This window comes from Nipponia nippon, unplaced genomic scaffold (assembly GCF_047370975.1).
Source record: "Nipponia nippon isolate SJK-2023a ecotype South Korea unplaced genomic scaffold, ASM4737097v1 scaffold_5, whole genome shotgun sequence".
Taxonomy (NCBI): Eukaryota; Metazoa; Chordata; class Aves; order Pelecaniformes; family Threskiornithidae; genus Nipponia; species Nipponia nippon.
Window position 1 is genome coordinate 75556408 of NW_028262369.1, and position 72089 is coordinate 75628496.

Consider the following 72089-nt stretch of genomic DNA (forward strand, 5'->3'; position numbering starts at 1 on the left):
AGCTACCTCTCCAGCACAGAGCGAAAGGGAGAGAGCCATTTGCCTCAGCTTCCCCGTGCACCCGCTGCTGTGCAGGCGCTGTTCCTGAAAGCCCTAGCTCCCTGACGCCTGCACCGCACTGGGCCACACATGACACCCCAGGTTAATCCCTCTGCCGTAGCTGCTCCTGGCACCCACTTGCCCATGAGACCTGTGTGTTACGTATCCTCCCCACAGAGGCTCGTTCCCCGCCACGCCGTGTTTTACACAGGAAGGCGTGGGCAGTTTGCTGTAAGAGATTTCCTGCCACCTTGCCTCCTGTGCTGAAGGGCTAGGCTGGTCACCTGTGGGGTATGAATTCTTCTTCCTCCTTTGCCATTCAGATCTGCGAAACCTGGAAGATACCATTTAAACTCACAAGGATGTTTTAAGCAGGTAAGGATGAAAACAGAAGTCACGCAGATTTTGTGAGAACAGAGTGCCTGGTGGGATTTCCCTAAATACCTTCAAGCTGAGTGCCTCAGTTTCTCCTCTGGAAAATGGTTATAAAGGTAATTCTGTACCCAGCAAGTTGCAAGGTGCTGTCCTGCGGTAGTAGCCAGAGCAGCACTTGGGCAGCCAGAGACTTCCCAGTGGCTTTGGGAGCACCAAAAGTGCTTGTCACACAAACACCCAAGTGTTTGTCACTGATGCCAATGCCTCCCACGCAGAAGGCACAGGGCAGGTACAGGGGTGTTAAATAGCAAAACAGCCCCTAATCCCTAAATGTTCAGCAGGATGAGGACAGCAGTTTGGTAGGACTTTCCAATATAAGGTGGGAAGTTCTCCAGTTGGGTTTACTGTTTATAATTCCTCCAGCTAAAAATTGCACCTCGGGTTCCTTGTAGTTGTTCTGAGTCGGGTGTTTCAAGGCAGTCATGTTAGTCTCTGTTTCTGTATTACTATGGTTACCGTTAATAAAGTTGTCTCCATAAGTTGTCAGGAAATAGACAGTAAAGAAATGTTAACGTTTTCTTGAGAACCAGTAATAAGAGATATATATAGATATAGATATAGATATATAGATATAGAGATATATATATGTAGTGCAAATAAAGGAAAAGAAAAATGGGACTAAGCCAAAATAATAAAGAACATGAAATGATTCCATAACCACCACTCAGCTTAAGAACTTAAACGACACTGCATTATAAATGATAACTATGTTCCTAAGCAAGAAAGCAAATCTGAAGCTGTCTTGAGAACTGTAAATGCTATCCCTTTCTGGACTCAGCCATAAAACCCATAGTCTGGAGCTACTGCTTACTCCCCAGGAAGGGTTTCTGGGCTTTCAAAATTACCACACTCATCAGAGGAGTTTGGGAGCCAGTTTGTACTTCAGGTTAGAGTTCAGAAAGTAAATCCAAGGATGTGGGTAGTATTGAGTTAGATAGGAGTTTCATTGATTGAATAATCTATAGCTGCAGAAAGTACAGCTATTTTTCTACTGAGTTTCACTTATCTGACTTCCTTCTGAGGAAAGCTTTTATGGGATACATCTATCAGTTTGGACAAAGAGGCGCAATGCTCATTGGCGTATGTCCATTAAACTATAATAAAACTACAATGCAGGTAGCATTTGAACTGTCTTATTTTTATATACTTTAAGTTTATATCATTATCTTCATGTACTTTCATTCTTTTATACACCTGCAGTATACTAATCTCTGTAGCAGATGACTACATGGGAAAGAAAAGGCTAGACTTTTGATAGGAATGCGTGTTTTTCTCAATTTTATGACCTAGTCAGGAGCTCCAGCCTCTCTGTCAAGCCACAAAACCCCCAAACTTCAGGAATTTTAATAAAAATTCATGAGACAGGTTAATTAAACTCTGCTGTTATTTTCTCTCTTCCCTTGAGCTCCCTGGAGTGCCCTCACTGGAAGACCTATCTTGGACGACCCCATCACCTAGGCGTTAGGCACTCATTTGGGAGGTGCTCCAGCCCATGCTTGAATTTAGAGAGAAGGGATTGTCTTATGGTCGCCTGAATATCAGGGGAGTATATTAATATCTAATCTATAGGAACCAGGCCTTCCTTACCTCAAGTAATAGTAACCAAGCCCCTGGAAATGTTTTCATCACTTTGAGGGACCCATATTTTTTGTTACATTTTCTCCTGATTTGTGAAATGGTAGCTTTCAACAAGCAAGTGATTTTCCAACCAAAAAATAAAATTAACAAACAGCCCTGAAAATGTACCTATTGCTTGGTTTGCCAGCAGTTTTGCAAAAATAAAATTAAAGACCTGGTTTAAGTCCATTTAACATATTTCAGAAGGGAGGATACTTGACAGGAGTTCTGTGGCTAAAATCCAAATGGCTCTTACAGAACATATTGTCTTCTTTAATAAAAGACTTCTGGACTGATTTTAATAATTTATTGTTTTCATGGTTTATGAACTTTATGAAAAAGGCTGTTAGCATGTTGCATGTAGATATGCGTATGATAAATTGTTAAACTACTGGTATTCATTCCATCAGTCTGTAGCATACCATAGCCCAGCTTTGTGCTTTTGATAGTACAAAGTCATTGCAAAGCTTATAGGTAAATGCCTATTAATAACTAGTTAATCATGACTGCACCTTTAGTCTCATTGTGGACAGTGGCACAGGTTCCACTGACTTGAGTAGGTGTAGGATTTGGCCCATTAAAATGATTCATGTGTATCTTCTCAGTTTCACCAGAGCATCAGTAGATTCGGCGATGTACAGTGTGCCGAGAGTACTATGCATTTCACTGGTGCACCTGCTTGATGGCCTCCTACAGAGAATAAGCAGGCCATAAACAGGGGTTCTGTGTAAATACAGCAACAGAGTGCCCACGGGTTTCCCCCTGGATCCACCTTCCCCCTGTCTCTAATAGCATCTTCTGGCCATCCTCGGTGGAAGGGAATGTCCCTCCCCACATAACTTACCTGACGGTGCCCACTGGGGTCTGAGGGACCTCTCCTGAGGCTGGCATTTGTGCATGCTGGGGGCAGGGCCGTCCCTAGTCATGCTGCTTCCTTAAACTAGTTCACCGAGGTTGTCCTCCTTCGGCCAGGACATCCTTGCCAGCCTTGCACACCTCATGTAGGCACCAGCCCAGGTCCAGTTACTGAATCCTGCCTCTCTGTTTCTGTTTCCATGATGGTGGGAATGGCATACTTGCTTCCTCAGGCCTTTTCTGATGTTCCAGGAAAAAACTGAAGCCCCAGGAAAGGGTTAAATTAGTTAGATGCTTCATTGATTAAATAGTCTATGACATGTTTACATATTTATACTCAAGGCGTTTCTAAGTTTGCTCTTTCTCTCAAAAGAACAATAGCAAACGCTCCTCTTCCAAGGTTAACAGTTTCCAGTCCATCACTTCTTTCACCACATCATTTCATCCTGCAGGTTTCCAGTTTGATGGCTGTTAAAGGTTTAAGAAGTTTAAATTGACCTTGACCTGCAAACACATGATTTACAGTAGAGGATATTGTTCTGGAAAAACAAAACTTCTGTCCTGCAGCTAAACTGCATTTAATGATTTATATTACTTCTCCTGGGCCAGGTTCTGGTGTATTTACTAACACTGTACGTTATTTTAACTCCTCCAGAAGCCCCATTGATTTTGGAGGCACTCTTCCAAGGTGAGGCAGATTCACAACATGAATAAATATACCGACATGTGGTCCGCTAATGTATTGTCCTGATTTCGAAGATAAATTCTTTGATCGCTTCTAACCTTGTCTTCAGGTCTGTTTGTAAAGTCCTTGCAAGTTATTCAAATACATTTTAAAAATACACAGATAGTACCTGTTTTCTTTAAAAGAAATCCCTATTGGCAGTATCACAAGATACCTTGGAATACGCTGCGTATGTTTGTGCTGGAAGAAAAAAGTCCTCCTTCTACTTTGGAAATGGTGAAATACATTCTCGTTGCAGACTGTAATGGGGCAGGGTTTAAATCACAGTGAATTAAACAATTAATTGTAAAATGGTGAAAGAATATCTTTCTGGTGTCCCTGTGAAGCTTAGAAGTTTGGAACAATGTGTGTTAAAGAGGCAAGACCGGCACTGAAGTGTTCCTGCTATCATTGCCGCCTTTTCTCTTGTTTGGCATGCTCTTTAGGAAACAGCGGAGAAAGAAAAATATGAAATTGAACACAGCAAATTTAATTATAAAACAGAGCCACCCACCTTGCTTTCAGGGTCAGGAAGTATAATCGCCTCCTTTTGACGCAAGAATGAGTTTAACAACATATGTTAAATGAACAATTATTTAAAATAAAAGGAAATGACCTTAAAAACAGCTGCAGTATCTCAGGCTATAGCACCGACAGCAGCGCAGAAAAACAGCCCATTGTGGGACGAAGGCACACGCACAAACGAGAGCGCTCCTGCAACCCTCCCCTTGCAAAGACAAAGGCAAAAAGCAATCATTTCACAGAATACTGTAAAATATCTCGCTTATATTTGATCTCACCAGCTTGTTCTGCCTCTGAGATTTTATTTACGTTTGTTTATTTTGGTCTCTCTTTCTTCTATTTATTTCTTTTTTTTGGCTGCAAGACCAAATCCTAACGCCCAAAGCCACTGTTTGCTGCACAATGGCACGATGACATTGGGTGTTTTCCAGTAGATTGTATTGTAACGAATGTCGCAAGCAGTGGGAACACCAGAGCAAGCACATCAGCGCTAGATGCACACCTAAGAAGAATAAAAAGAAAAGAGCTTTTTGCAACAGAATAAATCCATTTTTCTTGCAAGTCACATGACCAAGCCCGGAGCCTTTAGGACAGCGCAGAACCAGTCTGCAATGGGAAAGAAATTAAGCAGGTCTGCCTCCTCCTCGCACACGCTTTTTAGCCTGTCGACGCGTTGCCTGTCCGTATCCCTCACAGCGCATCTGTAGAGCCATTAAATTGGATAATCCCTTTGGCCTTTGATACATTTCTGGACATGATTATTTCATTACTCGCAGTATATCAGTAGGATCATAATAAAAAGGACTTCTGACAACCTGCCAAGAGTTTTGTGGCCTTGTAAACACAAAAGTGCTCTAATAAAATTTTATTAAGTGTTAAAAAGTCATAAAAAGTGAAATAACATAAACTACAAAATTTACTGTCCTCAGCAAATGCTGAAAATATCGTCCATAGTAAAATTAAATTAGCATGTAATAGACAGCGCGGCAGTGTGGAGTGGGTTTAAAAGAGGATCCGGGGGAAAAAAAAAGGGAAAAAAAAAAAAAAAAAGGATTGCACTTGAACTAAATGTGGGTCACGGGGGGTCGTTTACGGCGATCCTCGCGTTCCACCGGCGGCCCGGCGGGACGGACGCACGGGCGGGCTGCGGGCTGCGGGCTGCGGGCTGCGGGCTGCGGGCTGCGGGCTGCGGGCGGGCCGGGGCGCGGGGCGCGGGGCGCGGGGCGCGGGGCGCGGCGGGAGCGCGGCGGGGCGCGGGGCGGCCGCCAGGCGGCGCTGTGGGAGCGGGAATGCGGCCGGCCCCGCGCCGCGCCGCGACCCCCGGCGCAGCCCCGCGGGCCGCCGGGAGCGCTCCCCCACCCCAGAAATGAGCCGTTTGCAGGGATTTTGGCGTTTTCTTGCAAATCAAAAAAAAAAAAAAATGGAGCGAGGAAAACAATGCGGGTAGAGCTGGGCTGGAAGGCGCCTGGCGGGGCAGGCAGCGGCGGAGCGGGCTCCCGGCGGCTTCGGCCGCGCCGCTCCTCGCCGCCGCCCCGGCTCCGCGCCCCCGCGGCCGGGGCAGGGGCAGCGGCAGGGGCAGGGGGTCCCGCGCCGGGGGCGAGGCGGCAGAGAGTGCTCGCCCTCCGTGCCTCCGGGGGCCCGCCGCCGGAGCCAAGTAAGTTCAACCTTTCCATTGCCGTCGGTGCTGCGCAGGGAGGAGGCACGGCCGGGACAGGGACAGCGGCAGGGACAGCGGCAGGGACAGGGAGGAGCACCGCCGCACACGGCCGCGGCGGGGCGGGGGCACACGGCGGGACGGGACGGGACGGGACGGGACGGGACGGGATGGGACGGGATGGGACGGGACGGGCTGCCGCCGCTCGCCGCGCTCCCCCGTGCCCGTGCCGTGCCGTGCCGTGCCGCGCCGCGCCGCGCCGCGCCGGGGAGGGGGGACCGCTCGTATCCGGGCTGGTTTCGGCGCCGGCAGCGCCCTGCGGCTGGGGTGTGGGCACCGAGGAAGCGATGCCAGGTTCCAGTGGCATCCATCCGGGCCCCCTCGGGATGCCCGGCCCTTGGGGCTGCACCGGGATTTACCTGCGGTGGGCCGGGGAGGAAGCGCCCGTGCCCCCCTCGCACGGGGCCGCCTGGCAAAGCAGCCCGAAACGTGACGCGGGGGGCGGGGGGGAGCGGGGAGGATAAAACAGTAATAAAGCAAGGAAATTGACTTCAGATTTGTGGGTAGAAAACATTTTGAGTTTCATTTTATTCAGGTGAAGAGGATAACTGGTTCTCATGTGGCAAGGCTGATGTTCAAGGCCAACTACTGTACGAAAAATAGTGACTTGCTGCCTAAGCCTGGCTTGTCTTTGAGCCTGGGCTGGTGCACGCTGTAAAAGTAGACCAGAAGTGCAGCCGGACCAGCCCCGACAGGGAGCAGGCAGTGAGAGATCTTTAGGCAAAAACTGGCTTAAAGATAGACAGTATATGAGCGGGAACAGAGAGCTTTGTTCCCAGTAAGGGGAAAAAAAATAACCATGAAGTTATTTTTAGTAGAAATTCTAACAACTCTGTAAGTAAACTGCACTTTGGTAATTTTGGATCTATACGCTGTGTATTAAGGTAGGGTTAAAAAGAAAAACCATAAGCAGTATTTTGCTTTATTTTGAGTCATATAAATTAATGGGAAAGTTGTAGGTATAGTGTAAAGTAGTGCTTGCTTTAGCTCGACTGTCTTAAATGAAGTCTGGTTTCTAAAAATAGGTATTTCTGTTTGTACATAAAGTTGGCTAGACCTGGGTGCATATGCAGACCATACAGCCATAAAATGTGTATTTGTCTCACTGATTCAAAACTTGTTATGTTTTATATACCCTTATGTTCATCACCTCTGATTAAAAGAGTGAGGATATTACTGTGTAATTCATATATATATTTACTGATAAATTACAGAAATAAAATACATTTGACTAAATAGCAAATTGCTTTTCTTCCATCTGAGAGTGATAGGTTAACAGTTGGACTCGATGATCTTAAGGGTCTTTTCCAACCTTAACGATTCTATGATAATTTTACAGTAATGGCTGCAATTAGTAATGCTCGCAGAAAGAAGCTGTGCTTTTTAAGCCGAAGAAAATGACCACACCACATTGCCTACTGCGTTTTAAAAAATCTGAGCTCTAAACCATCCGTGGAAATACACAAGTTTTCAATGAATGCTAAATAATTATTTTCTTTGCCCTCTAATGAAATTTTCAGTCTTCTGTCACCAGATATAATGTAAAGACTGCAAAAATGCAAACAGAAAGTGTAGCAGCAGTGTGATCAAAGCTTTGAACTTATATGAATTTAAAAGTCAGCGAAGCATTACGGAATTCCACATACATGTGGCTAAGGTGTGTGCGCGCCTACATAACTTTGAAGAGTTTTTAAATGAAATGAAGGGGCTGGGGAGTTAGTCTGCATTACTGAAAGGCTCTTCAGGATCAATTCTAACGTTTGTTGGATTTGGGGAATGTTCCTAGGAAATCCCTCTTTATGCTATCGTGCGCAGAGCCATGCCACCTTTATTTTTTAGTATGTTCTTTAAAAACCTAACTCTGTCATTTGGTTGATCAGCTGCTTGCTATTTGTGATGCACTCTGCCCGAGCAAGTACGTGTACAATATCGCTGTGTGAACAATCCCATTTGTTCCATGGGGTTTACGGACATGATCAGGGTACGTGCTTATGTGTGCAGGATCTGGGTTTCAGTAGTGAGAGAAACTTTTTTTCCCCTAAATTTAGCGTTCTAATTTATGTCGGGTGGTTTTGAGTATGCAGCATTACTTCGACAACGGAATTTTTATATCAGCCTAACGTGATGTAAAATTCCAAAAAAAAGACAGGATAGGCAACTAGAGGTTATGTTTAAACGGACACAATAAAGGCCCGATGGGCAAATGTCTGACCCTGCATTGGGCAAGGCTGGAACTTGCGTTGTTTACACCCAGCTTCAGCCCCGCTCCTTTCAATATCCGACATTGTGCCTTGCACCTCCAGCTGCGACAAGCAAACGCAGGAGTCCTGCCTAGGGAAGTTTGCAGTCTGCCTGTCAGAAGGGCCTCAAAGGGTAAGGAGGAAAAGCACAGTTACAGCAGACCACGATGCTTGCAGCCGGCAGGATGGATGTTGTCTGGGCTCAGGGACTGGGGCTGCACATGCGTCACTTCTTTTGCAGGGTTTCTTTAAGTGCTTGCAGAATTTAAAGGCACGCACCATCCAACAGAGGCCTATCTTGCAATACATTAACCAGATCTTTCTGAGTTGATTAATGGCTTCAGGCTTTTGTTGTTGGATTTTTTTTTTATTTTTTTTTTACTGTAATACAGCTGGGCCCTGTGCTACAGAAGTAGATAATGGATGAAATCTTGGCTCCCCTGAAGTCAGTCACAAAACTCGTTGACTTCATTGGAGCCACGTTTTCATCGACTGCATCGTAATATTTTGTATCATCAGCCATATGGAGGAGATTTAAAATTGGCTTTAGAAGAAATAGAAATTAGCTCCTCTACAAATGATTTGCATGGGTTGTTATCTGTTTTTCTCTCCAGGTAATATAAATGGCAACGCTAAGTGTAAACTGCCAAAAAGACAAATAGCTGTATAACCCTTTGATTTCCTGTAACTACAGCATAACTCAACTAAAATATTAACTTAAAATCAACAAGGTTGGATTATTGTACGAAAGACCACCAGGTCTGACCTGGACAATGCAAGGGCAAGGGAAAACATTCAGAGGCACAACTGGCTATTTACAGTTCGTGACACCCTTTAGGACCACGGAGATGTGAAATTGCATGGCCATGATGCTTTAACACAAGAGGCAGTTAGTTAAGCAGGAGAGAGTATTAATTCACAGCCCTCACTTTTGCACATTTAGTGTTATTGAATTGTGCTTCCCCTTGATATTTTAAACAGATGCATCATAATGGACTTCTTAAAATCTGATTTAAACCATAACACCAGGAAGTACAATTTTGTTAAAAATGGAGGGGGGAGGAAAGAAACTGCTGGACTCCCAGCCACTCCCACAGTCGTCTTTTCACAGACATTTCTTTCTGATCCATTAGCCTGCCAGACAAGGATGGCACTTATCCAGTGTAAATATTACATTTTCAACATTTGGGTGGTGTTTTGAGCAATATTTCTCATCCTCTGAGAATGTATACTTTATGAATACAATATTATCTGCAATTCAGAGCTAGATTATGGTAGGATGTGACTTTATAATGCAAAAGATATTTAAAGAACTCTGTGTATGGACTCACTTACTGTAAAATAAAACTTCTTCCTTTCAGTTATTTTAATTTACAGTGAAAATGACTTACGCACAGCATCAAACACACTTTTTTTCTGGAATAGGGAGGATCCAGACATGATTTTGGAGGAATAACTCCATGTGTAGACAAGATTTGTTGCTACTGTTTAGCAGCATAATCTGCACTGTGCATATCTTAAAGTGGAAAGCCACACTAGCATCTCTGGGACCTAATATCCTCATTGGACTAAACTCTTCACTGTGTATATTCCAGTAATGTCCCACTGACAGTGCCAGTTGCTGACAGAACTCCGTGTTGGAAATAATTATGAAAATGAGTTCATCCACATCCATAGCAAGTAGTGGATATTCTTAGAGAAAGAACTTGTTCTGAAATTCCCATCTCCATTTTAAATCCTTCTCTTTCTTGTCAGGGGGGAAATGGGCAATATTTGAATTGCGCCCAAATAAATTTCTTTTTACTCATTGTTCTTTAAGTAAAAACAATGTAGCTGGTTTGTGTAGTCTTGTGTAGGGGAGGGGGAACTGCACCCGGGCATAGCAGTTGTATCACAAGCTTAGGCTGACGTGGATTTACACGGCTGAACTATATGCCCTGAAATTTGTGTTTACAATGAAAAAACCTGACCTATCTTTAACTAAAGCAGCTTTGCTTAGGACTGTTTTAATATATACCAGATACAGGCCATTAAACTGGAACAAATATAATCCTGAAAATACTAGCTTCACATTTTCCTGGTTGTAGGTAATTTTCCATACTCATAATCTGCTGTTTTGAAAGAATGTTCTTATTTCCTGACTTTGAAGTACAGAGCAGTGTTTTTGTCTCCTGTTTAGCTCCCCCGCCTTCCCTTCGGTTTGTGGCTCATGATACTTTGTGTCTTGGGTCCTGTATTTACCCACTTTGAATAAAATGTTATCAGCTTCTGCGTGATTCTCATTTGCAAGTCACTGTCTGTGGATATCAAACTTGTAGCTCTGGTAGTACAGTAAAGCCTAGGTAGCGGAGCCTAAGGGAAGAGGGAGCCCAACGCCCCCCTGGCTACAGCGATAGAGAAAAAAAGAAATCGGAGATTTTCGTCATGAAAAGCTGGGTAAGAAAATTCATGGCGTTGAAGCTGGTAGAAGTGTTTTGCCATGGACCTGCAGGAGAGACACGTCAGTGTGACTGGCTGGCTCCTGGCCTGTAACCAGAGCTGGAGACAGTCCCTGCCGGGGCAGCCGCGGTTCCCCCGCGCCCGTCCGCTGCCCCCGCGGTGCCCCAGCGCGCAGGCAGGCAGCCGGGGCGCAGGCAGCAGGACTGCGCCCGTTCTTTCTGTCAGAGAATCGGGCCTTACGTATCCAGCCTTTGTCACTGCAAAAATAACTTTGCAAATACGAAGCCTGAGTAACCAAAGGAGCTGGCAGGAAGCTTGGAATAATGGTTCTGAGAAGTGTGAATTGTGCCCGTCAAATGTGATACCTTAGAGGCCTGATAACAATGCTTTCAGTGCAAGACAATATTAACTATTAAATGGCAAGCCCTGTCAACACAAATAACTGGCTAAGCTGCTTATCCTGCTGGTGGAGTCTGTCCACGTGCAGAGGAAATGCAAATTTATCAGGCCTCGTGCAAGGGAACGTCACAGTTTGGTGCCAAGACATCTCCATCCCATCGCTCCGCGCCCTTGTGTCGCGTTGTGGACTTTGCTGAATCAGCACATACTTGGTGTGCCCTGTGAGGGAGGTGAGATGGGGAATAAGCAGAAGGAATACAGGTGGATTTAGTACTTCCGTCTTTCACTGAAGAATCTGGCTTATGCCCACGTCAGAATAAAGCAATACAGGATGATGTGGAGTGCTATGGGAAGAAGATGACTGAAAGGTTTAAGAGGGTTAACATTTTGATGATGAGCAAGAGATACAAAATGATACTGAATGACAGATACCTGCTTTGGCCTTATCCTAGTATGAGTAATGGTGAAACCATTAGACCCATTTTTTTTCTAACAGGAACTGAAATATTTTGTCAGTGGAGAGTTTTGTCTGGGAAGGGAATTTTCTTACACAAACCATACAGCCAGTTACATCAGGATACCTGTCAATCTAAGACAGAAATGAAGCTGAATGTATGACGTCCTGGTCATTCTGGACAGTAAAGTCTCCTCTTCTTGTGTCATGTTCCTGTAGCAGATGAGCTAAAGAGCTGCTCCTGAAATGCTGTAACTTTTGGACCCTGGGAGCGAGGTCTCAGGATGGATCCAGCCACACGGGCTGGAGCCCCTCCACCACCCTGCGGTTCTGCCTCACTCAGGGCTCTTCAGCAGCACCCACCAAAGAACAGACCCACCCCTGCTTCGTGGTTAACACATTCAGTCCATTATCCAGTGAAGCGTCTTGGTCACCTCAAAGCTCACATGATTGCAGTGTGAGCAAAGCCAGCAGAATTTTGAAACCAAATTGGAAGGCACATCCCTTCTCGTATATACCTTCACCAAAACTTTATGTGAGTAAACTGTCGTCCATTCTCTGCTTACTATTGCTTAGAGCATGCTGCATGTGAAAACCAGAGCCATCAGAGTAGGAGGAACAGCTGAAATATCTCTAATGACATCCAGTGCTAGAAAGTGCTTTGAAGTTGTATAGCTGCTATTTGTTTTCTATGATTTCCAAATGCAAAAGGAAAAAAAAAAACAAAACCAACCAGAAATATCAATGTTAAAAGCATCAGTTGGTCTACTTAATTGGACAATATTTGTCTGTGTCATTTCTTTTCTTCTTATGATGATCTGAAGTGAAGAGGGAAAAGCAGAGAATTTTCTTGATCATTATAAAACATGCATTATTTACTTCTGAGACAAAAAAAAAAACCCTACATAGTATTTGCCAAAGACCAAAGGCCAACATATTTAGGTATTTCAAAAAGTGCATTTTTACCTAGTTATGTGTGACTCTTGATGGTGAGTCTGACTGTGATGTGGATCACTGAGGGCCTCTAAAGTGCCACCACAATTTTTCATCATCATCCATCCATCAGTGACACTGTCACTTTGAAATCTAACAAAAGTTTGCTGATTTTAATTTATTCCCATTCCTATCAGATCGCTGTTATCCCCATACAAGACAGGGCCAGAAATACTATGGACTTAGCCTTAATGAAGTCACTGCTCAGACCGTGCTAGTACACTGGGGACTGCAAGTTGCCATGCCCCTTCTAGGAAGGCCAGTGTAGTCCTTGGTGATCTGCTTGGCCAGTTTTGCCAGCCAGTGTAAGAAAACACCAGTTTGGATGACTTTTAGCTTTCTGAGCTCTGAGGTATGATGTAAGGACTGGGAGCAGGATCAAACCCCAGGGCTGGCAGACCCCATCCTGAGCTGAGTGCTCTGACCATTTCACACAAGCTCCTCCTGAAGTAATGCCAACTAATGCTAACCCAAGACGCCCCTGCAATTGATGCGGACTGTGAACACGCAATGCTGCGCTCGCTCTCTGATATATTGCATCTGGACCTTGTAACGATTATGACATTCACTCCATGACTATCATTTAATGTGTGTTTTATTGTGCATTTTAGATCATGACTTACTCCACGGGAAATGGTAAAACTATCTGCCAAAGCCCAGATTCTGCTTTCTTGACTTAAATAAGCAGGTTGTTCAGTTGACTGCAGTAGGAAAGGTTCTCCTCAGCATGAGCAGAGCCAGGAGAACATGAAACCCTGGTCCTGCACTTAGTGCTGCAAGCTCCAACGAACACAGTGAGGCTGTGCATGGCCGCTGGTTCCCAGCAAAGGGCCGGGGTACATATCAATACGTGTCTTGGCGTGTGTTGTAGGTGAAATAGTAAGATTTACATAGTATTTCACTATTTTTACTACTTTACTATTTCAAAGCACTGAAAATACTTTGAGGATTTTTTCTGATACTGTCCCACGTTTCCCATTTCTTGTATATACAAGTGCTAGTTTATAACACTCCATATCAGCTAATAAATTGGAAATCAAGGACATATTTGCAAGAACATTTAACAGCATAGTGGGTGGGAAAGAACTACAAATCTCACCTGTTGCTCTGCCCAGTGACCCAGAGAAGAGAAAGAAAATAGAAAGAAAACTGCTGACAGTTGTATGCCCACATAAAAATACTAAAATACAAAGCTGCTTACGAGTGTTTCATAATAAAATCCTGTCCTGATAATAGTTTTTGTTTTAATTTCGTGCTTATATATGACTTTAATATACCCAAACCATTTTCATTCATTGTTGAAGACATATTTCCTCTTGTGATTACACCTAGGCACAACAAAATTAAAGCTTTCTAAAACATAATTGCCTGAAAAAGGGAACTGTTTGTACACTTTTAAGTATAGCCCTGTGACTCACATCTCTAGCATGTTGCAATCAATACACAAATAAAGTTAATCACTACATGGTTTGAGCAGTGAAGGAATTGCCCTAACTTTTATATGACTACATTATAATGTTTAGATAAATTGCCTGATGTAGATCAGTAAATGGGACCAATTCATTTTTGTCTGTCTTAAAAAGGGCTCAGAAAAACATGATTCCTCATCAAACATCCACTGAAAGGACAACTCACTGTAATACACTGAGATAAAAAATGGGTTCAGGAGGGGAACATGCTTCTTTAGCTCGTGGGTCCTAGTTGTCCTTGACAGCCAATGAAGAGTCACATAAAGTTGACATTAATTGATTTTATTGTTAATCTGCTTGAAATTTTGTCAGCCAAAAGGAAAAAAAAACGGAAAGGCACAGAATCACCCACTTTATATAGTGTTGAGCTGTACAAAAATTCTGTTCTTCCAGCGATCTGATCACCAGCAAGCTGCAGAATGCTTTTACAAGTTTTACACATACTTTTCTTTAGTCTAGAGCCACATAGACTGTCCATATTTCACATTGTTACCTTTAACATTTACATTTCACCACTGTGGGCTGCAACGTCACATTACTCTGGTGCTGAGCCCACCCAGCCCTAACACCTCCCTTCATGATGCATTTTCTCCCAACAGTGCTGGAGATGGCCTGTAACACAGAATAGCTTTCTCAGTATGGGAAGATGCTGACACAGAAGATTTCAGTGCAAAACTACACAAAAAAGTCCTTACTATTGGCACATGTTTATGTACGTTTCATTAGCAAAGAGGGGAAACTACAATGTAAAAGCAATCTCTACTCAGAGGAGACTTTGGTAGTTTCCTTAACTTCTTTTCTGGATGGTGTTAGAAGTGGTGTGATTACCGGGCTTACTCCTCTCCCCATATTGCTGTCAATAATATATCCAAATAGTCAGAAGAGTAGGATGTTAGTTGTGTTCTGGAACTAAATATTACCTGTTTATAAAAGATTTCAGTGATACGGCATTGCTAACCAGAGGTGGGAAAAATGCTTCAGTCAAGTATTTTATTTATCAGAATTTTGCGTAAACAAAGATTTTTTTTTTTAATTCCCCAAATGAAATAAAACTTTTTTGTCTTTAGATGAAACTTCTTTTCCTTTTTTGTCTTTAGATTCAATCCTAAAAGATCAATCAAGACACTTCTAATTGTGCAACGTTTCTGAATACCGAATACCGATTTCAGTGAGTTTGCAGTGTACAGCTAGAGCCAAATTTGCTTGTGCTAATTGTCAAGAATTGAGGTGGTGATTATTTCATCAATAGCACACTCAGTTTCTGAGCGTTTGATTTGAAGGGAGCCTATGTCACTCCCGCCTGCTGATGAAGCTGTTCCACTGTGTTACCCTGGTGTCAAAATGCGTTAATGCAGTGTAGCCCATGGCCATCCTTGCTACAAGAGTAACGTTTTTAAATGAAAGGTCCTGGCAAAGAGAGGGGGATGAAATCCTATCATAGAAAGGAGCTTTTCTTTGCTCACTCCCACTAAGTTGCCCAGCTCATCGAGGACAGACGTTCACTGCATGCACACATCTGGCCCAGCCTCTCTCCGTGTAACATCATTCATCACAACCTGTCATGTTAGCCATGCTGCCCACATTCCCCCAGCACGCCACAGAAAACTTTCCTCTCTCAGCACCTTACATTTCACTCCCTCGTAGGCATCCTTTGTTCATTCTAACAACAAAATGGTGCCGTTCAGGAGCTGTAGCAACATAATTGGTAGTTACACAGCACACTCCGGTCACTGGGAGGTCTGCGAGTGCATGATCACGCTAGGATTGCTGCAGTGGCATGCACTGCTCCAAAAAACAGTAACCAATACTTTCATAATGCTTTCTGTGATTTCAAGAATGCTTTGCAAATATTTGTTCTCTCCATGTACATGCTAGGTGAATCCAGTCCAGAGAATGACAAATCAAGGCAAAGTATGGCCTTGCCCTTACATGGCAATTAGCAGTGAAACTCAAAGTTCCTTCGTTTTCATCCATTGCACTCAAGTCTAATAACTTCCAAAAATGCTGATCTCCCCATCCTAGCGATTAAATATTAAACTTTTTATTTGGCATATGTTAGTAAAAAATATAGGGAACCTGGAACAAATGAATGAATCCAAAAACTAATGAAATAAGGAAAATGTTGGTTATTTATTGATTGGTAGGGCAACATGCCGGGAAGTATTAAGTCTTTGTGGAATATGAGAGTAAAAAACATAATTATACTTGTCTCATTGCTGCTATATAGTTGCTATGAACCCTGGTGGTCCAAACCACTATTTCTGCTCTTGGAACGTAATTTCAGATTTTTCCGCTTCATACTTCAGCCCTGACAGCGAAGTAGGCCAGTCCTTTGGAAGTTTATGACTACTGAGACCAGAATCATGCAGATGGAGGTGTCCTGCTGCCTGTGAAAAGGGAGGCTACAAGGGCAATGAAGAATGGCCAACATCCCAGGCTGTTTGACTGACTGTAGCGAAAGCCCAACACACTAAGCCCTTAGTTTATAACTCAGCTATACTGTCTGTGGATATACCACTGTCTGTGGATATACCACTGCTTCCTCCCCTTTCTTTTTTCCAGCTGTTTTATTTAGGTTATTCGGGGCAAGTTTTTTCTTTCTGTATCAGCCTGTGAATCACCTGGATCACTCTTGGAGTTGAACAAATAGCAATTAACTCAAAAATAATAAGCTGTCGAGGTTTACTAACGCAGCAACAGCCAGTTCTGCCAGCATTACACTGTAGACAAACAGAGCATCAGTTTATTCACAAACACCAAATGAACCTACATATTTCAGAAGAAAAATTATTTGGTAAGGACCTAGGTTCTTTCCTCAACATTTGACATGCAACCATGACTGTATCACCATGCCCTGAATACCTTGTTGCTGGACTATGACACAGTCCACAAGGCACAACTGCTATGAAACGTGGATCCTTCCAAGACATTTTATGCTTGTCAGGTTGGCAACAGATTTGTGCTGGTGATGAGACTTGTCTGAGTTGCTGAGCATTGCAGGCCTGTTTCTGTTTACCTTGCCAGCCCATTTGCAGCCAGCTGTTCTCCAGCAGGAGACAATGTTAAAGCAAACACACACATGGAAATTGTCCGTAATAATTAAGATCCCAAGGCAGCAAGTCCCTTAAACACGTGCTAAACTTTGTTTAATCAGGTGACTAAAGCTTCTCCTGAAATGTCTTCTACAGTTGTCCAACCTATTAAAATCTTCTCAAGCTGATAAAAAAGTAATTATTTTGGTCTTCCGTGCATATGTCATCCAGTAATGCCCACATGGCTTCAGGGTGGGCATTTTTCTGCAGCTGTCTCAGAATATCTTTCATGTTTTTGGTTCCTCTCTCCTGTTGATTCTTTGACAGTACTTCTGCCTGCCAAATTCTCAATTTGTTGGTAATTCATCTTCTCACTCTTTATATCTTTTGTTATTTAAAAATAGAAGACAACTTTTCATTCGTGTTGATAAAACTGTTTATATATCTTATCTCTGTACCCAGAGATATTCTAGGGCTTGTGTGCTTTATGGGAATAAATGTGCTTAATAAATGTGTTTGAATATTATCATCTTGGTCATTATCATCAGTATTTAGGAGACAGGCTCCCCCGTATTTTCTTGGTATACACTACAAGATTAAGAGTTGCTGATATACAGAAATGGGAGTGGATATTGGTAGCAACTAATTAATCTTGGAGGAAACCTAGCGATTAGACAGATTATAAATCCTGATGTAATAAAAGGTGTTAAGAGACATGACTTATAAAACAGACGTAGCCAGTCACGGACTCAAACATTTTTCTGAGGAAGAACCCTTGTCAGACCTTTTTTGCTCCTCTTTCTTACAAATTCCCAAATTGCGTGTGCCAGGTGAAGTACTTTAGTAAAACAGAGTTGCCCCTGTGCAAGAGAGAGGCTTGGGTGGGTTAAGTGGATAAGGCTTCAAGGACACAGAACATAACTGTCAGCTCTACCCAGAAGGGTGTCGCTTGTCAGGGACACCAGAGCAGAGGTCTGACGCACCTGGGCAAATCTGGCCTGCCTGCAACACGGGCAGGCTCACGCTAACTTTGCTGGAGCATTCAGACAGCACAACCCTGAGCTCTGGGTAGTTTGCTTTTGTCTAATGTGGAGGCAAGTAAAGCCATCAGTAGTTTTAGAGGTGGAATTGTCTAAGAGGAAGAGGTGTAAGAGTCTGACCAGTCTTTACTGCAAAGCTTTTCTGGCCGTTACTGCTCTGGCTGGAAGTTTGTCACAAACTTGAGATAAAAAAGCGGATACAACACTCATGTCAATTTTACACAAGTTTCTTCACCATGTTTAATACTTACAGTGCCTGGTGCAGAATATATACACTGAAAATAATGCTTCTCAGGATCTGAGTACCGAAAACTTCCTCATCACAAAGCTTGCCTCAGACAGCTGTATGTGAGCCAAAACCTCCTGCTTGGTCGTTGGCTCCCATGCAAATAGAGAAGAGCTGAGCTGCTCCTTTCCCCTCCTCACACACTCCCCAAACCTACCACGGTGGTCTGAGGAAATACCAGAGGGGACATCTCAGCACCACACCGTGTGCCTCTGTGGAAAAATAACCCATGTCACCAAAAAAATGGAAAAAAGGTTCCACTGCCAAATGACATTAACCTGCTATCAACAAAAATCTGCACCATGGCACGACAACAGATCAATGTTTCTGTGTATGATGAAGCATGGTGGAGCCATCTGCTCGCAGTGTGTGGCCCGCGTCTCAGCCTGCAAGAGCGTTTGAAAAACTTGTTGCACATTTCTGAATGTCACATCTCTACTACAGATGTTTCCATCTGCATAGCAGTGTGGTGCTCTGCATCTTACGTACCATAGCATTTGCAGATTCTTAATCTCTTTAATGGGTGGTTTTAATCATGCTGGTTTCATTTGCAACCACCATTCTTCCCCTCATGACTGGATGGCATGAGATATATGAATGTTGGTAGTTCATTGCTGCAGCAACTGTTCCAAATGCTTCCCTTGAGGGGCTGTAACCGTGTGAGTTTCCCAAAAGACTCACACACCTGTATCTAGTTGAAAAGCCTTTCAAATGCAAACTCTGTCCTGGCTGTGGCTTTGAAGAGGAGCAAGGGCTCTCAGTCCTATCTTTCCTTGCCTTAAGAGGTTTTCACCAGTGGGATTTCCTTTTGTTGATCCATATAATGCAATAGATACTTTGACAATTGCCACATCACCTTTAAAAATAGAATCATAGAATCATAGAATTGTTTAGGTTGGAAAAGACCTTTAAGATCATCAAGTCCAACCGTTAACCTATCACTGCCAAGTCCACCACTAAACCATGTCCCTAAGCACCACATCTACCTGTCTTTTAAATACCTCCAGGGATGGGGATTCAACCACTTCCCTGGGCAGCCTGTTCCAGTGCCCGACTACCCTTTCAGTGAAGAACTTTTTCCTAATACCCAGTCTAAACCTCCCCTGGCACAACTTGAGGCCATTTCCTCTCGTCCTATCGCTTGTTACTTGGGAAAAGAGACAGACCCCCGCCTGGCTACAACCTCCTTTCAGGTAGTTGTAGAGAACAATAAGGTCTCCCCTCAGCCTCCTCTTCTCCAGACTAAACAACCTTATACTGGCCTTCCCGTTGAGTGTCTGGTACGGATCTGTGTGATTACCCATGAAACGAAGCCCGCTTTTCCCCACTCCCTGTGACCCCACTCCCCTTCACTCCTGGGCTTCTCTAAAGCTTCTTGCTGTTAACAAGAGATGAGATTTCCAAAGCAGGCTGTTAATAAAGGCATTGTACTAGCAATATGATTTGAATAATAAAATCATCAGGATGAGCACCTTCAAGCTTTCTGGCACTTAGATCCAAACTTTGTACTGTGGCACAGGCCAGGCAGGGCTGGTCTAGAACAACAAAACTCTTACTTCATATTTAAGTGTTGGCTTCATGTTGCAATGAATGAGCCGAATCTAGCATGTAGTTTACCTAGTTACTGAATTTTATCATTTTGATCATAAATATTAGACTCTATCCTGGGGCAGAGAGCAAGTCAGGAGGGAGGTCTTGCATGGCACCCCGTCTCTCTGCAGAGGTAAGCCCATAGTTAACCATTCAGAAGAACTTTTGGACAGCTCTGTGGTGGTGCCTCCCATGTTTCAGCCTCATCATAGCTTGCAGGAGGCTGTCTGGGGGATGCAGACCCCAGATGCATAGGGAAGAGAAGGGGGTGCCATGGGATGGAGCTTTCTTCTCACCCCGAGCTGGACCAAGGAACAGGCCCTGCCACAGCCCTTGCCTCAGCAATGGCAATCACAGCTGGCGTTGTGCTGCAAATGTACATGAGCATTTTGGTGCCACCATGGCAAGGGGGGGGAAAGAGATGGTTGCTAATTGCTGTAAGGAATGTCAGTTTGTCCCTCTTCACCCCCAAGAGGACCCACACTGGGGATGGTGCACACTTGTCCTGCAGCTCCAGGCTGTCCCGCTGCTTGGGGCACTGATCCCTCTTCCTGCTTAAAGGGAATCTCAGAGAGGTATGTTGGGGAAATCCCCAGAACAGAGAGTTGAGCAACAGCTAAGAAACTGACTACTGAATTTCAATGTTGTGGAGAACATTCCCACACAAAGCCTCATTAAAATCATAAAAATCAAATTCTAGACATTAGGAACTCTTAGCCAGCACTTTTAGACACCATGGATGCTTATTATGTCCACATTGTAGGGGTTTTGATAATCTATGATGTAGCGTAGATACAGTCACAGAGACTTTACCTACCTGCATTTATCATTCTGGAAAGATCATGTCTATTAATCACAGATAAGAGCACAGCCTATTGTGTCCCTGACAATTAGAGCTCTCTACCAGCAGAGCAGACGCAAATGCCAAGATGAGCAAAATGTAAGATCTCTTTACAGGGTTTTGGGTTTTTTTTTCAGAAAATCTTGTACATGCTATAAGTAGGGTCTTGAATTTTTTAGTGTTCTGCAAGTGAATCTTAAGCAGCTCTAAATGCCCAGGGCAGGGAAGGGAGGGCAAAGGCCTGTTTCTAGCCACCACAAAAATATGTTGCAGCTTTAAATAGGGTTGGGAGGGTTGCCTTGCCTTTGGGAGCTGTACTAGAGAGAACTCACAAAATATGGGTTTGAATACACAGGAGCTGACCTGACGCCCCAGCACTAAGCACACGCAAGTTCCCTGCCTTCAGAGGTGAGGGGAATGACCCGGAGCCGGGCAAGAAACCTTGTTCTGGGCCCATAAGACTTTTCAAACTTTATAACAGTTAGCTGCTCTGTGCTGGGATAAGACCAAGTCATTTTAAAAAAAAAAAAAAAAAAGATAAAACCTTTGTAAAATGTGAGTGAAAAAGAGAAAGAAAAACCATAGCAAAAAAGCAAAGGGAATAAATAAATGGATAAACAGATCATAGATGTGATTGGGCATTATGCAGGTCATGCTGTGAACCATTTGAGTGGATTGGGGACAGCAGACACTTCCAGGCAGGTCTTGCCTGTTTTAAGTCTGTGACCCTTCTGCTAGGCTGGGCTGAGCCTGCCTATTCTCTTTTTTCCCTGTTGTTAACCACAAAACAAAGCTAAGAAACCTTTCCTGACAAAGGAGTCATTGAAACTTTCCCTGAAAATGTCTCATTTTGACAAAGAAGCCTGAGCAAATTATCTAATCAGAAAGTTCCCAGCCATTGGAAACAACCTACCCATTTGTGCCTCAGCAAGATCAAACCTTGCAGCATTTGGTTATGCATTTTACAATTTAAACTTCACTTTGCCTAGACAAATAATAGTACAAAACAGTATTTTGACTATTTTTTGTCAGAATAAAGCATGTTATCTATCTCTTACTTAAACAAGATTGCCATAGCAAAGTGTCTGAACTTCTTCACCTGGCTTTGCTACCTTCCCAAGTGTTTAGCTAATTTTAAAAATACACTGAACTCGCAGAAAGAACAGAATTTTTCTGTTCGTTGTATTTATCACTTCTGTTGGACTGTTGTACGCTCTTGAGGGCAGACCTCTAGTCTTCATCTGTGAAGCATCTAGTACATAAAACTGTAAAGCATTGCTGCAGGGACTATGAAAACTGCTCTGGGTTTGTGTGGTTCCCAGTACAAGGGGGTCCAGGTCATGACTGCCTCTTTCAGGGCTGGAGCAGCTGATGGTATGCGCCAGGAGCTGGCACCTGGGAACCCTGACAAGGCAGCTCCCATCAGAGCTGTGCCCTTCAGTTTCTCTTTCATAGGAAGACGTGGGTAAAGGAAAAGCTGGGGGAAGAAAACCTGGGCACATCTGGGTCTAACCTGCAGGAGGCTCAGAGACCGCCGGAGCAGGCACTCCCACCGCTGGGTGCTCATTCCAGCCGCCCTCCTGGGTCTCCTCTTTCAGATATGGCCTAAGGGGCTGCTTCAGTGCAAATAATAATTTATGACAGCAGCACATGATTATATCTATAAGAATAACATGTTCATAATAATTAATATATGCTTTCAGAGTGCTTCAGTGGCCATAAACAGCACTTTAATTTGTTTCTTAATTTCCCTGAAGAAGTTACCTGCTATATAGAAATCCAAAGCACTGTTTTTCAAGCTCTAGCAAGATATACAGTTCTGCAAACAAGACAAAAATTGCTCCAAAAATTTTTTTCCTATGAACTGACTTGTAATTTATTTCTGCCAGTGTTCTGAACTCTGAGTGAGCTTGCTGCTGGAAGACCAGAGACAGAGAGCACATTTTGAGACTATTTGGTTTTTTGAGTTTTACAGGTTTGAAGAGAAACAATGTTTACTCTTGGTTGCTATATATTTCCCCTATATTTATTTTCAAATCAGCTGGGTTTTCTGCAGAAAACAGAACTCTCCTTTCCTTTCCCTTTTAGAGATGGGCATATTTATATTTTAATTCAGGAAGGTTGCCATTTGGAGAGAGTAGAAGTTCTAGGAGCAAGGTTGCAGCGTGTGTGATTGGGGCAGTTGTGTATATTCTAGCACTGGGACAGGAACCTGAAGTATGGGCATTGGCTTGCTTCTGAATAGAGGAGCCATTGACATTCTGGGTCCTGAAACAAGCTCTTCCGAGAAGCATTATCCTTGCACACACTGCTTTCCCAGTCAAAAATCCGCCCTCTGCTCTTGCGCCTGCTCTTGCTGCAACATACCTTTGGAGTGAATCCACTGGCCAGCGCAGTGGCATGAAGGAGGAATTCAGCTCCGTGGCCCTTGTTACTTGGGAGAGGGACAAGCGGTAGCAAGAGAGACCCCATGCCAGGCAGGGAAAGCTCTCGCTGGAGCCAGTGCTGCTGAGGAAGGAGCGAGGTGCTACGGCAGGAGGGACAGAGGTGGGAAGGGTGCGCCATGAAAGGAAGAGGAGGAGGATGGAGATAACACTCAGGAAGATCTGACCTCCCAGGTTAAATGTTTTCCCTTCCTCATTTTAGATAATCCATCTCACCTGAACAACTTAGATCTGCACACTCCTCCTCTGTCAGGAAGGATGTGAAGAACTCAAGAGCACGGTCTTATGGCCTCCCTACATGGTGGGCATTTCTCACCAGCAAAGCATTCTTTCCAGAAAGTATTTCTCAGAAGAGAAGTATTCCTGATGGGGAGAGCTTGCTTGCAGAAGGATGGACTCCGATAGAAGGAAACCACAAATCCATTGGACCAAAATAGTGGCTAGCTTCTGATAAATATTGTGCATTTTTGGTTTTTACCACCAACAGTCACAGCTTAGAAAACTTCATTTTCTAGTCAGTTCTCTGAAAATTAATTAAAGACCCAGCCACTACTTTTGTTCGGGGACTGTTAGCATGATTTTTAAGCCAGTTTATGAAAGCATTTTGTTTAAGAAGATGACCAAATTAATCCTGACTATGACATTATAGATGAGATCTAAAATCAGTTCAGATGTTCCTATTTAGTTAAAATGGTAGAAGCAGCATTATTACAGCAATGTAGGCATTATTTTCTTTCCATAAAGGTGAACATTTTGCTCTGCACTGTTACTTTATCCTTGTAGATCAGATTTGATCTGACCAACGAAACCCTGTCATCCCGTCAACAGATCCTGACCAGGCATGATATCCCATCAGGACATGGTTTTGATGTCAGTAAGAGTTTCACATACGTTAAAACAGCAGTTCCAAGCTTAGAAAGGACTCTCTATGACACTGTTATTATAAAGAACATTTGTAAATGTTATATAAGCTGAACTGATGTGCAATACCTAAACTTTTCATTGTTTTTCATGGCAGAGGAAAGAAGATATTATAAACATGTAAAATAAGGCACTAGTACATTAACGTTAATAACTAATAAATTGTAAAGCTTTGTAGAAAACAGAAAACTAAGCCCCTTGCTAAAATGGAAGGCAAAAGGTACAACCCATACAAGCCTTCCTCCATTCAGGAGGAGGTAGGAAAACCAGGAACAAAGGGTAACCCACTCTTCTGAGAAGCAAACCTGTTAAATTACAGATATCCAGACAGGGCACGTGGGAAGTCAAGCGCCATAGCTGTACTCTGGTGCATTCTACAGCTTTGTAAATTTGGCCCATCCTTTCTCGTTAAGGAATGAAAATACGTTAGAGCCAAGTTAAAGGGATGAATCGCGGATTGAAAGTCCTTGGGTTGTTGATGTTCTTTATGCCAGATAAAACAAATAATAGAGCTTGATGGAATGGAAATCTCCATATTCTGCCATACATTTAATTTGTTTATGGTTCACTTGGCACAAATTTTTTTCCCCTTTGGCACTAAATGGACTTTTAAACTGAAAGTGAATTTTGATATTAAAAAAGCTCTGGCTGTAAAAACGGACAAATTAACAAGAATGAGCACTTTCACACAGGAGAAAATGATTCATTAACTGCTCTTTCGCCATTGTAGAAGAGCCCATTTTTGGCTTGTCCTCAGAGAGTCCAAGGATGCTTATAATACAAGCAACGTTTAGAAAAACTTCATTACACAGAGAAAATTCCAGGCTTCAATTTTTCTTCTTGAGAGAGTTCAGTAGTTGCTTTATTCTCCGTGTGTGTGTGTGCGCGCGTGCACGTTTATAGACAAAATTAGGCTCTAGCAAAGGGAAAGTGCATTTATGCAAAAAGCAATTCATCAACCACTTCTGTGCTCAGAATTCACTGAGGTAATTTAGATACTTTAATGGCAAGGTAGTTTAGGTAAGGTATGCAATAAATGTTTCCCCCAACCCCTCCAAACAGTTAGAGTAATGGAAAATGTGCGCTCTAAATGAATCTTTTCAGTAAAGTAATTCTTGTTTTAATTATTTATCAGTTGGAAAATATGAAATATAATGACATAGCAAACTTCTCTGGAACCTCTTTTCATGTTGTGGGAGCACTCTTACATTAGCCGGAGTTTTATGCTGGCTGTAACTAAAAGGCTAACATAATGCAGCGTGCGGCACTAATCTGTTTCTCGTAACATTAAATGTGCAGAAAGCAGCTACCACTATGAGGAGACCCTCATAGGTGGATCTATTATTTGCAATATTTTCACCATGGCCTTGACCTTAGTGATGTCAGGCATATATTACATCTCCACTATAATTTACTATTGACATCATGGATTAAATTTGTTGTTTCAGCTAATGCAACAGAGCAAGCAAGGTAGATTGTGAAACAAAGCCAGCTGCTGAAATACGAGGGTTGTCAAGTATAAATTTACAAAAGATATTCAGACTGAGCGCAGAAGACAAAAATAAATGGACAGAGAAGCTGTTTTTGACAGACTGCAAAGGGCTAGAGACTTAAACTTGAGCATTGTAAATCCAAATGTCACAAAACACTGCTACAGAATGTGAGACATGTCTATTTCTCAGGAATATAAATGGTGATATGAAACCAAACTTTCAAGATGCTGTGCATTTTTGAAAAGTCTATCGCTATCTCCTGATAAGAAATTTAGTGATTTTTTCGTCTTAGCTTTAAAAGCAGGAAAATTCATCATTTAAATTCAGTGACCAATGTAATAACTGTATTTGGGGCAGGTAGATTATAAAAATAGCAAAAAGTAAGCTTTGTATAGTTTTCTGGATTTCTAGAAAAATTTGTCAAACTGACTGATGTGTTCTCTTAGTGAAATTTAGCCAATCACATCTAATTAATTCTTATTTGGGTATTGATATAGATAGATGGTATTTTTCAGCTAAGTTACGTGCCTGTGGAAGAACAGCGCTATATAAAAATAAAATACTTTATTATTTCATATATGTTATGTTATCCACATAACTCAGGACGTGTTCTCTTGCCAAGGATTTACTGCAGCTTCTAGAATGACGTACTACCTCACGGCCTGCAGGCAGGACTCAATAAAGTGAGATATCCATGGAGCGAGGTGGGCAGCAGTGCTCGTGCGTGCCCGCTGCTGAGGCCAAAGAGCATCCTGCCATTGCTTCAACTTCCAAATTCTCAAATCGTGAAGTGAGTAACTGAGGCTGAAAAAAGAGGCGCAGCATGCTGGCTGAACCCTCCGCTTGGGAGATTTTCAGCTCCTTTTTTGACTCAGCAACAAGCATGCGCTTTCTTATTTCTTTACAGCTTGAGGGAATAAATCTAACTTGAGGAAATTAAACTCTGACTCCATGACCTAAATAAGTTGTCAGCACAGATTTAAGAGGAACATATCGTAGTCACAGCACCATCAATGAAGTAACTGTGGGTTCTACCAAAATAGAAATAGAGGGCACCGTTTGGGGATAAATGCAGAGACAGGAATGATACTTTTCTGTGTGATATTTGGAACACCTCCAAAACAACTGCATTTTGCCAAATCCTTTCCTTCAGTGCAAATCTAGTTGAGGCCTGACTGATGGGACAGCTACCTCTAGCAATCGAAGAGCAGAGGATGTGAAATAATGGCTAGCAAGAGCAGGCTTTGTTTTGAAGGGGCTCGTGGTTTTTTGTTGAGTTTTTTTGCTACTCAGATGTGCTCATTTTAAATAAAAATTGGGATGGGTTAAAGCAAGGTTTTGACACATGACTAAAAGCAGTGTTAAGACGAATTGTCTTTAGCTTTTTCCTATTGTGTCAAAGATGCTGTGGGAGATGATCAATGTAGGCCAGACCCAGAGAGATTCCACGCACCACTGCCTGCAAACACCTCTCTGGAGCAGCTCAGACATACACTGTGCTGCAAGAGGTAAGAGCAACAGCATGCTGCATGAGCTTAGCATTAATTTTGATTCATTTTGCAGATCAAGCATGAAATGCCTTTTGTAGTGCTCTCTGGTGCTAAACGATTTACACCAGTTTAGAGTTTTCCAATCTTAGCATCAATTATTTGTGACAATTTCAGATAGCTATCTAATTTTGGCAATGCAGTATTCATACCTGGGGCTTCATTTCAGCCTATATATTGATTTCCTCTAAGCTCTGCTTTTCTGGGAAAATCTTTTACGCTGATACACCTGGCCAGCAGATGTGGCTCGGCTATTATATGTGATGCAATTAATCTGGAAGGCTGGCGTCACAGGACTTTCCATGATGCTGTGGCAGCATTATTGTGATTCATTAGTGTCACTTCCTCAGCAAGTTGTAATTGGCAGTGCTGTATTGTTTCTGTAAAAAAACAGTCACTGCGGTGGTAGGAAAAAGAATGGCATATTTTCTTTTCCAAGGAAAACAAAGGTTATCCTTGCTTACACATCTAGTGTAAATGTAAAATGAACAAGCTCCATCCTTAATTTACCTCTTCTACCTCACTGCAAAGCCTAGGTGTTAGAGGACGGCGTTGAGATGCATTCACCAGACAAGAAGTGTTTCCTATTATTAATGGTTGGAGCAGCCCTCTGTGTAATCAAAGGGCACAGCTGCGGTGATATACGGCCAGTGACAAACGGAGAGATCTTTCCTTCTCGCCGCTACAAGCTTACCAGCTTGCAGCCAGCAACTTCCAGCGCTGTATATCTGCAAGATAAATAGCACGAGATATGAATATACGCAGCGCTTACAGTCTTGAAAAGTATTGTTATATCCCCCACATACAATCATTCTAAATATGACTCGAGTGCATTTTTCACAATTTCAGAGCTATTCTTGCTGTTTGTAAATAGATACAGTTTCTGAGCAGAGATTTAAAACCCTCTAACAGTGCTGCTTTCCAAGGTCTGCTTTGGAAGCGGGGGCTGTACAGCTGATGGTGTCAGCAGAGCGGCTTTCGTGAGATTCATAGCTCTCTTTTGCAGTGACAAGCAGCGCTGAACTTTTCTGTGAAAGGAATCAGCTAAAGAATATACAAGAAATCATTTTTATTTCTCCTATGCACCTATGCCAAAGCAATCTAAGGGAAGAACTCATTCTCTTTAATACGTGTGTGTTTGAGAAAAAGCTGTGTTAGCTGCTTCTTCTGTAGTTGTTTCTAGTCACATTTTAGTCCTTTCGTTTTACAAAGCCAGGTATTCTGTGTAGTACCACTTCCTTAAGCTAAGGATGTATCTGAACTGAGGCAAAACTTTAAAGCTAAATAGGGAGCAATTGCCAGCGAAAAGTAAGGCGAACAAAGGTGCTTGGTAAATAAAAAATGACGTGCTCTTTTGCCCGGTTTGACTTTGCTGCTGTTGCTGTAAGTGGGTCCAGATTTCCACAAACATGAAGCGAACGCGTCAGTGGGCAAGGCCATCCCCTGCACGGGCTGAGGGGCAGAAAGGTGTCCCCACGCAGGGGCGGGCACGCGCAGGCGCGCAGGCACACGCGGAGGAAGTCAGCGCTGCTCCGTGACCTTTCCGTGAACCTCCGAGGAGATGCAAAGATCAGTCAAGAAGGCAAAGGTCAGCATTCATGCTGGTCACAAACAAAAATCAGATTTAGCCAGTCACTGGAAGAGTGTTTCTGGGCCCTTGGATTATCTGAGCAAAATACTAATAAATACATCTTGCATAGTGAAAAATTGACTCAGTCAGTGTTTACTGTCTCAGCATGGCTCAGTTTAGCTGCACTCATTTGACAACTTGTTAGAAGTTATGTTCATTTTTCCCCTGTAATATATCTATGCAGGAGAAAGATGGAGTTAAATAATACGAAGGACGTGGCACAATGTGAGAAGAACCTGGGAATTCAGGGTGAGCAGTGCCGCTGCTCATGTTGTGAGACGCAAAGGTACGAGCTGAAGAAAGGAAATTACATGTTGATTGCCTATGAAGAAAAACATTGAATTAAAAGCAAGGCAACAGTAAACGAAGTCTGCAATTTCAGTTGTAATTGACTTCTCCAGCCTCTCGCACAGTACTTGGGATCAGATTATACCACAGTGGTATCTTTGTTTAAATCAGAAAAAAAAAAATCAGAATGAAATATACAAGTAATATAATCCTACTTTCAGCAGGTCAGAAGTGAAAACAAATGTGGTGATTTTGCTTCTGCTGTAGCCTGAGGTGGACATTTGCCCAACTGACAGCACACGAGATACATTTTAGCACAAAACTCCCATTGACTTCAATGGGGCCCTGATCTAACCCAGACACACACAGCAAGTGCTATGCACTAGGAGCACAAACCCCGACCATATGAGCATCTTTACTACAGCAGGCTGGGAGGATCTTGTTCAAAGAAATGAGTTATTAGGAGCGTTATTTTGTTTCCCCTTGCCTTTGCTTTTCTCGCTGGCACAGTGCAATGAACTAAAGCAAATAGTTAAGTTCCACTTAGGGAAAATGATGAGTGAAGCTCAAATTTTGGTTACAGATTGGAAAGGATACCTTTAGCTTGTAATAGTGTATCTTAATAATGGCAGGTGACTCATAGATACACTTTTATCTAACATATTATGAAATTTCTCAATATATCCTTCAACTCAGGAAGTTTTCCAAGTAAAACAAAGTAAAAGGAAAAAAACTAAAATATTTTACCCATGCATGATTATTGGTGACTTCAATTATTTCTCATGTTATTCTTTTTTAGAGTCGTCTGGATTGTTTTGACCACTTTCCCACATCTTTTAGCTCCTAAAGCAAATGTTCTTTCATCAGTAATTGCTCACTCTGGGGCTAGTTTTAGTGTGCTTTTGTAAAAAAAGAAAAAAAAAAAAAAAAAAGGTTGGGTTCGTTCCCCAGCTTTTGCCCTAGAATATGAGTGAAAACGTTTCTGCAAGACGCGAGCGCTGCAGTTTGGGGCACTTCCTGCCGGTCCCTGAGAACTGAAGCGCTTTTCAAGCCGGCGAGGAGCTGTCGGGAGCACTGAGGCTGCTTTGTGCCGGCCCGAGCAGCGGGAAGGCAGCTCCTCATGGCCGGGAGCTGGTGTGTACAGACTCCCGCCTGGACCAGAGCTGGGCTGAAGCTTCCAGCTTCTCCGTGAAGGGGTCTGGGGAGTATGGCTTGGACAGTAATTCTAGATGAGGCTTGGGCTGGGCTGGTGAAGCAAGGCATAAATTAGACAAGTTCAAGGCAGGCAGTATTTAATATACGTAATACAGGGAGGGCTTACAGCCAGGGCTACTCTTCTGTCTCCGTTGCAGAACAGAATAATGGAAAACCCAATCTTTTAATCTTTCTGCAAATATTTTAACTCCTTTTAAAGTCCTTCTAATGATAGCATTTACTTCATACTCCCGCCAGCACTTCTGTGTGTGGGAGTGCTCATAGATCCTGAAGTGGCTGTGGAGCCTCTTCTTGTCCCATCAGCCAGCAGAGAAATATTACCCAGCAGCAAATAAACGGCACTGGCCAACTTTTACTCAGGGGTATGAAAGCATCTTGCCAGGGAACACTCTGATCTACATACACTGACTTTTTAAAAAGCTGGAAGAGTCTGAGAGGACTGTAAAAGAAGCTAAGGTCACAAAAATGTTTTAAAATGGTAAACGTGATGACTAATAGACATTCAACCTATTAAGCTGAAAAGAGCCATCGTCCCAGTCTTGGAAGCTTAACACTAGAGACAATCAGTAAATAATTAAATGACAGCAGCAGAACATTTGTCTCGGCACATTTTCAGGGAAGTTAAGTCTTGTCAGACAAGTGTGATCTTAGTTTTGTTGATGAAATAGCAAGTTCTATTGAAAAAGTCAAAAACTCACAGCAAAGCAACATACTAACATGAAATGGACCAAACCAAACACACTGGTGATACTGGGTAAATGGGAACTGAAAGCCACCATCCTCTGTTGAGGCCCCACAGGCACTGGCCCTTGTTTCACTCCTGTTCCATAGCTGAGGGTGACAGCGAGGCAGGGGCAGGGACACAGCACCCAGACAAGAGCAGAGCGCGTCCAGCGATAGTAACCACGGTCAGCCAAAAGTCCACTCATCTCAGACAAGTCCATTGGGCCAAGGCAGGTCTGCGGTCAAGCTGGGAAGTCAGGTCAGCAAGGCCAGATCAGGCTCAGCTCAGTACAAGGCTGGCACAGGCACACCTAAAATGTAAAACTTGGGCAAGGACCAAGGGCAAAAGCCTGAGCTTAAATGCAGCTTCCAAGCCAATGGACAAAAGCCCCACATGAGGCTTCCCCCAACTCTTTCTCATGCAGCTCTTTCTCACAGCTTAGCTGCTTCTGTGGGAGCTTGATCCAGGGTTACACAACTGCACCCGTGTTAGAGCAGCCCTGGAGCGCAGCAGCCAAAGCCATGGTGGGGCTGAGGGGGAAGAGCCTGCAGAGCAACTCAGGGCCTCAGCATGGATTTGGGAATAATGGTAGCTAAACAAAGGAACATGGACTTTCAGTACAACATACAGAGCAGGATGTGAAGACAAGACGAAGATACATAGCATTAACTAGATTTCAGAAGGTGCTATTATACCTGCATATAGCATTACTGAAAATGATCGTGGGAATATTGGGTCAGTTCTTGAAGTATATTATGAAACTAGAAAAAAGGTTGAAGAAAAAAAGTTCAAATTCAAAAAGAGTCAGGAAAACATGCCTTGATCTGTTAAGGTTATACAAGAAGGAGTTAAAATGTGCCTTAATCAAAGTCTGCAGGTATCTACATAAGGAAGAGATTTCTGATAACAAATAGCTATTTAGTCTAACAGAAAAAGGCACAATAAGATGCAATGGTTGGAAGCTGCCGTACTTTCTCTAGCATGGGCCATTAATCATCGGAACAACCTACCGCAGGATGTGGTAGATCATCTGAAGTCTTTAAATCAAGACTTTCTTTACAAAAGAAATTCCCTCTCTCAAACAGAAAATCTGCATCTGATGCAGAAACTGCTATTTGGGGTTTACACCCTGAATTGCTCGAGGATTGAGGTGAAAGTCCTTAAAATCTATTGAATTAAAGAAAAACAGCCCAGTGGAGAAAATAATAAAGACAAATAAGTGGGGTGTTATAGGGCAGCATAACAGATTCGTGTGCCTTTGTCACTAAAACTCGCACAGCTATTTACAAGAACAAACTTATGGAAAAGAAGCAGAGAGGGGGAAGAAAAAAGGTATTCTTTCTAAAATATATGTCTTCTGTCCTTTAAACACAGTGTGATAAAGACACGCTTTTTGCTTGAAGTTCATCCTGTGGACTGCGCATGGTGATGGGCTTACCAGTTCTTATTTATGAAGCATGTATTCTTGGGCATGGTTAAAAAATACCAGTTGGCCTTCTTTCAGTTAAATCCCATTCCTTTGAGGCCAATTTAATCATGCTTGAAAGAGATCTGTAAAACAGAAGCACTTTGAGTTTCCTACAGAGAAAAAAGGAAGACACCAGCCTGTGGGAGAGAATACAGCTCTTATGTCAAAAAGAGCAAACGCATAGGGTGCAATTCCACGGCTATACTTTTGAGTTCAGACCGCCTAAGTTTATGGCCAGAACTCCCATGGGGATGGGCAGGAGTATATGAGGATATTTGCTACTTTTTATAGTAATAGCACTAAGCATTTATATAATTCTAGCACTCTGCTTTGATAGGACCTTCTTTGTGCTGGAAGCTGCACAAACACAGAAAAAAAAACAGAGGGAGAGGACAATCCATGCATGGGAAGAGCGCCATAGCCCAAAGCCCTCAGCAGCCTGCACAGAAAACTTGAGCTGGTCTTTCAGGGCTGCTGCCAGGACAGCAAAAGGACTCTCGTTCCCTACCTGCTTTGAGCCTGCGTGAAAAATCTTTCTCTCAGATTTTATGTATGGTTTTAGCCTCTGATATGCAAACAGCTGCTGGATGAAAGTGTCTGTTCCAAGTTCACTGGGCTTTTCATGATCAGAGAGTAATAGTAAAGAGCTGGATACAGAGATTATGCTGGCTTTGCTCCATCTGTCCCTTGGGATCCAGTAGTTATGTCCCTAACCCTTCTGTGACCTAAGCATATGTAATACATGTAGCATGGCTCGAGATAGTGTACGAGGAAATGAAAATGCATAGGGATATACCTGCTAATTTGTTATCTGCATGCCAATGAACGTGGCAGCACAGCTGCCTGTGCTGGCTGCGTGTGTGTGCATGCTGCATGTGTACGCCATCCCCCCCGCTGGATTTCCAATTAAAACTGGGAGCTCTGTGGAGTGAGTGTTTTATGCCTGAACTATTCCTGGTAAACCTGCTACAGTACAAATAAGAATCAGCCGGAACGGTTCAGCAGAGTTCCTACTGTTAAGTCCTTAAATTCATTAGCCATTTCACATATTTTGCCATTTACATTGTTGGATCACTTCTCCTCTTTCCATAAGCTTATGAAAACAAACAATTAGTTAAGAAAATTTCTAGGGCTTTTCTCCCTGTGCAAGCCATTTTTAGTCTTCCTTTTTCTAAAGCCTGCTGTTGGGCTGAGCAGCACTTTTACCCCCTGGGGTCTGTGTTTCACCAGTGATGGTAGCCAGATGAGACTGTTTCAGGATGACACAAAGTACCATCTCCACAGAGGCCGAACATCTTTCTGAATTACCCCACAAGTGCTGCTGACTAGAGAGCCAGGGAGAAGGCAAGAGGCTCAGCTGCTGTTCAGCATGTCACAGCACTGTTAGCCCAATCTGTCAGTCATCACAGCCCAGAGCCCACATTGAAACCTCCATAGGCTTTGAATCAAGCCTTAAGCGTTACAGTACTTTGGGACTGTGTGTGCATGTGTGTGGTTTCTGGGTGTATGTTTTAATTTTGTTTTGTTCTGGAAATACCAAGTATGTCCTTTGAGACCATTAGAAATGAGGTTTATATAGACATGGTAAAAAACCACTGTAGGCAAGGATAATAAAATATGACATTATTATGAGAGACATAACAACTGGTTTAAAATAGGAAGTGCTGAGTTTTTCAAGTTCAGCAAGTATGATTATTTTTCTCTTTCATTTTCTGCACGCCTCTGAGTATATAGAGTCCTAATTTGAGAACTGGAACAAACTGGGTATGTTTATGAGCAAGCAATATAAACTCCTCTATCAGACTCATCAGTACATGGGCCAAACCATAAATTACCATCTCACTGTTGGCTTTAAGAGAACAATGACACTTACCCCTTGTGAGAATGCACCCCTTATTTTTGAATCAGGAAAGCTAAGAGCTTTGCTTCTGGCAAGGACAACTCTAAAAGGAATCATTCCTAATGCAATCTGGCCTTGAAATAAAGCTCCCTCTCATCTGCATCCCCTGTGTCATCTGATATGGGCTTCAAATATAAAATTTTCATTGTTTTTATATGACATTGTTGGGATGGGAAAAAATATTAGCAACATGATTCCTAACAGAATCTGCATGAAGTCATCACACATTTGACTTCCTGATAGACATAAATCCACTCTCTTCCAAACTGTGTTGCTCACATGACATTCCTACTAAGCAGCGACAGTTGATAACAGCTACTTTGCATAATTTGCTTTGAAGTACCTTTGAGACAGGATTAACCAGATGATGTGCTCTTTATTTTTCTTTCCCTCCTTCCCTCTTTCTCTCTCGTTGTTGTTGTTGTTGTTGTCATCGTCATCGTCATCATGGTCCTGTTCCTACAGAAAGGTTTGTGGACCGCAGATATCCATGTGATATATGTACACCTTGTGAGCAGATTGTCTGTGTCTTACCCTAAATGTGTTAATGTTTGAACTGCTAGAAATAACATGGAGAAATCTGAAACTGCTAAAATCAGACAGTAAAAAGCCACTGCAATTAGCCAGTACAAGTACTTGACAATACCTCTGATTTACCAACAAATGACTTCTATCTATCTTTCCATCAGCTTGCTTTCAAGTCCAAGTATGCATTGTTTTTCAACCATTAGCTTTTGAAACATGATTTCATTAGCAAGAACACTTTGGCATTGTCTGAAAAAGAGAATAGTTTATATTTGTATTGAGTGACCACATCTCTGTCTTCTGAGACACTGAATTGTTTTGTAGCTTCTTCCAAGGGATAGCTTTGTGGAGTGGAGAACCACATCTTTGCCCACTAGTTTTCTGCATCACTTGTCATACACAATGCAAAGGAAGTGACTATGAAAATGCAAATGAATAACCTCATCTAATTACTGCTAATATGATAGCATGCTGTACATCTGAATGGCTCAGAAAATTAATGGGCACCATTCTGAACTGTGGAAACATGAGCTATGGTGAGAAAGTTGGAATTCAGATTTACTGCTTCTTCCTTCTCATCTCCAATCCTTGAATAAAAGAAAGAACCATTTATAGGACGCAAGTTTAAGTACCTTAATCTTATCAGCTTGGGCTTGGCTTTTTGTTCTTCTGTGTTCAAATGAAGCACCTCATCAAAATTAGATTAAGATGGTAAATAAAATCAAGGTCAACTTTTTATTAACTTTTGGGTTTTACCTCCCCTCTGTTTGAACGCGTTGGCTCTGAAATCTCCCAGCTGCAGCCGCTGGATGTTTAGAGGCAATACTGCAGACTTTTAGGTTTTATGGATTCAACAAGAACAATATAACATGATACTGACAATCATAAACAGATACTAAGTTGTTTCAGTTTGGAAACAATTGCAGCCATATAACCCTTGGTGGGCTCTTTTATATGAACTTTTATTTTTCTCCGTACAATGGCTAACATGGGAACTATCCCCCATCCAATAGAGCAGCTTGTATTTGCTCAGGAAATGGTTAAGTTACAGCAGGTCACCCCTGTTACTTCATGGAAATGCTTTGATTTGTCTTCCATACTAAAACAGTTAGAGTCATTTGTTTTACTAACAACTCCCCTCAGAGCAGAACCTCAATACTATCTTAAAACAAAATTAACTTCACACATGACTTTGTCAAGAAGCTTATTTCCATCTTAGGAGAGTTCAAATTTCATATAATCTGGACACAGTGTAGTGAAGACGACAGACTTCGGGAATGTTATTTCCTTTCTTTTTGCTGCCCATACTGCCCATTCACCTGTGGATTTTTTGGGCAACATAAATGCAACACTTTCCTAAGCGCATAAAAATGCCTGTACTTGACCAGGCTACCCAGCTCGGCCATTACCAAGAGGGCACTGGGCAAAATACTGGTCGTGTCTCCGACCTGCATTCTGACTCGTTCAAAGTCTAACCTCACAGACGTGTCTACAGCAGTTGCACTTAAAAGGCACTTTTTGAAAGCCTCCAATGATTTGAAAACTGTCTGGCATATCTAAAAATAGGGAATAATTCTGGACTGGCTAATCACTTTCAAAATAGGGGAAACATAGCTGCAGCCCCCAAAATCAATTGGCAAGGCAGCTTAAAGATACAAACAGGACTACGTGGACAGCAAACATGAGGTTTGTATGTATCTTACTCCATCCCTCTCTGAGGAGTTGTATGAACATGAAGCTTTTTACTGTCAAATTTGAGTAAGTCCTGTAAGGGAAAAAAAAAAACAAGTAAGCAAAATATAAAAAAAAAAACCCTGCTCCTCATGACTGTACCTCCTGGTGTTTAATTATTGTAGTTTAACGGTGATAAGGCTAGTTTGTCTTGCATATCCAAATTGGTTGAGAACACTTTCTGGACTTGAAATAGAGGAAAATAAAAGATTTCTCTTTGTTACAATTTCAAAGCACTTCGCATTCACCACAAACCGCCTGCAAACAGTAAAGCTCAGAATACCAGCCTGTATCAAGTCATTAACCTTTTAGGACTCAATCAAAGCAGTGTTGTGTGACACTTTATTAATGAATGCTTTAATGTGGTATATAAAAGCTAACAAACATGGAAACTGGCAATGATTCATCAAATTTAATATTCCATCAAACATTTAATTTTGAAGACTGACAGTTTCTAAAAATAATCCAACAGAATACAAGTTCAGAGGAGTGCCTAATGAAATTCACCCCCCTCTTTTTAGGACTTTTCAAAATTGTATTTAGATGCCCAAGAAAAGCAAAAAAAAGTGCATAAAAAACTGAAAAAGTTATGCGACTTTCTAAATAACATTTGAACATATTTTATGGAATCTGCTGTGAAGAGTGAAGGAAGTTGTCCTTATAAATACACTTGCAGTTTAGGTCACACATTGTCTGCAGTCATTGCTAGGAGGCAAAAGCCCTGTTGTAAAACAGCTGGGCTTCTTGGCTTGGGGCAAAGGCAAATTCCACAGCCAGAAACCTAATTAGATGCTTTTGGAATTCACGGCACCCTTTCACACTATGACCTTTTCCTTTCTGTCTTCCCCTTGCTTCTCTCCAGCTCACCCCCATATGTCCTCCTCCCCCCTGTCCCCCATGAGGATTTGATCCTCTCCTTACTAAATATGTTGCTTTTTTTTTTTTTGCATAAATACTGTCTACTGGCCAAATTCAATCCTGCTGGTAATAAGAGCAACTTGGAAGTCAACAAGTTTATGTCATGGCTAAATTTGTCCCTGTGATCCATTTAACTTCTAAGCAACTCTAAGATTATCCAGTCTCCTAAAAATTTCCAAAAACATAGGCTGCAGAGAAGTGATGTCAAAGAAACAGCTTTATCTGTCCTGGAAAATTTCAGAATTCCCCAAAGAATTGTCATCTTGCCTTGGAAGGAAAATCAAAATATTCTGACTTTTCTCAAAACCCACCGAGGCGTGGTCTAACCTTGCCCCATTGCCAGGGTACTCACCTGCACGCAGAAAGCCCAGGTTCAGATTCCTGAAGGGACTTGAACCTGGGTCTTCCTTGTGTCACAGGTAGATACACCAGCTCCTGGCCTCACATGGGCTTCTTTTTGGACTGAAGTAGCAATTCTGCTCTGAACCTGACTTCTCTCATGGAAAGATTTTGCATATCCACAAAGCATTTTTCATATTCATATTTCAACAAGGCCAAGTGCAAGGTCCTGCACATGGGTCAGGGCAATCCCAAGCATAAATACAGGCTGGGCTGAGAATGGATTGAGAGCAGCCCTGAGGAGAAGGACTTGGGGGTGTTGGTTGATGAGAAGCTCAACATGACCCAGCAATGTGCACTCGCAGCCCAGAAAGTCAATCGTATCCTGTGCTGCATCAAAAGAAGCGTGACCAGCAGGTGTTGAGGGAGGTGATTCTCCCCTTCTGCTCTGCTCTCTGAGACCCCACCTGGAGTACTGCGTTCAGCTCTGGGGCTCCCAACATAAGAAGGACGTGGACCTGTAGGAGTGAGTCCAGAAGGCCACGAAGATGATCAGAAGGCTGGAGCACCTCTCCTGTCAAGACAGGCTGAGAGAGCTGGGGTTGTTCAGCCTGGAGAAGAGAAGGCTCCGGGGAGACCTTATCACAGCTTTCCAGGACCTGAAGGGGGCCTACAGGAAAGATGGGGAGGGCTCTTTATCAGGGAGTGTAGTGATAGAACAAGGGGTAACGATTTTTTAACTGAAAGAGGGCAGATCTAGATGAGATACAAGGAAGAAATTCTTCACCATGAGGATGGTGAGGCACTGGAACAGGTTGCCCAGAGGACTTGTGGATGCCCCACCCCTGGAGGTGTTCAAGGCCAGGCTGCACGGGGCTTTGAGCAATCTGCTCTAGCGGAAGGTGTCCCTGCCCACGGCAGGGGGGCTGGAACCAGATGATCTTTAAGGTCCCTTCCAACACAAACCATCCTATGATTCGATGATTCTGTTGTCAGATAGGTATTTTTCAATGAGCAGTGTATCACCACAAATTTGCCAACCTCCTATATCCTCAGACAAACACATTCAAAACTTTTCTAAAAGGATGATACACTTTAACTTAAATGTTACTTGTGTCAAGGGGAAATAATATCCAAAAAACCTAGATACAAGAATTTAGGTGTCTTGTAAAATAAATGAGCAACTGATAGAAATGAAAGGCTATTAAATGCCACTGAAGATGTATAATTTACAGCAAGACGATTATATATCATTTTCTTAAATTGTTTTTATAACATAAATTGTAATTCTTATCCAAACTCATTTCCAGCCAAAGAGCATGTTCCCTCACATGGATTTTTCACTTAACTAAAAATTGCAGGATTCATCCATTTAAAAAAAAAAAAAAAAAAGTGTGATAAATAGGATATTTTAGAATTGGGTAATGGAGAACTGCTGTGCTGCTCTTGAGAAATGTCTATAACTCACTTATGCCTTCTGGTATTTGTATAGCATGTTGACTCATGAATCACAGAGTAGCTATCATAAAAAAAACAATGTCTCCTTGACAAAAAATACATTTAACTCAGCTGAGATTTGCAGTAAAGATTCATGCCTACATTTTTAAAATCACAAATGCTATTATGTTACACTTGGGGAACTGTTTTTGTAAACCTGTGCACTTCAGTAGTACATTTCCTGTTGCGAGTCCCAGAAAGCACTAATGAATTGCTTCTCACCATGTTCCTGGAAGGATTATTCTCATTTTACAGATGGAAAAACTGAGGCAGAAGAGCTCACTAAGGTGACCAGGGAGAAGTGAAGCAGAGGGCAAGAGTAAATGCTGCTTCGGGCAACTTGCGCCTCTTTTCCATAGTTGCCAACTCCAGCAACAGGGACCTTGCTTCCATCCCGACTACCCAGCAGCAGTACCTTTCCTCTAGCTGCCATTTTTCAGATCAAATGGGCTTTTTAGACTTTTTGTTTGTTACAGAAATACATATCTCTCCCCAGCCAAAGACATTGTGAGATGGTGTGGTTTTGTGAGGAAAGAAACCGGAGGGTTTAGGCAGATTTTGGTGAAGTATGTAGAGCAGTTGGGATAGGGGAAGGTGAGAGGTGCCCACCATGGGATGTCAATATGCTTTTGTCATAGCTGGGAATGGTGAGAAACAGTACTTGTCAGAGTCATCGGCAGTGGGAAAGGGAAGAAAATAGCCACAGGGCGTGCAAGGGGGTAGCCAGAGCTGGATTTTCCTCCAAGGAAAAAGAAAGTTCATCTCTCAAGGCTTGCGGGGCAGAGGGTAAATATCAGCCGGTACTTGGAGGGTGCCAGAGGTGCCGGGTGAGAGGAGATCCTGGCAGAACAAAGTCCCAATATCAACAAAGAAAGAAACAAAAAACACAGGGCTCTTTGTAACTTCAAACACACACAACATTGCCTCTACCATTGCCATTAGCAAGGCACAGTCCTGGGTTTCTCCACGCCACAACGAGCTGCACGTGCCTGCCATAGAGGCCAGGCACCCCGCGCTGGCTTCCAGCATGCCCCAGCCCCACGTCTCCAGCCAGGACTGAAGGGGTGCAGCACTTCCCTCAGCCTGGGCCCTAAAAATATCTCTCATTTCATCTTCCAGAACAAGCATGTATCCATTACATGTTATTGCTATTTGCATGAGATTAAATATTTAAATCAGAGAAAAATATTGTTCATTATCATTTGCAAGTATCATTTTAATCATAAACTACACATCAAAGCAACACTAAGCATGCATGATTGCTACCTGGTCAGCACCATCAAGGTCCCCTGGAAAAACTAATTAGTGTTACTATATATTTACATACCTTGGAGATAAATGTTGTTTGCATCTCCTTCCCTAATGACAGAATGGAGACGGTTCAGTAAAACACCCTACCTCTTAATATGCAGGGTTTGTTGTAGGAGCAGCTCAATTCATATTTCCACCAGTTTGACGGTAAGTGAACAGCGGTAGCAATATTAATCTGCAGTAACCTGTCAGTGAACTCTACAGCTAATATGATGTAGTTATGATTTTACCATCAATCAGAACTGAACAGGCCCTGGACAATCCTTACAGCACTGCCTCAAAAAATCTAATTGTGCAAAAGCTTCATCGGTTACCAACATTTCTTTTTTATCTGTCACAGACTTTTGGCCTACTACACAACCTTTTATTATTGGTCTTATTGCATTAGCTTGTTGGACAAAAAAGAAAAGGCTAAATCTAAGAGTTCCCCTGCATTCCATCATTTGTTACCATGTGGGATCCTATTTGACAGTTCCATATTATTTTAGATTTAGATAAATATTATTAGGACATATGGTATTGCATGAACTTTTGAACCACTGATTGCCAATGTATAAAAAAAGGCTAGCAATATTTTTACCTCTGCATTTACATGTTCAAATGTATAAGAAATAGATAACAAAAATGAAAGAATTAAGCTGTAACACAGGACTGGATTTTAGATTAAATGTAAACCCAGACTTTTTTTTTTTTTTTTTAGTTAATTGTATTCACAGAGCAGAAGAATAGTTGAAAAATGAATTATTAACAACAAACATAAACTTTCACAAAAGTTAGAGTTCTACTAGTAATTAAGATAACTGTTCATTATTCTTTTGGGGCATTTTTAGTACAACCATCTATTATGTAGTTTTGTGGCTTAAATTAGACGTGTAAGTGTAAATATCATAAAAGAAGCACAGACAGGCATTCTCAGCGAGAATCTTTCTTTCAAACACTGGTCGTGAGAGGCTACAACTTGCGGTAAGATACATTACAACCACACTATTTCTGGTGAGTTTACTATGCAAGAAGTTCTGGTGTAACTTTTGAGATTTTAAACATATAAAAACATCAAGGAAGATGAACTATTAACATTATCTGTTTAGTCATTTTAATCTTTTGCATCTTAAATGTAATCAGGCTTTTCAGAACTGAAATTGCTAATCAGCACGTTGGATAAATGTTTCCATTTTAAAATGTGCACATTTAGAGATAACAGCTGGCTGTAAAGAATATATTTATATTTGTGATTTAATGTATCACAAACTTTATATTTGATTTCATTTAGCTTTACCAAGAAACTGAGAATATTTTTGCTAGCATGATCTATTTTGACAGCAGTTTTACAGCAGCAGAAAAGCATAGAGTAATAAATGAGGTGTGCATACGATGCATTATGTAGTCTTTAAAGCAAGCATGTCTTTTTAACAAAACAAATTTTTTTACAGTTTCAAAGTATTTCATCCCTTTCTAACATGAGCTCAATTCATGCCAAGCAATAAATATTGTGCATACACAGAACACAGACGATATGCACTCTTCTGTACTATAGTGTTTGTTCATTAATTTAGCGAACTGTATACAAAATTGAGGGAAAATTTTTTTTAAAAGAACTCTAACTTCAAAGAAATATTTTTGACTATATGAACATCAAATGAATAGCTGAGTTTTAGCCCTCAATCAATCATAATGTAAAGTAATTGTAATCTAATAAAAATAGCCATACAAAATAAGGAAATGGCTGTTGCATCCTGTTAAAAACATGCAGGAATGCAGCTTTGGAACTACTGAGAGAGCTGAGGTTGTAGAAAGACAAAAACAGGATGTTAAATTCTTACAATTGGAAGCAACTGATTTTTTTTAAGCACCTACCACCACCCGTGATAATTTGTTCAACTGCCTCTAGGGGGTTCTGTGTGACTGCAGAACCCCACAATTTTAAGAGCACCTAAAAACAGGTTATCAGAGATACAGGCAGAAGAGGAGTGAGCTGCATTTACACTGATGTTGAAAATGTCCAGCTGCATCGTCACTGCCGCAAATTTGCCTGTTACACTAGCATTAGTGTTTTCTAAAGCGAAAATAGCAAGAGAAAGTTCTGAAGAACTTCAGCCCACTTCAAAATGTGTGCTGTCATTATGGCGATAATAGAAAAATTAGTTATAATTAATATAATTACATTAAATTGCATATATTAATTTTTTAGGCAACTGTATTCAAAAGCCAACCACAAAATTATTCACTTCCCTTTATGTTTTTAACAATTATTTGACTTCTTATTTTAGAAGGTTGTCAGTAAGGAATGCTAGTTTTGCTTCTTAATTTCATATTCTTCTTTTTGCAAGAGGTAAGATCTCTACTGCCACATGCTAATTCTCCTCTTTACTTCAAGAATTGACTACAGCACGTTATACATATATACTTAATATGCTTATTAAAAAAAAATCAATAGACTGTTAATAACAGAATGAAAAAAAAAATGTACAAGTTACTGTAGTATAATGTGTCATGCCTGGCCAACCACAAATATAGCAATAGAATTATAAGCTCAGTTGGTTAGAGAACAATAAAGCCACATCCATTCAAAAGAGTTCAAAGATTAATAACAGTATAATTAAGAAAAAACCTAAAGCCATTCTTTAATGAATATTTTAAGAAGAGTAACAACATTTGGGGATTTTTGTAACTAACAACTCTATTAGTCTGGATTTTTCAAATATGAGAACATGTAGTCAGAAATCCTGATTTTCTCCAGAGAAGGTCAGCAAAGGAAAGGCTGAATATTACCAGAGCCTGCTAAATTATTTTGGTTTGTTATGATACCTGCAAAACAGCTCACAGGCTGCAACAAACCAGTCCTCCTAGTCATGGCTATCACAAGAGGGTCACTCTTATCCAGATATACTCATAGGGACACTGATAGAACTGGGCTACTCAAATAACTTAGATAACGAGGATTTTTTTAACTTATGCACATGGCCTCATTTTATGTGAAAGGGAAATAAATGAAGGTTCTAACTGTCACAACTTTTACTGCAAATTATAAAACACTTCTTGCTATTCAGTAATTGAGAGGCCCTATTTCAGCAGAGCACTTAGAGATAAAGTTAATTTTAGGTAATTTTAAAGTCAAACCTAGACATTCTACAGAACAGGGATGGACGAGTCCAGGAATCAATGCCTGGCTGAGCTGGCCTCACAGTTCGTAGCTAGACAAATGCTCGAGAACGATTATTTTTTGATATGGTCCTTCTTGTGATGGAGCAACCCGTCCGGGCAGGGATGTCATACCAGTGAGGGAGCTACCCTCTGCCCCCCGACACGCTTTCCTTCACCTCACCTTTGCTGTCCTCCCTCTTTGGAAATCCAGATTCAAATGAGGGTTGGCCAAAATCAAATGAAATACCCTGCGGTTTAAGCTGTCTGAGGGACTTTGGGAAAGTTTTGTCGCGGTCACAAACCACAGTTACAGATAGCCCCCGCCGCAAGTATGCTGTAACTGGGTCAGGGGTTTGGCGGTTCCTGTTGCATGGGAAAGCTCTCGGACAACATCTTGAAAACATGGCCCTGCCTTCCTGTGTATTTATGGCATGGAAGTTGAAATAAGATTAATAAAAACAAAGTGATGGGCTGTAAAGGGGATTGCAAAATATACAGTGAAATTTGATATTGCCAGCTCACGAGAGCATGTTATACTTTAGACAGAATACCAGTTACCAGTTAAGTAACTATACCTGTACATACCCTTTCTGCATTATACTGTGACTGCAATATGAGTTTGAGTGAAACCATAACCACCAAACAGGGAAGTAGAATTTTAAAAATCGCCAGGTTAGACTGTGAAAACACTGACACGTAATAGGTGCAATTTCTTCTCATTTTAAACGTGTTTTTGAAGATGCATGTGTGTTTCAAGACAGGTAAAAACAACCTTTTCTTATACTCAGACTACCAACTACCCTATATACATTACACCAGCTACTACCTCTTTCATTCCACAAAACAGATATTTATCTAGTGAAAGCAGGTGAGCAGGACAGCATCTTCTCAGCTTCTCCTAACCAAGAGGCAGTATAACAAGCCCTGGATGTTCTGAACACCCCAAAAGGATCCCTTTTGAACTAATTTTTTCCACAATGTCATTCAGGGATGGGTAACATGCATAGATGAAACATGGGCTATCTCAGAGGCAACCCAGGAAAGAGGCAGGCAATGTGAGTAACGAATGTCTAACTCTTACTTTGTGGTCAGTCATAGGAGACCTCACTCACAGTACAATCAGTTTAATAAGATTTTGTACATTTACTCCAAATAAATTTGTCTCAGAGTCTATATAACCATGAACAACATGTCAAGAAAGGCTTCCTTATGTTAGAAAAATATGAGAAATCAAAATTAATTAAATTGAAAATAAAATGGGTGACAGTGAATCAAATATGTCCTTATTAATTTTTAAATATTCATTTCAAAATATTTCCCTTCTGACCATTTAAGTTTGTATTGAGTTAGCCTGAGTTTCAAGGGAAAAGATTACTTCAAACAATTTTTCTTTTCCATTAAGAAAATGCTGACACAAGTCCTTTAAAAATTAAAAATTTTTCCCAGTACTTTCTGAATCAAACAATTTTGAAACTGACCCTTCCTTGAAATCATTTTGGTTGCAGTGACTCACTGGTTTTATGAGAAAACATACCATTGTTTTCTCATGCAACCCTCTGGACCAGTCTACATGTGCCTCCCTATTCCCTTGGAAAATCCCAGAGAGAGAGGATTCCCGTCTTGTCACACATTGGGTCCATTGCTTAATATTTCCATGAAGTGGGTAGACAGTTCAGGAGTATTTTTAGTCTTCCTTTATACATCCAAAAAATAATTCATTGCATTGTGTGCATAATGCAATAAGGAGATCAATGTCAAGCTTAAAAGGAACATTAACAATCAAATAAGATTCATAATCAGTGCATGAAAGCTCTTGAAACTAGCTGCTCAACTGGCTATTTTCTGATACATTGACCTTATGTACACAGCGAGGGCAGTGAACACAAGCCTGTTCTCCATTCCCATCAGAGCTCAGGGGAACGCTTATAACCACAGCCCATCATGCAGCCTCTATGCTTTTATTCTAAGCCAAGAGGCCAATAGTTTCCTCTGTAATTGGGCTGAAGGACATTTAAAAATAATTAATAGGATTTGGTGCAACTAGTATTATTTGTTGTGTTATGTGCATTCTAGTTTTTTATTGCCTGCTTCCAGAGCTTAAAGACTTTTCTTCGGAAAGGTTGAATACCAACTGTTCTGAAAGTAGTCCCAAGGCAAGGCAGAATATAAATAGCTCTGCAAGCACAACAAGCTGAAGGCTCCACAGAGGCGAAAGGACATCAAGTAATTAAAAAATACTGAATGATATAAATAGGGAATAGCCCTTTACAGTTACAGACTATATATATTAAAAATACTATCAGGATCTGAGTTGTTTTTAACTACCGTACTGATGGGAGTAAGGCATAAACAGGAAGGGTAAAGGCACAAGGGGGAACAGTCTGTTCCACATGCAGAAACCCCGCCGAGGCAGGCCTACCTTCCCCACTTCCCCTCGAGGAAGAAGCAGAATTTTGTCACCCCTCTGAAGAACACGTAAGCCATGTGTCCCCTTCCTACAGCTGCAGATCCACCAGTACCACCCACCTTGGCAGTCCGGCCCCTCACTGTTCTTGGCTTTTGTACTCTCCAGCAGACCTAGAGCTGCCAGAGTGATGAGCATGGACTGGACACGTGGCTGGAGTCTCCACCACCACTCCCTTACTTATTTATTTACTTATTAGAACACTATCTACACCATGACTGCTTGATTTTCACAGGGTTTGGTATCCACAGGTGGTGCAAACCCAACCACATGTGCTAGCCCTCTGCAACAGCCCTATGATACTTCCAGGTTTTCACCTGTAACACAACTAAATTCTTAGTAGAAAACCTTCTTCTTGGACAAAGGTGTTAACTGCTGATTTTTCCAGCACATTAAAAACCCAAATTTGACTATTTCCCCCAGATCATATCACAGACCTCTCTATCCTGCATTATTTAGGGCTACAGTAACTGCTGTTGCTTCTTTGAGGGAAGATTACCAGATGTAAGACTGGGGTTCATGGGACGGAGAAAATGAGGAATTGATGCAGACAGGCTCGATGCGAAGCAGCTATCTGACTGCACAGTGGAAAGCTGTGATTTTATTTTGCTCTTTTTCTTGGGCCTTGCAAACTGGGATTGACTTTCCTTCTCCATAGGAAGTCCTGACATGCAACCAATGCACAAGGCCTTCTGGAGTCTCACGAGCCCCTGAAGGAGGGGCTAAGTAGGGCCCTACCTGACATTGCAGCACCATCCATCATGTCAGCAACCACCACAGCTCTGGGGACGCGATTTGTTAGTTAACATAGCCTTTGTTAGCTAGCTCTCCAGTAGCACACACCAACGGAGATCTACAGCTTTCAGAAAATTTCCAACAACAGACAAGAAGGGCCTTAGCAAAAAACAGGCCAGGTCCAAACTATACACTGATTTGAATCAATCAAAAATCTGGCCAATCATGTTTATTATCCAGGTTATGTTCCCTGCCATAGAATCTGAGGCAGGTTACCTTTTGGATTAAAATGAGACTGAGGCCCCTTAAATCTAGTTTTCATCTCCTTTCAAACATATGCAAGGGGCAGGAGCCCTGAAGAGAAACCTTATGTATGTGGACTTTTCTGTGTTGTTTTTTACCCCTTTATTTATAAATATAAGAGCAAGCATACACGCAGCACAAATATTCTAACAACTACCGATGCACTGTATGCTGTATCAGAGGAATAAAGAAGAGGGCTGATGGAATGGGGAGAGTAATTTACTGTGCACTGGTCTCAGCTGCCAGTGATTGCAAAGGGAAGTCAGCAGATGGTTTTTCGATAAAGGTTGTTTCTTGTTGCAGCAGCAGCAGCAAAATCCATAGCATTATTCTGTAGGACTTTGCACATCAAGATTCTGCCATTTCAGTTAGTCTTAAGAGCTGGAGAATAAAAAAAAAAAAAATGTTCCACTGCATTATTTGAAATTTGTCATGTTGATTTAGTTTCATTACTGTTATTAAATTTCATTCTGGAATGTTTTACATATGAAGAATACATAATGGGTTTCTGTGTGGCCTGGGATTTATTCCTTGAATGAGGAAAGGACTCTACTGTGACAAAGTCATAAAGCCTTATTGACTTGATCCTTTGCCATAAACACAGGATTCAGGGAGTTAGACGGAATATTAAATTGATATGATGGTTGTATTTTCATCAGGAGAATAACTCCTTCCAAAACAAAACCTCACAGTAAGTCTAGATCTATGGAATTGTTTTAGAAATCTGCGATTCCCAGGCATGAATAGGAAAATATTCTCCTAATTAAGAATTTTGTAGGCAATAAGGGTGAAGAGAACCAACACAAATATGCATACTTAATGTACTATTCAGATGCTGGAGCAAAGTAAAATAAGATAAAAAAGGTAACAAAAATTAAAAATGCATAGACATATGGAAGGATTTAAATATCCAAAAGGATGTTTCTAAACAAAGAAATACTGAACACAAAAAGGCCTATCAAAATTGAAGTTGTATTGAAAGACGAGCCAACTGAAATCCTACATCCAAACAAATTGAAATTACAGAGGATACTCCAATTTGATTGAATTCAGTCTTTGGATCTCTTCGTTTCTAATGGGACCACTCACAACTCTAAAAAACTTTTGAATTGGATCTAAATTTTGTGGTGTAAGCCAACACTTAAATGTGAGCGACTGCCATTTTGTCACGTTCCTGGAGGGCAATTTGCACATAGGAGAAAGTTGCCATGTCATATAATGTAAATTACTCAAGATTGCACGTCACCTCAGAAGATATACTCTTGCTGATTTGTAAATTAAAGACAAGCCACAAAAGTTCCTAATTCCTTCACAACATAACTACTCATGAGTTTCTGCTGAAAGACTGCCATCAAAAGGCAATAAATCTTCAGGAAATAATATCACAATGCTAACTCTAAAACACTCATGACTTTTTCCCAACTTTCTCTGGTATTTCTTCCAAAAGAAAGCAGATGGCAAAATACTCAGTGGGTCAACTTTTGTGTTCGAACGCTCCCAGGGGTTTCCATTAATTCGAGTTGTCTCCACACAGACAAGAACAGAAATAGCTGCCCATCCTTCCTGAAGATCACCACATTTTCCCTTGCTTCACTTTATCAGAAGTATTATTTAAAACTAGCGTTGCTATTCAGTGCACTGTGGATGCAGAAGCATAATGAGAGAAAACGCAAAATAACACCTCTAGCTGAAGTGAATTCGCAGATCCAGGACGCGCTTGGGTCCAGCCCAGATCTATCCTCCTCCTGGTGAAGCCTGTGAACAGATGACCTGACCTTGCTGCTCCTCTGCCAACCCAGTTACCCAGCCAGGCAAAACCCGCTCTTCTCTGGAAGTCACAGACTGCTGCTGAGCTGAAGTTTCTCAAGCTAAACCACTATAGAGCACCAGATTTATTTATTTACTGGTTTATTGGGGAAAAACAAATTCCTTAGAGGACAGATTTTCAGAAGAATTCAGTGCTGACCTCATTCTGTCGCTATTGATGTCAGCGAAACCCGCTGAAACAAAATAAACCCAATGATGGACGAGTCTGAAAATCTCACATGCTGTAAACCACGAAGAAGTTCACGGCAACTTCATTAGCTGCATTGCTGCTAACGAACAAAGGCCGGCCGGGGTTAAGGGCTCTGGCTGGCAGCAAGCGGGGGAGCGTGCCGGGCCGCCACAGCCCCTGGGGTGGTGTCCACAGCCGGGTGGGCGCCGGAGATGTGTGCCCGTACATGGGGAGCCGCCATCCATCGTGTTTGTGCCGAGGTGCTGGGCGTTGCCAGGGGTTACGGCGCACACAGCAAGGGACCGGGGCCCGCACAACGCAGGGAAAAGCGTTTCAGCCCAAAAAAGGAAAACATTGGCTACAGAAATGCAACAGCGGAGGCGAAACACAAGAGATAATCAAATGTTAATATAACCGCATTCCTCTCCAGTGTAATGAATAAACATCAGAAAGCACGAAGAACATGTTTCAAGTAACAGAGGGGTTTTTCTTACAATAAATTCAGATAATTTGGGTTCAACTGTACAAAGACCAGCAGGAGAGCCACCGCTGAAAGCAGCTTGGTGACACCTCTGCGCGGAGAGCCGTGCTGTTGGGCTGGGGCCGGGCAGGGCCTCCCCGCTCTCCCCCCAGCTGCTCCCAGTGCCCACGGCCACCACCAACCTCATCCCAGCAGAGAGTGAGGGTCAGGCTGAAATATCGCTGCTGGCACCGACCTGCCACAAGGTTCAAGCAGTCCACAACTGGGAAGCGTTAAACCTTTATGCTTCTGCATGCACCAACGGCATGCTCTCCTGAGCAGCTGTGCAAGGGGAGAGGGAAGGAGCCCCACACAACACCTATGTTGAGTGAAGGCAGCCGGCAAAACAGCCAACACTTAACTGTTGACTGCTCCATCTTCAGACCACACACATTTGCTGTTAGTCACCTAAATGCACACTGTTTTTCAGGTGCTTTCATTTCTTGAGCTTGCACACTGTGAGGAAATAATACAGAGCTAGTCCCAGGTTAAAAAAATAAAATTTTAAATTTGAATAAGCGCACAAAGCTGTTAGCTTGGCAGTCCTGTTTTCCATAAAACTCAGATTCATAACAAGCAATAAAGATGGAAGTTTGCTGCAATATAACCCGTGAGTCTGCCTAAAACACAGATCTGAAGAGATCTCCATTAAAGGTAAAATGTAGTATGGGCTTCATGCCAGATCAGTCTTTTGTTTCTTTTCAATAAGAGAAAGAGTGCCAACTATGATAAAGTTTTATAAGGAAGTCATCTATTTTCTAACAACATGACTGAAACTAGCCGTTCATTACATGTAGGCTCTCAACAGCCAATACTATTAATTGACATCTTTCTTCCTCATCTCTGAGTAAGCCAAGAATACATGTTTTTTTTAATTTTGTTTCTAACTCAACATTGATATTTACTGCATTCCATATAAAATTAGACATTCCTCTGTTTAAAAGGATAGAATCAAATGAAAGGCAGAGATCTGGCCTTCTTAATGTGGTACTTTTTGTAATTTTTATCCATTTCTTTCACAAGATTCACGTGTAAGGCACAAGGTTGTAGCAGAATATCATTTGACACATGCAGAATAAACGTGCTTTGCTTTGAGTCCATTCAGCATAAGCACGATGGATTCATAGCACATTGAAATCAATAGCAGACTTTGCATAGGCGGTATTGAACTTCAGCTGCACCCAGCTGTATGGAAAAAGGACAACATACAGTGGGGCAAAGCAATGGTTCTGTCAGTTAGCCCGTCTACAGTGCACTGCTAGCATATCTGAGGGGACTACAGACAATCATTATAGCATATTCCAGAGGAACTTCTTTTCTGAAAGAGTGAGCCCTACCTGTAATCAAATTAATCACTGTCAAAATATCCCTAATAACGTAAACTTAGATGTTGACAGAACCGGCCATCATCTCAAAAATTTGCTCATATCCAGGAATATAACTTGGAATGGCAAGTATTAGAAATGTGAAAGAATTATTAAATCCGATCTCATGCCTTTCTCCTGACAATGCAACATTATTTCCTAATTCTTTTGTGTGCTTGGGGTTTTTTTTAAATATACCTAATTGCAGTGGGAAAGTAGCTTGGGTAAACAGAATAAGAAAGCGATTCTTTTTAATGGTACCTCGCTATAGATCTGGTTCGTCCCACACGGTTGATTTGCCTCACTTCCACCCCTTTGCTTCCCCGTCTTTAATAAGAGAGACAGTAATATCTGTCTGTTCCCCAAGACAGTTATGCTGATTACTTATCACTTACCAAAATCTTTCAAACTGAAAGAAGTGTCATAGAGGCAATGTGAGACATAATTTGGTCTTTCACTGTGTTTCCTACTTCCTTTTTGTGTTGAGAGCCAAGACTCGTTTCTGATAGCTATCATGTTCTGCTCCTTCTCTCATCAATTATTTGAAGAAGTACTGCCATCCAAGGTTACATTTCCAATGATTTTTTTAGTTGTGTAATTTAAAGTGTGTAAGATGACTCAATTTCATCTTATTCTGGAGATCACTAACTGTAATTATACATGGAAATGATGAAACGAAGACAAACTAGATGTACTCTAATCCACTTTCGGGGTCTAGCATAAGAAATCCTGATCAGTTATGCTTATTTCAAACAGCGTTAAGTTCACCAGTGCTTCAGGACAATAAGACTGGCATCAAGTTATGGTGCAAAAGTTTGTTCACAACAAAGATTTCATTTTCCTCGCACAAATGGTGGAGCTATGTTAAAAAGAAATTATTCTCTTCTGACTATTTGGTCAATTGAGAATTGCAAGTTAAATAAACACAGCTAAAAAACAATCCCCAAACCAAAAGACACCCCTCCCCAAAACCTCCAACCCTCCCAAACCAACTGAAAAAAACATATTGCAAAACTTTACGTTAGCCAAAGAGTTCAAGGAGATTAACCTTGACTCTTTCAAGGGCTTTTATAAGTATTCTTTGAAGAAAAGAAATGCTAGTGAGAACAGATCCTTTCACACATGAGAGGAATAAACGAAAGACTCAGAAATGGCTCTGACACCAAGCTCCTTTTCAAGTATTTCCTCAGTGGGAAAAACCAAGAAGAAGTGCCTGGAGCACTGATGGAGGGTGGGATGAGGATCCTGTGAAAGAAACTGCAACAACTGATAAAGGACACATAAGGAAGCGCATTAGGGAAATGTGAACAAACAAAAAAAACTGGACAACCTGCATCCTACACGACTTAAAAGAATTAGCTGAACTCCTTTATGTTCACTGTGCATAAGCCAAATAACTGAAAAATTAGAGCAGAGGAAAAGATTAACATTACCAACTTTAATAACAGCAAGGGTACTGCAGCCAGACACCCTCTCATAAAACCACTTTCTGTTCCTAATGGTCACTTCTGACTGCAGTGAGCCTTGGGTACAGAGCCTTTAGCAAGGACAGGGAACTACCGCAAGCGCAGATCAGCTTTAGTAGAGGTATGGTGTTGTATCTCACAGGATCTTAGCTGAAAAAGTAATTCACATTGGCTTGGCCATTTCCATATGGCTTTCAAGTTGCTGAAGTAATGAAATTACAGGAAATAAGCTGCGATGTAGCGAGGTGGTGGGAAGTGTCTCCTGGCTACCATGTGGATGACTGCTAGGAACAGTCTTTGTCAGACTTCTTTATTAATGATCTGGAAAAGGGAGTGCGCAGCACTTTGATGAAACTCACAGATACGAGTAAGACAGAAAGATCAGTGTACAAAGAAAATAACAGAGAATTTCCTAGACCAGATAGAACCATGGAAAGAAAATAACTAAATGAGCTTCAGCTTTGAAAAAATGCAGGCTGGGACAGCATCTGAGAAGGAATAACAGGAAGGAGAAATCTGGGATGCAATAATGATGAAAGAGATCGAAGGGAGATAGCTCATGCTAAATGACACGAATTGGCAACATGATATGGTGTGAAAAGGCCAGTACAATATTGGACAGAGTAAACAGTATCACATCACTGAGAAAGGAAGAAATAGCCACTTTCTGTATGGTGCTGGTACAGCTCCATCTGGAATATTATATGCATTTCTGGATATTGACAAATTAGAGAGTTCAGAGAAGAGGACCAAACATGATCCAAAGACTAGGAGGATTGATTTATGAGGAGAGATTAGAAGAGTTAAATATATAAATTGCTTGGCTAAGAAATGATTAATGAGGGACATGATAACAGCCTACAAATATTTGAAGAAGACCACCAGTGAAGGAAAGGCATTTTTCAGTGGGATTCACAGGGAACAGCAAAGAGCCCAGACAGTGACTGAGAAGCAAAAACATGTTCTGAGTATCAAGAAATGCTTCCTGAACATGAATTATGATAATCTGTGGAATAATTTCCCCAGTGGAAGGGACAGGGAGGTTTTACTTGTGGCTTTTAAACGCAGACTTGAAAAATCCCTTAGGAAACTATGTGCCCACAATTGCAAAGGTCTGGGCTCAGTGACCTCTCTGATCCATCCCAGCTTAGCCAAGCTGGGTGCAGTCTACAACTCCCTTTTTGCCGAGGAGATGAATTGGGCAGAGGAGAAATGACTGTATTTGTAAAGATGCTACATTCTTATTTGTGTTTCTCCCTGTGCTGTCTGCTACCTTGGCATTCATCAAACTGAAATAAGCAATAGCTGCTGTTAGAGAACTACTTTTATTACTTGAGGGTTGTGGTGAAAGTCTCAGCACCTGTCTTACCGCTGCGTGCAGATAACAAATCAGCAGTCTGATATCCACAGAGCCTTTCAGTGACTCAGCTGGGTTCTTGATGAGCTACATTCATGGTAAATATTAGATGCAAGTGCATCTTCCTCCTTTTTAAGGTGAAAAGATAACTGCATAGCGAAGCCTGACCACTCTGGTTATGTCAGGAAGCTCATAGCTGTCTAATAACACTGGAGAAGTGATACAAGCCTGGCAAGGCATGGAGCTGGAAGGTAACTGGAATCCTCCTTCATCCAGCCACAGGGTGTTTTCCAGGGAGACGCAACGTCATAACACGTGTCATGCAGCAGCAACAAAAGTTTTAAATCTTGCAGCTCCCTTAGCTAGATATATCTCCCAAAGTTAGATTAATTGTGAGTCTTTCATCTTCAGCCATCTCTGAAAGGCCTTATCTTTATCTCTGCTTTCAGAGGTCCATAAATTTCTCTGTGTTCAAAGGCTCCATCCCTTCCCCCAGTCCCTCTCTAGTTCAGATATCCTCAAACTCCAGCACAACTGGCAAGTCTCTCTGTATTTAATCCCCTTAAGTTATCCCCCCCTTCATACTTCCTTCCATGTCTTCCACCAATTTCCTTCCAACACTTCACCTGCTCCGTTCATCCTTGCTGAACCCTTCTGTTGGCAACTTCCCTTCTACCAAAAACTTTCCCATCGTGGGAATCAACACTGCTACTTTCTTTTTTCCTGCTACGTCTTTCAACCTTGCTGGTCACCTGCCTGTGTGCTGCTCAGCTTGGAATACACCTATTTTTGGGAATTCCGTGCAGCCACCCGGCTGACTGCGAATGGTTTAACCAGATGGTTTCTGAACCACCCTGGTGTACTGGAAACCTAAAAGATTTAAAGGCAAAGTAGATTTTAAAACCATGAAGCTTGTTTGAATGGTTTTACTTTTTCTGTGGACGTCTTTTCCATCTCTCCAGAGGCAAGATTATCCATAAACTGTTGCCAATGGTTATGCTTAAAGCATTTGCTGGAAAAGCTAGTGTGAAATATATTCAATTTTAACACTTGCTTTCTGCTAAGTAAAGGGATTTAAATCACTAAACAAAAATGGATTTAGTTTATAACCAGGCAGCTATGTTTTCAGTGTCATTTTTATTCATCTTTTTCTACATCAGATATGACTGATTCAGGTGGATCAGTCCGTGTACACTAGGTTACCATAATTACGCACTATACCCATTTCAAAATTAGTTCCAGCTAGTTAGCTTCACTGCAAGACAATTCACACTGCCAATTGAGAATTCAACCTACTTTGATGATGGATACATATAAACAGCAAAATCCATTATTTATACACTGTAGGAAAATAAACTCTCTGGCTGGCCGGGGATATGAAGCATGTGAAGGGTTTTCATTTTAGATGGCTGGAAATTTTAAACTCAAGCAGCTTTTAATCAACATACCATTGAAAACAAATCTCAGCAATTGCATTTCTTATTCAGCAGTGGTACAATGTAACTGAAAATAGAAGCTCCAAAAGCTTTATGGTCTATTACTCAACATGTGCTTATAATAAATTAAATGTAAATAGCAGTTAATGTGTACCAAGAAAAGCAAGAAAAAACAACCAGTTTCAATAAGCTGGAAAGGCTGAGAAGAGGACCGTTTCTGTCCTACTGTTCTGAAGTAATTCCTGCAATTCAAACACTCACATGTATCATTGTTTTCTATTATTATCGTTACAGTAGCATCTAGATGCTCAAGTCCCATAGTACTAAAATAGTTTTTCAAAAGCTAACGCCAGTTACCCAGAACTAGACACCACTATACTTTAACTATTAGTGTCGACACCAAGGCTCAAGCAGGCTCTTGGCTGAGGAGGAGCTGGAAGAGGTGTGCAGAAGGGTGATTAGCACTGAGGGGTACTCTGTGTGCAAGCATCACACCCAGGGTGCGGGCACCCTGCCACAAAGCTGAGCTTCCCCGAGTCTGCAAGGGCCCCTGTAATGCTCTGCTACACGCTGCCAGTGGGCGCCAGGCACTGAACAAAGCGGGGCTGCAGCAAATGCCATCCAGTGTTGCATCTCACATCTTCTAACGGCGATGGGTACCTTACTCCCAATGAAACCAAGGTGTGTAAAGACCGTTGTTATCTGGGCTTGAACAGCCATGGTTGCAAGAGTAAAAGGGAGCTAAGAAAGTGTTCAACCTGGAGGATTGGAGCAATGAGCAGCTCCCCCCACATGCAAATTCACTGAAACAGAGTGAATTCTCTTCTACCTGCAAGTAAAAGGAAGACAAGCTGATTTTATTTCTGGCTCTGAAGTTTTCTATAGTCTCAACAGCTTTCCTTTAACTCTAGGTGAAGATGGCGAATTATGAACCACAAAGACAGACTGTGAAGACTACGCACCCCACTGAGTGACCAAGATATGGGCTACAGTTTTTCACACTGACATCATAAGAAGAAAGTGTTATAAAAATCAGTCATGGATTCACCATGTGTAGCGATGACCTCCATCACCTCCCTCCATTAACCCCTATCCTGCATCCCCGTCCTGCAGTTCTGGAAGCTCATTAATTAGTGCCATGTCATGGGTCCCCTTTAGTTTCTCAACTCGGGGTGCTGGTTGGAGGGAGCTAGGTGCTGCAAAAAGCAAATGTATGCCAGAAGCCTGCCTATATAATATGGGATCTAGCACTGGCTGGGAGGGCAAACTTGTTCCCTTTGGACTGTGTACCCTTCTGGGGGGAACGGCAAAAGAGTTTGTTGCAAAAGTTTGTGAAGATTTGCTACAGAGCCATTTGGGGTGGGCCACTGGTAAGACTTAGGGATTGTGAATTGGAACAAAAATCTCAGTGAAACAGTACAAGAATTAATTTTTTTTTGTGAGTAATTATAATTTGTCATGAAGAAAAAAAAACCACCTAGTCCAAAGGCAATTTTACAGGAGTGATTGCTCTGACACAAGCAGCTGGCAGCAAGGGAAGTGCCAGCCCAGGGTAAATGTGCATGGAGCCAGCGGCTGGGCATGCAGGGGAAGGCAAAATCTAAAAATTCAAGTGAACTCTTCAGCAGAACAGTAGACAGTATTGCAGCTGATGGCAATAAAAGTGGTTGCCAGACAGAAAAGCAGTATGTGCTTCTTCAGGTTGGACAGTGATGCACAGACCAAGGCAGTACAGGAATCTAAATTATTCACAATAACAGAAAAGCCAAATTAAGAGGATAAAAGGCTATTACTGGGTAAAAGTATGTCAATTCTACGGCTTCCTCAGGAAAACGTCATCACTTAAGAAGCAAAGGACAAAAACTGTTTAAGAAAAATCTCAGGGTATTTTCCATAGCATAGTGACAAATGGCACGTTTTCCAGTTTGTTAGTTATTACATGTATCTCCAGTAAGGAAAGGCTCAGTGGTACTTATTGTTCTCCATTTACCCTAAGATGAAAGTCAGTGGAAACATACATCTGGCTTTTAGCACAAGGTGACTGGTGCTGCATATTCCCAGCACCTGTTGCCAGTAAAAAGGAGAAATTTATCTGGGTTTTTGTTTAAAGGTACTAGAAAGGTGTTTTCTCCTGTATTGAATAAAATTACTGAGAAGAACACGGGAAGGCTAGTTAGGCATGGATGAATCTGTGAGAAGGTCTGAAGATGTCCTATGCTGCCTGAAAATGAAAAGTGACGCTGGGGAAAATCTACGACTTGTCATGTGTGCCAAAATCAAACTAAATCAAGCAAAAGCCCAGAAATCAACGATTCCTCAAAAGCAAAGTAGGCACTCGCTTATGTAGGCTGGAAAAAAGCTATATATCCTATGCTATTTTTCTTTCTTCTCCAAGCTAGCCCAAAGAGAAGATGTTACAGATGAGTGTATGTGTCAAAAGCACTGAATCAGTTGCGATGCAGCTGACATAACTATAACTGACAGCAACATTATTTAGTTTAAGTAGTTTGCAGTTAAGTATAGACTTAGACATAATCTTGCCAATGGAACAGTTCCCACCCTAATACTTTGGTAGGAAATGGTGCCAGATTAATAAAGAGCTTATTGAAAAAGCACCCAGAGTCAGAGCCTGATCCATATTTAGAACAACCAAGTTCCAGAGCAGCACCAGTGATGCATGGAGCTGTCACCTGAGGACATTTTTTCCTACAGAACACTGAAATCAGGACTAGCTACATTATTAGACACTGGAGACTTGTAGAAATGGAGGGTGAGATAGAAAAGCAAACTCCTCAGTTAAACTCGATGTTCTCAAATCCATCTCCTCTCGGAATAAGGGTGAGAGCTGGTGCTGAACTTCATAAGGATTTTGAGCTTCCTGGCAATTGCAGATGCATGTTTTTTACAGTAATTGCTATATAAGTAATCCTTTCATTTTCTTCCATACATCCTCTCCACACCCTCTGCAGACCATCAGCATTCGCTGGTTGTCGTCCCTGACCTGATCCATTCTCTCGACTTGTATTACAGCACTGCTCTTTGGTATGCATGAAGGACAATGATTTTCTTCTATATTACGCAAATAGGGTCAGTCACATATTTAACGCAAACCTGTAGTGTACACTGCTTCAGGGTCCTTTCAGCTATTGCATTTATGCAAAACCATGTATTTTGAATATGAAACTTGTCATGTATTCAGAGTGATCTAAATATAGCAGGTCTTTTTATTTTTTCAAGTACAATTTCAGAGGGGCTTTTTAATTGTTATATAAATAAACAGCTAATTGGAAGGTTGACCAAATAGTGTGATTTTGTCTGGACCAAAAGTGGTTTTATTCTTAGAAATATCCAACTGTGAACATATTTTTGTTGGGCAAAATATACAAATACCTAAACAGATAAAGGAAAATAATCTCGATATCAAAGGCCATAGGCTTTCACCACCTCTACCAGCGAATATTGACATCGTCAGCTGAATGTAAAGAATTGTAAAAAGCACAGAAAATAATCCTTTGATTGTCACATTCTCGTGGCTCACTACCTACTGCACTTCAAAGCAGCAGATTACAGGCCCTTGCAGTGGATGGGACCTTCTGCAGTGCTCAATGACTCAGGCACGAATCTGTTGCTCCTATAGGTAAGAGTCGGGCATCTGACTCTCATAGATGATCACTGCCACTCACACTAACTGCTTAAATGCCAACTGCTCCTGGGGGCAGGCCATGTAAAACTGCATCCAGTAAGGCACGAGTTGATTTTCCCGCTTGTTGATCCTGTTCTCCCGCTGCACCGAGGGGCAATCCCCGAAGGCTCTTGGGTAAGTTAGCACTGGCCATCCTCTCCATGCTCCTCGTCGCCATGGATCCTCCTCTGCTGCCTTCAGCCTGAAGGGGGATGTTCTGGAAGCCAGTGAGTAGAAGGCTGTGACGGATGACATGTTTGTCATGCAACATGTCATGCAGCACAAGGCAGGAACCGGGGGCCTGGTGCCAGCCCCCACCGGCACCACCGGCAAATTTACCGTGGCAAAAGCGAGGGGAAATCCCGGCCGACAGCATAAGGAACACGGCTTTCCTGCGGCCTGCTTTCTCTGACGTCACAGACGGTAAGAACGAGTGAGGGTGGGGCATCCCTCTGACGTCACAGACGTAACAACGCGTGAGGGTGGGACAAAGGCGGGGAAAACGCGGCGGGCGGGAGCCCGCGGCGCGCCGAGGCGCCGCTGGGTGTCGCTGTTGCTGGGCGGCGGCGCGGGGGCGGGGGGGCGCAACAACAATACAAAAGGCGAGGCGCTGCCGTGCGTCCCCGCCGCCATCTTGCGCGGCCGCGTCCCGTCGGGTGAGGGCAGGCGGGGGCGGGATCAGGCGCGGCGCTCACCCTCTGGAGGGCGGGGGAGGCCGCCGGCCCCGCCGCCCCTCGGGGTGCGGGGAGGCCCGGCGGAGCGGCTCGCCCACGGAGGGGTCGGGCGGGCCGCCGTGGTTCCCGTCGCTCCTCGTTGGGGCGGAGGCGGGCGGCAGCGGCTGGGGCTGGGCAGATGCGACGAGCAGCGCGTGCCACAAAGGAGTGCAGCCCGCTGCCTGCGCTCGGGGGAGGCTGTGCGAGCAGCTGGGATAATTTGCTGGAAAATTGAATTTGGGGGCAAGGAGAAAATCAAATCAGGGACAGAAAAGTGATAAGAATGCTGAACAAGGGCCCGTCCTAGAAATCACAGATGAAGACGGATTTTGCTGCGGTAGAAAAGGCAGAGCGTGCGGAGCTGCCTGACGTTCAGAAGTGGGAGGACATGAGGAGGTGGTGTGAGGTGTAAATGCCCAGCAGGTGCTTTTGGTTTTTCTCTCTCCTTTAAACCTGGAGTCAGAGCTGGGGAAATTCACGCCCTTTCCTGGTCCCTGTGTGGGAAGGTCCCATTGAGAGCTGTTTTTCATCATGTAACTTACACCTTCCTCCGCTTTGTCCCTGAATTTGGCCCATGGAGATGGGTTTAGGCCGTGCTGTTCGTGGACATGTTTGATGGCATTGCCTGTTCCTGAGTGGAAGGTGGTCTCCCATCCCCAGCGCAGCCCCGTGTGACAGGGTGACGTTCCCCTGCCAGTGGCCCCCCACTGAAGGGGGGGCAGGGACGGTGCCCGCGGCGACGCGGGGGCAGGTTCATCGCAGTACCGCCTGTCAGGCTCGGCAGTCCCTCCTCAGGAACATTTCAGGATTATAGTGAAAGCGGCCTTTCTGGCTAGGGCCGCTGTTAAGTGACAGGCCACGATGAGATAGACCCCTACAGCACTGCTGCTTGCAACCACTTGTGTGTGCAGGGGTATTCTGAACATTTAATAAAAAAAGATGAAGAAAAATGGAAATTAGGAGATGAGAAAGCTTGTAGTAGAAATAATTTGTCATGACCACCATGTGCAAAGGTGAAAGGTGCTCAATGCCTTAGGCAGGTAAAGGGCCCAATTCTACTCTGACATAAGCTCTTGATTTTAAAGGGTAGACTCAATGCAAACCAGTACAGAATCAAGCTTTTTAACTGTTACAGGAAAACTACTCAACCTGAATGAGGGTATGTTGAAGAATTAGATGTTGTCTCTTTTCAAATTGTTCAAAATGACAGAACAGCTACAGCAAAACCGCATGGTTAAGCTCAAGCAGCGTTTTAGAGGCAGGCTCTCACCTTTGCTGTGTGGGATTTTCTCTCTGGGGACACTGTCAAAGTTAGAGGGCAGGAGTGGGAGAGGTCCTTGAATTTACGCCCTTCCTCCTTCAAAAACTGAGGTGGAGGGGAGCAGAATGCCGCCTTTCGTTCATACCCTGGAAGGTCTCTACACAGCCACACCAGCCAGGCACGGCAGGGCTTCTGGTCTATGATGCCTCAGCAAGTTGTAGAAGGAACTAGTGGCAGTTTGTTACTACAGTATAAACAAGAACATGTTCTTCTGCCCATCTCCTTTCTTCAGTCCATGAACTTGCCAAAATAGCTGACTATGGCCCTTCACCTGAGTATATAGGGAGAGGTGTCTTGTATCTCCCTAATAACATGAGACATTTGAAGAGTGCTGCAAATTCCCTTTAGACTGAGGGGACCTTTGGAACTCATCACAGCAAACTGCTGTGTAAATTCAGCTTTAAAATTTTGCAGTTCAGACGACAAATCTACATTCATCAATACCAGCAGCACTGATGCAAGAAGCATTGGCAGTCTATGAGAAGACATCTTACAGTAGCAGCAGGGACAGATTGGGAGCCAGTTGTGTTTTGTTTGGGTTTTCCTCCTCATACATATACAGAGGCACACGCACTCCGTAGTGGTCTACTCTGGCAGCAAATCGCAGACAAGTGTGCAATGACAAGCATTTCTAGACAGGCTTAAACCCTCCTGGTTTTACCCATGCACTTCTCATGGTCATTAAAAGTATGAAATCTGCCAGTTCCAGCTAGAATGTAGCTAGAATATCTGTGAGTTGAAAATATCTTTATAAAACAAATCAACCAACCTGTTAGGCTGCTTGAGTTGGGGGCCCGCAGCCTGTTAACCTTTGGTAAAAGCTGTTGGCAGCTAGACTGAGTGTCTCTGCTGCTTAACACGAATCAGAAAGTGCAGATAGCTATAACAGGTCTTGGGGAAAACATCAAACAAGTGCCAGAAGGAATTCCTGAATACAAGGTTTTTCTTTTGTTTTTATGTTTTGGCTAATCCACCACATTTAACAGCTTTACTAATTTCCTTGTTTCTAGGAATGAGCAATCCCATGTTTTATGGACATTCTAAACCCTGCTATAGGAAAGGTGTCAGGGTCCCAAAACCTGCTGTGTGCAGTTCATGTCGTGGCCTGACATCAATAAAGACATAAAGCACAAAAGAGCATCTTGCAACTACTGGAAAATTGGATATATTGGAGTCAGTCCCCACCCCCAGGAATGTGTAACTGTTTCTCTACTAGACAGATTAGATTGGAGTTCATCAGGGAGTTGTTCTCTTATGAGTGTTAATTCCAACCTCGTTTGTGAATTTATCCATAGAATAAATAAAACACGTACAGCAGCAATGTGAATATTCATCCAAGGTGTGTCCATCCTGAATAGAAAAAAAACCAAACTGTGGCAGGGATGCGATCTTCTGCTAACCCAGCAGCCAGTAAGATGTACTGGTGCCAGCAGGATCTCCGTTAGAGTTGCAGACTTCTTGTGTATGGGTGGCCATCAGATGATCACACTTACCAGTCCTTTCAGACTGCTGAACTGAATTTGAACGGGCAAGTGAGATTTCTTTGCCTGTCAACCAGCAGTTGTAGCAATTGTCCTAGGCACAGTTGTTCTAAATAAAATCACAGATGTTGAAGTCTTCCTCTGTTTCACTGCTGGTAGCAGAACACAGCTTGCTGCAGCTGATTTTCTGGTGCTTTCAAGCTGGTTTTGAGGGCCATATAAAAATAAGTTGTTTGTTTAACCCCAAGTAAGCACAGAAGAAGGAAGTCTTTTGCACAAATGGTGAAGATCCTCAATCCAGTCCCTTTAATGTAGCAGAAAGGAGTCATAAAAGTCCCAGTTCTGCAGCGAAAGGATTCCTTTGATGTAGAGAATGTGGAATAAGCTTTGTAGAGATCTTCCGAACTCCAGTGCACGGTAGGTGTGCCGAGGAGCAGGGGTTCTAGATGGAGGTGCTGCAGAGTCCAAGGGGCGTCCTGGCCCCTAGAATGACTGGGGGAACTTGTGCAATTTAAACAGTCCTCAGCATGACTACAGTAACCTAGCAGACTTACCAGAGGCTTCAGAATAACTCAGGCTCTGGACACCAGGCAAATTTTTTAAGCCACTTTACACCTAACTTTCCAATCCCTTCCCAATAATTTAATATTTAAAGATTATAAAGATCTTGGCATCACCCGTATTTCTGAAACACTTGCATTTCATTCATACAGAAATGCTTTCAGTATCAAGTAGACTTCAAACAAGCTATGTTGCTTGCTTGTTTTTCCACTTTATTCAGTTTGTGTTCAGTGCAGTTATTCTGGGCTATTTATAATTGTTTTCATTCCTGGTTCTCATCTACTAGCTCTGTGTTTCAAGTGAGTGGGAATGCATTCTATGTGCCGTTTGGAAGAAAAGATTTTTTCCAAAATTTAGAGTGTGACATATCCTTTTCTAATCCCACAGGTAAAATCCAGCCTGTAGGAATGCAGCTGCCCAGCCTCCCTTATCCTCGGTGCCACCTGCCCAAATCTTCACTGAGCCAACACCACATGGGCAAAGGGATGATATCCTCATGGAGAGGTTTGCAAATGGCAGGTGACAAGAGGTCCTGGACGTCCTGCCAGTCCACTGTAGAGTAGGGCTCAAATAGGCCAGGCCATTACATCCCTCCCTCCCATTACTGGCCGTTCAGGTTAATCAGTAACAACTCTGATTAATCCTGGTTATGTGGCATAATACCAACAGGAAAACAGCATTTAGGCCAAGAGAGACAGACCCCCTTAGAGGACTGTGGCTATATCTACGACAGCAGAAGAGTACTAGGATTTTAATATGAATCATTACCATGTGTAAAATCTGATGAGATGTGTGTTTGTGGCTCATTTTTGACCCTAACTCCATTCACATTACTTTTTTGAAAGCTTTTCCTTTCATTAGCAAACATATTCAGTTCCAAATTGCCTGCTGGCTGGAACTGGCCCACTTCAGCTTCTACAAAGTGGTAGCTGCTAAAGCATGTATTTTCCACTCACACAAGGACTCCAGCTTCAGACGTGATGGGCACTTATTTTTCTCTGTCTTCTGCTTCTCCAACAGTAGAATGTTCCACAGAAATAACTTGGTCCATGTGAATTTCCATGACACCATATTCCTCTTGAGCACAAACACTTTCCCTGAACTGGTTGGCCCTGGACCATATAAAGGATACAGAGGGGGTCCCTGTCATAGGAAGGGTTCATTTTATAAGGAATCATGAGAAATAACCATTTAATGGCATAGAAAATGCTATGTAAAAATTCATTTACATTCCTGCTGCACAGTAATGGCCTTATTTCAGAATCTATAAGACAGCAGAATAAGTAGCACAAAGCATCAAACCCTTTTTTATGATTTTACAAAATATGCTGTTTCGTGCCAGTGATAGAAAGGACAAGAGAAAAAAATACCTCCATTAAGCTGTGCTTCCTGGTATATTTAGTGTATATTCAAGTGCTTCCTGGTATATTTAGAAACAACCAAATGACAGAAAAATATGGTTTATAGTTAAGGTCCCTATTAACACTTTGTTTGAGTGCAGAATAAGGAAATATGCAAGATTCTGCAATGAATAAATGAATATTTAACAAATCTGAATGAAGATAAATTGAGGAAATCCTGTTATAAAGACAAACAAATATATCTTTATTCTTTATAACATAGGCAATAGCTCCACATTGCACATGACAAGGTGTGCTTTATGTAATAGGGTGAATATGTATTGCTAACTATGTGGAATACAGTTGAATTGAGGAAATATATTTTTAAATTTCCATAATGGAGGAAGGCAGCATGTCTGAGGTTACTCACATTTTAGATTATTATTACTGAAGACATTTTTTACATCATTAGTTTTTAATATAGATGCAGTTTGCTTTCACTTTACAATTTACTCTGGTTTGGAGACTGATGATACAACACGTGGTTGCATGGAATGCAGGTTCTGTTAGAACTAAGCAGGTATTTTACTGAATTTTACACATATATTGAGTAGAAAAAGAGTTTTCTACCTTTTTCTTTAAACAGCTCAGCTCATCTGTTCCCATCTTTCTCCATGGGGAAAAAAAAAAAAAAACCACAACGTTAACATACTAATTTTTTTAATATATCTATTTGGGCATAGAAATTTTCTTTCTACACTGACATTTATCAAGAGAAGATAAACATTATTGGTAGTTTGCAACAAAGCATTTCTTCCTCTCCCCTTTACACCCCTATATGGATTCATACATTGTTCTTCCCGAAAGAGAATATGTAATGCTGCAGAGGTAGTATTACATAAAACTGCTGTATAAACTTTGTCCACTAGGTGGTCCTTAAAGACATATTTAAGAACATTGGATAGGTTTTAAGTCTGCATATTTAAGTACATACAAATAAATGCAAATATCTATTTTAATATCACAATTAGCAACTATGGCTAAAGCGATTGTAAACATTTTGCTTCCTCCTCCCATATTCAATATGTATTCATCAAATATAAATAATCAGAAGAATATTTCATATAAGATTCTACTATGTATGTAAGCCCCCAGACTTCTTAAAAAGCAAGACATTCAAGTGATTTCAACTCACAGAAACCAATGCTATGTATGTGAAGAAAACCTCATTTGCAGCTAGCATACTCCATTTATACTGCAGGGATGCTAAACACTTGGAAGGAATGCATTTCATTGGCATCGTAGTGATGTTGGCAAAACTAAAAAAAAAAAAAGAAAAAGCATAGTCAAAACCAGCATTGGCATAGCTGTAAACAACAATATATAGCACTGACAGGAAAATACTAGGATTCCAAGCACAAGGCTCATTTTACTTTGAGGCAGTTTGAGATTAAATCTGGGAATGTACCCTATGCCTAAATCTCCTGTAGAAGGTGGAACGCCATCAAAATTCAGCTGGTATGGAGCCACTGAGAGGTGTTTGCAGCAAGTGACCTATCTAGACAACTAGCTCATGCAGAGCCACTTATTCTTCTGTTTGTTACTCCCAAACTTGAAAGAAGTATCATCATTTCAGATGGCACATGCAGCTGAAGAAAACTCCATTCCGTGAATGTTGTGGAACAGAAGACATTCTAACAACATCCACTATCAAAAAACCTGAGATGTATCAACAGCGATAAAAATTTTTCTCACACTTTGAGCTTTAAGGATGACAAAATTCAAAGAAAAATGTATAGCAATTTGCACCTGCTGAACAGGCAATGATTATGAGAACCAGGTAAAAATATTGATTTCTGTCTCTCACGTGTGCCAAATGATCTTGGCATTAAAACTTTCTCATTATGCAGTAGACACATTTTGCAAGAATTTAGAAATGAAACGTAAGAAATTTAACTTTTCAAACATTTTTTAAAGTTAAATTCTATGATAAAAAGGGAAACCATGAGTCCATGAAATAGATTGGCAGCCATTATGGGCCTTTTTTTATCATGTTGCTGTAGTTTTTTAGTGCAGTAATGGTAAATTTCTAAATACATTGTACTCATTTCCATATTCATTTTCGACTTAGTTCTCATTTCAAGTGTGTAAAGTATGATTCCATTAGTCTTCATTGATTCATAGAAAATGTAGCATAGACTGTGTCTTTTTATTAATGAAAGGAAAAATAAGAATGAAGTTATAGAATGTGATGAGGTTTAGAAATGAGTTTGCTTCATCTTATAGCAGTTCTGCTGCAAATTATGACAAGATTGGCAATTCTAAGCTTTGTATTGCTTGTAATACAAACCATGCCTAATGAAAAAATGATGTAATCAAAAACTGTAGAACGACAGGAGACTCAGTATTCCTCTCTTTCCTTATGAGCAGGGCTTCTTGCTATAAACTAGTGAATTTACTTAGGTATTAGAAGTTACCACTATAACAGAGAAATGGATATATTATTCACAGAGTAAGAGTAGGGGGAGAGCAGGTTATTTCCTTCTTGTTGCTGCTTCTGATATCAACTGAGCTAAAAAGTTCAATCTAGTTACAATATTTTCCCAAAATTTTTCACAAACTGAAAGAAGGAAATCGCTGCTTGCTCCAGTGACCTCTTGATAGTCCAAACCAGCTGTTTGATAGGCCACAGAAATTTAATACAAGTATTTTGGAGACCAAGCATGCTATGTGATCCTGTGGGTAAAGTTTAGATTGGAAGAATTATTTAAATTGGCATGGAGTCAAGAATAAACCTTCACAGGAATTAGAGAAGATATTAATTTTCATAATTTGTAGTTTATGACAAATGACTGTTGAAAGGAAAACACGTAAGAACTGGGCAAAAAACTGGAAAGGAAAATCCAACAAAACCAGTTTCAATTTTTGATATTCTGGTGAAACATATTCAAAGAAAAAGTGTCATAGTAAAGAGAAAAAAGACACAAGCCACAGGAAAAATAAATAAAAATGCTTTCCCCTTTTTTCCCTGCAACAGTGGCAATACTTCCTATTTGTTCAAATCTTTATGTAGTACAAACAAATATAGCCTTTAATACAACAGTCTTTTCACATTAAGCTTCTGAACAGGGAATTATCCTCCTACTCTAGCTTCTAATTTCCTCTTCCTGTCCCATATATAAAACAGCTGGGTGCGGTTGTCTGATGAGACCAGCTGCCTTGGTCTCCCAAGCTATTTTACCCCTTCCTGCCTGTCGTATGAGCTCTGCTCAATTTAGGTGAAAAGGAGGGAGGTGAGTAATTTTTGGTCTGGTTTTTTTTTTTCATGGCTGTTTTAATCTCAATGTTTCTAAGCCTCTCAGAAGTCAAATGAGCACTGTATTTGTTCTATCAGAAACATTAAAAAGAAAATACAATAACGAAGGAGTAGCAACTCAAGAGATGCTTAGAGAGAAGCCCCAGAGACAAAGCTAGAAAAAGGATCTTTGTAATTTGCTTTGGTTTAGAGTGAGGCAAAGCTACTTCAGTTAGATGAAGAAAGAAGGATTTTCAGCCAAGCTGCTGAAGGATGAGAGCTATGGGGAGTTTCAGCTGTGAGAATTAGACCTGGTCTGAATACGAAGACTAGAGAGGTCAAGGCAAAGAGAATCTTCTCAAATTTATGATACAAAGAGCCTAGTGATCATGTGGGGTAGTTCACTGTAACTGAAGTTGAGAGGTGATGGGAAGTGCTTAAAATAGAGGAAAAAGGAAGAACGTACTAAAGTTATGCTGGCCACATATCTATTAGGATTCAGTGATGCTAATAAGGATTCCTGCCATGAACACGGGGAGTCAACAAACAAGTCTTTAGCCTTGAAAAGAGGCTGAAATATATTAAGGGATAACATAATTTAGATGTGGTACAGAGCAGAAGTCCCACAGAAAACTGGAGGAAAGAATGGCAGAGTCCTTCTAAAGGATCAGTTGAAGAAATAAGGCAATTGGGATATGATGATATCGATGAAATTAGGGGCATGAGGAGGCAAATATTTATTTGAGCATGTGCACTGGAGAGTGTTGAAGATAATGATACATAGAGGGAATAAAAATGAAATAAGTAGCTGTGAGATTTGTCTAGGAAACAATCACTTGAAACTCTAATGACAGCATCTTTATTGAAATGTGAGGAAGAAAGCCAGACTAGAGAAGAACTTAGCTAGAAGTGGTGTGGAAAAAAACAAACAAAAAACCAAACAAACAAAAAAAACCCCTGTGTATAATGATATTGACAACGTAGAATGAGCTTAGAGAGAAGTCAGTTTTTGTGCTTCTGTGTGGTTGGTTTTTTGTGTGTTTTAGGAGAAGGAGATTGTTCTATATTTCCATTTTAAGAGAAAAGAGTAGAAAAGAGTGCAGCAGGAGCCTGAGGGGGAAGTTCAGGAGGTGGTCATGGGCGGGCTGGAGGAAAACAGGTGAGAAACTTGCGCATCTGCAGTAGAGACTATATGGAAGAGACTTGGGTGTAATCACTGAAGGCAACAGGTAAACTGGTAAGAGGAAGACCAAGTCAAGCTTCTTTTAAGAGATTGTGACAATCTTGTGCAGTGAAAAGGGAAGTAGAGAAAGGCAAAGAAGATCTGAATTGAGGTCACTAGAGACTGCAGCCCAGAGACTTAATTGTGCTGAGAGAGGTGTTCTGCTGGGGCGAGACCAAAAGAGGGAAGAATAGGTTTCTGGTGGGGAAAGTCATTCTAGTTACAGGCTTTTGCCAGAGACATTCTTGAGCACGAGAGCAGGGGTGGAGGAAGCAGATGTTTGAGGGACTTGGCAAAGTGGACAAAAATGTTGAGGCACAGAAGAGTTAGGGGGAAGCATGTGGTGAGAATCAACAGCAATGGAGGGGGGTGCTTGAGAGCAGATGTGGAGTTGTCTGCCCTTTGCTGATCCTAGGCAGGCCCTGCACTTCAGAAATGTGAATTACTAAATAATAAGAAGAAGGCATCCAAATATAACAAAGCAACCTAGCATCTGTCTGGAAAAATAATCAGAATCAGAAGGGTAATTTTATAACACTCAGTGCAACCCGTTACATCGGCAGTGAAGAGCCACATTAGGGTGTGTAGGGAGAGAAGGAATCCCGAGAACGCTGTTTCATTCCTGTGCTTCCCAGCAGACTCCCATTGCCTGGGGTTGCAAACGTGGCAGAGAGAAGAGAAGAAAGCCCTGGCAACTGCAAGCAGTGCAGAAGGTAGAACAGAATTGTCACTTAAAAAATTTTTTTTAAAAAACCCGTACAAGAGCATCCCGTTTTCCTTGGGGAAAATTGTCGGTTATTCTTGCACCTGGTGAAGCATGCAACTGAGACAGGGTGCCCTAGATGTGGGGAAAGCTAAATAAACAGGGTTGCAGCTGATTTGTTTACCTCTACAAAATTAGAGAAAAATGGTCTCCAATGACATCATACAACTGTTCTTCGCATTTTTTTCTCATGTTTCACAACATGATGGTATTTCTTAGCAGGATGTTTCCCATCAAATATGGATTCCCATTTTATGAACTCTCCCTCATTTTAGTAAGAGAAACATGATTTGGAAAGAGGTTTTTAGCAGAAAAGCTAGCTCTGTCAAACACATCTGCAAACATTCAGCTCTGCTTCACACAAGGGAGTTCCATCTGTGAATGCTGCATCTAGGAGTCCAATGCAGAGATGAGGCAGGATATTCTCAGCACCTATTTATAGCAGAATGTATAAAATACTATAAACTCTGCCACATGTGACCAAAGCCACATGACCCAAATACTAAACTATTCACATGAGTCCATGCAAACAGCGGAAGCAAAACAAACAGTTTAAAACGCAACATAATTGAACATAAAAGCACCATCAGGAAACATGACAATGAGTCCTGTGTCATTTCACATTTCATGCAGCACAAACATGACACCTTATCCCTTAGGTTGCTAGACATTAATCAAACATACTGCCACACTTGAAAGGGTAATGCTATCGAAGGAGAGAAGCCTTTTGTATATTTGCTTTGTATTCTTTAAGAACTGCAGACCAAAGTAATGAATGGCATCTCAGACCATTTTTCACAGGAGGAGCCAGCGTGTCATACAAAATTTCGTATTCCATAGCACACTGTCCATCCATGTTACGCTGCTTGTTTTTCAGTACCAGGATATCCTTTATTACATGGCTTTTTTTAAAGATTACTTTTGGGCAAAAGAATGGCTTTGCTGAGCTGCACTGCTGTTAGCATTTCGTATTACAGAAGCAACTCTTAACAGCTATGTAAGCATTGTAAATCCCCTTTCCTTTCCTTCTGACTTTGCCCTGTGCTTTCCCCAGAAGTGTGACAATTCCTGACAGCTCGTAGTGGAGCTGGGAAAAAGTCCTGGTTTTGCTGGTTGAGAACACTTCCAAGGGATTCAACCAAGCGTCAACGTCAGATTGAACAGAAAAGCGTCTGTTCTGTTGACCTGTTCTGGTGGCTGTGATTTGTAAAGAGCATAGATAGGGCAAATGCAAAATATTTCATTATGATTCTAGTTCTCAAATGCTTAAACTGTGATGAAGCAGGTCTTTGCAAATTCCTTTTCCTTCCTTACCACCCTTCTCTCCAGTGTCTGTGCTTTCCTTCCTCAGTCCCCACCCTCCTTTTTTAAGACAACCGGATTTAAGGCTGGAAACTTACCAATGCCTGTGTTATGACATCTCTGCTATCAAAGTTTTGGATAAAGCACGATGTGGTCCATGATCTGGGTTTCATGTATCCGTGTCGAGATCAGTCATACAATGCCATTGCAAAGCATTACAGAATAGTTGCTGGAGGACGTGGGTCATAGCCTTGCCTGACCTGGGGATTGCAGACAGAGAAGAATTGCTGAAGTTTGTTTCTTGCTTTAGCCTGGTAAGCTTAAGTACAGGCTTGTCCAATGAGTTTGTATGCTGGGCAACTTAGGATGACAGCATGGGTTCAGACTTTAAATACAACCGAGACTTGGGTGCCTCTGGGTCCTCCCTACTTACATGTTTTTCACATGGTATGGCTTCTTCAGTGGGGAACTCCCCCAAAAGAGATATATGGCCTGACACTTAGCAGAGTGGCAGGCAAGCCTGTGGAGTCTGCTAAAACATTTGTGGGAGTCTGGAAGCACTTTAGAGGCTGATAGATAAGAAGTTAGAAACATCTGAAGTTTTGAGGAGGAAAACAAGATTTATGGTGACTATGAAGAGCAGGAAATAGAAACTGTTAAGAAATCAGCTTCAGGTCATCATAAAGTTCTGATCCCTAGTTTCACATTAAGGAACAGAATACTACTAGAAAATCCTGCCTGTGGTAATAAATAAAATTAATAATTAGCTACTATATACTGCTTTTCATCTATAGATCGCAGTGATAAGAAGAACACAGTGAAAGTCTAATTTATTGCAGCTAAATGGTTGACTGTTAAACATTTCTTTTTGTGGGACTGTAAATTCTACCTGTTGACATAAGCTCAATCTTAGCTGCTTTCTGGACTGGATTGCTTTATCGTTTAGAATTAACTCCTTGCAGACATTTTCAAGAGTTATTGTTTCTT

At 41.9% G+C, this 72089-nt stretch overlaps 1 protein-coding gene across 1 annotated transcript; it reads left to right on the plus strand.

Moving 5' to 3' along the window:
• Positions 1-5629: 5629 nt before the first annotated feature.
• LOC148052335 (uncharacterized) lies at positions 5630-58663 on the plus strand. Its single transcript, XM_087731493.1, has 4 exons — positions 5630-5846; positions 26950-27055; positions 28909-29010; positions 56334-58663. The coding sequence occupies exons 1-4, from the start codon at positions 5630-5632 to the stop codon at positions 56335-56337; spliced, it is 429 nt and encodes a 142-aa protein (XP_087587619.1). The 3' UTR covers positions 56338-58663.
• The last annotated feature ends 13426 nt before the right edge of the window (positions 58664-72089 follow it).

Excerpts from the sequence above, each read along its gene's own strand:
- LOC148052335 (XM_087731493.1), top strand. The coding sequence starts at position 5,630 with ATGCGGGTAGAGCTGGGCTGGAAGGCGCCTGGCGGGGCAGGCAGCGGC. Across the intron at positions 5,847-26,949 it reads GGGCCCGCCGCCGGAGCCAA|ATGCTGTGGGAGATGATCAA; the intron begins GTAAGTTCAACC and ends ATTGTGTCAAAG. Across the intron at positions 27,056-28,908 it reads CATACACTGTGCTGCAAGAG|GAGAAAGATGGAGTTAAATA; the intron begins GTAAGAGCAACA and ends ATATCTATGCAG.